Source organism: Saimiri boliviensis, chromosome 11 (genome assembly GCF_048565385.1).
Source record: "Saimiri boliviensis isolate mSaiBol1 chromosome 11, mSaiBol1.pri, whole genome shotgun sequence".
NCBI lineage: Eukaryota > Metazoa > Chordata > Mammalia > Primates > Cebidae > Saimiri > Saimiri boliviensis.
In genome coordinates this window covers 31230317-31296143 of record NC_133459.1, presented here as the reverse complement: position 1 = coordinate 31296143, position 65827 = coordinate 31230317, and the positions used below count along the sequence as shown (strand labels likewise).

The 65827-nt window shown below is 43.7% G+C and overlaps 1 protein-coding gene across 6 annotated transcripts; it reads right to left on the bottom strand.

Annotated features, from left to right (window-relative positions):
- Nucleotides 1–5240: 5240 nt before the first annotated feature.
- Nucleotides 5241–62301, bottom strand: ZBTB8A (zinc finger and BTB domain containing 8A). 6 transcript variants are annotated; one of them, XM_074380457.1, is made up of 7 exons: nucleotides 62254–62270; nucleotides 61894–61994; nucleotides 45002–45081; nucleotides 18548–18653; nucleotides 16160–16983; nucleotides 11769–11938; nucleotides 5241–6138 (listed from the first exon to the last, which is right to left on the bottom strand). In XM_074380457.1, exons 5-7 carry the CDS (start codon nucleotides 16980–16982, stop codon nucleotides 5806–5808), a joined length of 1326 nt encoding a protein of 441 aa, XP_074236558.1. In that variant the 5' UTR covers nucleotide 16983; nucleotides 18548–18653; nucleotides 45002–45081; nucleotides 61894–61994; nucleotides 62254–62270; the 3' UTR covers nucleotides 5241–5805. The 6 variants fall into 6 exon arrangements, with proteins under 6 accessions (XP_074236558.1, XP_074236557.1, XP_074236559.1 ...); XM_074380456.1 differs by having other exon boundaries at nucleotides 61894–62296; XM_074380458.1 differs by lacking the exons at nucleotides 61894–61994; nucleotides 62254–62270 and adding an exon at nucleotides 61045–61239.
- Between the last annotated feature and the right edge of the window lie 3526 nt (nucleotides 62302–65827).

Sequence of the window (65827 nt, the reverse complement as noted above, 5' to 3'; positions counted from 1 at the left end):
ACAGATATGTAAGGAATAAAATAAAAATTATTAAACACTTTGCAAATATAAAATGCTATATAAATGATAAATAGTAATACTGATACACTCATATAAAATAACATAAAACTTTGTTTATAATCTGAAGTTTGGTCCTTCCTGTACCTATTATTATCACCCTTCCCAGTTAAAAACATCTTATGCTATATACACTGCTTTCAGTGATTTTCCACACTTAACTAATTTTAGGAATAAAAAAATATATTTTTATTTTAATTTTATTTTTTTAAAGATGGGGTTTCTCCATGATGGCCAGGCTGGTCTTGAACTCCTGACCTTAGGTGATTCACCCACCTCAGCCTCCCAAAGTGCTAGGATTATAGGCGTGAGCCACCGCGCATGGCAGGAATAAAAAATACTTTAAAAAACCAAGGCCGGGTGCGGTGGCTCAAGCCTGTAATCCCAGCACTTTGGGAGGCCGAGGTGGGTGGATCACGAGGTCAAGAGATCGAGACCATCCTGGTCAACATGGTGAAACCCCGTCTCTACTAAAAATACAAAAAATTAGCTGGGTATGGTGGCGTGTGCCTGTAATCCAAGCTACTCAGGAGGCTGAGGCAGGAGAATTGCCCGAACCCAGGAGGCGGAGGTTGCGGTGAGCTGAGATCGCGCCATTGCACTCCAGCCTGGGTAACAAGAGTGAAACTCCGCCTCAAAAAAAAAAACAAAAAAAAAACAACAATATGAGTGGAAATTTCAATGTATCTTGGCATGACTTGGCAAAATAACTTTAATGAATTGAGTTCTGAACTCATAAATAATTGAAGAACCAAACTTTTTTCATCTATCAGGCAGTACTTGGCCATATAGAAAGCAGCAACTATGCTTATTTTGATTGCATTACTGAAAATATAATACTGAAAAATTTGTTCCTAAATTTTAAAGTCTTAAGATATGATACCCATAGAAGGAACATCATCAGCTAAGGACATGATTTGCTTCACTAAGCGACCTTATGGTTTACCTGCTTACAAACACAGTGAGTAATAGCAGTAATTAAATGAGGCTGCAACGCTCAAAGGGAATTCAAGAAGTTATCTAATTCCACGGTTTTCAACGTTGTGCACGCACCTGAGTTCTGCAGGGGCATCTGGGGAAAGGTTTGTGGGGGGCTTTAATCTGAGCAGCTCTAATTTTAGAGTTTATTCCTGAAATTTGAGCATCTATAGGAAACAATTCATTTGAAGAGCTTCTTGAGTTAAAAAATTCTTTTAAACTGCAAATCTAGTCCATTGTGTTTCTTCCAGACCCTAGGCTTGACTACAGTGGTGCTTTCTTTTTGCAATGCTTCATCCTATACCCAGACACTCTTGAGGGCAATGGAGTTAGAAGGGCATTCAGAAGCTGATAAATGGTATTCCTGTAAGAAAAATTTGGTTTAACCAAGTCTTAATATTAAAAAAAAAATGCTTGGCATAAATAAAGCTTATTTAAACAGATTATACCCCTATGTAGCATTTGCCCACATTTAAAAGCCAAAGAATTCAATTTTCCCAAATCATCAATAGACAGTTTCACTCTAGAAAATAACTGGTCTCTAACATCTTAGACATATATGATATAACTGGAGTCATTATTTACAACTTACAAACATGTCTTAAATGTTCTTCTTTTATGATGCTAAAATGATAGAACAGATTCTCTGTCTAGTTTGGTGAACTTGATCCTTGTTGTATGGGGATACTTTGATGCTTGTTATAAACAATTATGAGAAAGCATTATTGCTGAAAAGACAATTTCTGGTGGCACTGTGTTCAGTGAATGTTGCTAATATTCATGCTGATGTATGTAAAGTTTGCATGCAGAAGATAATAGCATAAAAGGACATTTAGATCATAGACTAAAGTGCATTAGAGTATACACATGCAAGCACTACTTCATTTATATGAATAAATTTCAAATCAGCCATTTTTCCTATTGGCTCCAACAACTTAAAAAATCAGGTTTTAATTTCAAAAGGTAGCAGTATTACTCTGGTAAGACTAGAGAATGACAAGTGTTTCCTCCCTCATTCAGATACACTTTAATTGTTAATATTCCTGATTTAGGCCAGGTGCAGTGGCTCTCGCCTGTAATCCCAGCACTTTGGGAGGCTGGGGCGGGCGGATCTCGAGGTGAGGAGTTTGAGACCAGCCTGGCCAACATAGCAAAACTCCTAAATCGAAACCCCTAAATCTCTACTAAAAATACAAAAATTAGCCGGGCATTGTGGTGCACACCTGTAGCCCCAGCTACTCGGGAGGCTGAGACAGGAGAATCACTTGAAACCAGGAGGCAGAGGTTGTGGTGAGCGAAGATCATGCCACTGCACTCCATCCAGCCTGGGCAACAGAATGAGACTCCGTCTCAAAAAAAAAATCCTGGTGTAGGAACAGTCATGTTGGGAGTGAACTCAATGCACATCATCCAGTCTTGAAGCAACCGGAAGTGTGCCAGCAGGAGAATCTTGAAAAAGCCTCAATTAAGTGCCATGAAACAAAGTGGTTATTCGTCTATTTATACATTTTTTAAAAGAAAGTAACCATTTTAGCCTAGAAATTGGTATCAAGGACAATAATTAATGAAAGAACAAGAGAAAATAATAACAGAAAGTATCATTTTGAGGTATGTCATGGCATTTAAAAATACAGTAAAAATCCAAGTCAAGGCACCAAAAACAAAAACAAAACAGTAAAATAGATGGAGCCTTTCCATATACAATGAAATTCTATCAAGCTTCATTGTGATAACTTGCAGAAGAAACTTTTATGAAGTTCAGTTCTTTACTTCTGACATTTATTTATTTATTTATTTATTTTTATTTTTATTTTTTTTGAGGCGGAGTTTCACTCTTGTTACCCAGACTGGAGTGCAATGGCACGATCTCGGCTCACCACAGCCTCCGCCTCCTGGATTCAGGCAATTCTCCTGCCTCAACCTCCTGAGTAGCTGGGATTACAGGCACGCGCCACCATGCCCAGCTAATTTTTTGTATTTTTAGTAGAGACAGGGTTTCACCATGTTGACCAGGATGGTCTCGATCTCTTGATCTTGTGATCCACCCGCCTCGGCCTCCCAAAGTGCTGGGATTACAGTCTTGAGCCACCGCACCCGGCCATACACATTTATTTTATTTTATTTTATTTTATTTTTGAGATGGAGTTTCGCTCTTGTTACCCAGGCTGGAGTGCAAGGGCACGATCTTGGCTCACCGCAACCTCCGCCTCCTGGGTTCAGGCAATTCTCCTGCCTCAGCCTCCTGAGTAGCTGGGATTACAGGCACACGCCACCATGCCCAGCTAATTTTTTTTGTATTTTAGTAGAGACGGGGTTTCACCATGTTGACCAGGATGATCTCGATCTGTTGACCCTGTGATCCACCCACCTCGGCCTCCCAAAGTGCTGGGATTACAGGCTTGAGCCATCGCACCCGGCCTTTACTTCTGACATTTAGATTTTAACTTTAGAGCTAAAACAATGTTTCTCTAATTTAACTGTAATTTTGGAATGTTTCATAATTTATGCAGGGGAGAAGTGTAAACTTTGTATAACAGGAGAAAAGTTTGTTTTGAAAATACTAAGGCCGGGTACGGTGGCTCACGCCTGTAATCCCAGCACTTTGGGAGGCCGAGATGGGTGGATCACGAGGTCAAGAGATTGAGACCTTCTTGGTCAACATGGTGAAACCCTGTCTCTACTAAAAATACAAAAATTAGCTGGGCATGGTGGCGCACACCTGTAGTCCCAGCTACTCTGGAGGCTGAGGCAGAAGAATTGCTTGAACCCAGGAGACAGAGGTTGTGGTGAGCCAAGATCGCCCCATTGCACTCCAGCCTGGGTAACAAGATCGAAACTCCGTCTCAAAAAGAAAAGAAAAGAAAATACTATATCCTGGCAGGGTGTGGTGGCTCCCGCCTATAATCCCAGCACTTTGGGAGGTCAAGGCAGGTGGATCACTTAGGTCAGGAGATCGAGACCATCCTGGCCAACATGGTGAAACCCCATCACTACTAAAAATACAAAAATTAGCTGGGCGTGGTGGCATGTGCCTGTAATCCCAGCTACTCGGGAGGCTGAGGCAGGAAAATCGCTTGAACCAGGGAGTCGGAGGTTGCAGTGGGCCGAGATAGCATCACTGCACTCCGGCCTGGCGACATTGAGACTCTGTCTTAAAAAAAAAAAAAGAAAGAAAATATTACATAAACAAGAGAAGCAAAAATGCTCAATGTATTTAAGTGAATAATTTGTTCAAATAGTTGTATACTTTAAATTTACATATAAATAACCTGACATAAAAACATACCAATAGGTACTGTAGGGACATTACTTAGCACTATTTGAATAACTCTAGATCAAGATATTGCACATTGTTGAAAATGATTCAATTCCTCCTTTCATGCTTTCTAATCCTGGTTGGCTTATTTTTATAATTACTGCCAAGTGGTAAGGTTTGACTTCTATTCTTTGCCATTTCAGGAGACATACAGGGAGAGAAGGTTGAAAGAGGACTGTTTAAAATCAGACCCTGTCCAGGCATCAGTTTTGTCTCTTAAACTTTCCAACCTTAATTTTCTCATTTGTAAACTGCAGATAGTACCCACCTCACTGAGTGAGAAAATAAGTGAGCAAGTACTTTATAAATAATATAGCACTACATAAATGTTAGAAATCACTCAAATATGCTAAGAACCTCCTAGTTTGTTTTTCTTTTTTTTTTTTTTTTGAGATGGAGTTTCACTCTTGTTGCCCAGGCTGGAGTGCTACGGTGCGATCTCTGCTCACTGCAACCTCTGTGTCCGAAGTTCAAGCAATTCTCCTGCCTCAGCCTCCTGAGTAGCTGGGATTACAGGCATGTGCCACCACACCCGGCTAATTTTGTATTTTTTAGTATAGACAACGTTTAAACATGTTGGCCAGGCTGGTTTCAAACTCCTGACCTCAGGTGATCTGCTTGCCTTGGCCTCCCAAAGTGCTGGGATTATAGGTGTAAGCCACTGTGCTAGGCCTGTTTGTTTTTAGAGAGATAGATAACCATACTGACTGATCGTCTTCACAAACTACGTTGACTTTTATGCAACATTAGCTTCCTGCTTTAAGAAAATATCTGTATATAACCTTTGGTCAGCCTCTACTTTAGGTTTCTTCTTTTTTCTTCTTCTTCTTTTTTTTTTTAAACAACACTGAGAGTAATTTTTAACCTAATGACAAAAATTGCAAATATGAACAATTTCAAATACTTTAGTCTTCTTCCATAATCCTTAATATCAGAGTAATGACAAGTTGTTTCAGATCTCAAATTAATAGAAAGACTAATTTCTTTAGTCAGGTGGGTTGTCAGATACTTAAATGTATTCTTAACTGTTTCCCTGTGAAATTCAACATTGGTAGTATATGTGGTTTTGAAACATCTTGAAATTGTTTTACATAAAGTTTGATTGTGGTGAATTTATTTAAAGTATTTCTTTGAAAAAATGTGCTAAGTAGATCTTCCAATATTAAAAGAAAAAGGGTATCTCTGTAATAAAGTAAGAGGACTGTAATGAAAGTAAGAGGATAATTGTTCATCCATCATGCCAACTCAAGCTGGTTCTTTCCAGTGCAGCAACACACTTTAGGGCAACAAAGTTCAGAATGGATACAATGGCCTGTTCAGAAAGCATGCAAGTTATATCAGGTCATTTCTTCAAAGTCAGTATGATAAATTTGTTAACTAGATTCTGACCATAGAAAGAGAGAGGAAGTCAATGTAAATTGCAGACATGCCAGCTCTGTTGGTTCACATTACAGCTACCTAATGTTGGGCTTAATTTCTTTTTCGTCTTCTTCTTCACTATCATCAACCTGTTGGATGACCAGATCAGCAGACCCATCTTCTACAATCTCCACATAGGATCTATTCTCATCTTCACTCAAGTGCCATCTGGAATCCTTATCTCCATCTGATGGGGACATAAGATGTTGTTCAGCTTCCAAGTCAATGGGGAGGCTGTCAATGCCAAATTCTGCAAGACACTCATTACACAGTCTGTAGCGCCTGGTTCCCTCCTGTACCACTTGCCCTGTTAGATCTGTCACATGACGTTTACATTTTCTGCAGATGAGTTTACATGCCTGGTGAATCTGTGTAGAGATTTAAATAGTGATAAACGTGATTTTTCAAAAGCAGGACAGTTTGATATTTTAGGTACCAGTTCATAAACTTAAGATGTTCAAAGCCATGCATTAAACTCAAATAACATCTGATTATTAGAAAAAGATTAAGGGGTTTTAAAAAAAAATTTTTTTTTTCCTTTTTCCTTTTTTTTTTTTTTTTTAAGATGGAGTTTCACTTTTGTTACCCAGGCTGGAGTGCAATGGCGCGATCTTCGCTCACTGCAACCTCCGCCTCCTGGGTTCAGGCAATTCTCCTGTCTCAGCCTCCTGAGTAGCTGGGATTACAGGCATGTGCCACCATGTCCAGCTACTTTTTTTGTATTTATAGTAGAGACAGGGTTTCACCATGTTGACCAGGATGGTCTCGATCTCTTGACCTCGTGATCTGCCCTCCTTGGCCTCCTAAAGTGCTGGGATTACAGGCTTGAGCCACCGCGCCCAGCCTTTTTTTTTTTTTTTTTTTTTTTTAAGAGACGGAGTTCCCTGTTGCCCAGGCTGGTCTTGAACTTCCGAGCTCAGGCAACCCGCTTGCCTCAGCCTCCCAAAGAGCTAGGATTATAGGCATGAGCCACCGCACCCGGCAGATCAAGGGTTTTAGTGATAAACTGATGTCACAAAAATATTAAACATATGCTTTCTCTAAATAGTGGCTATCATGTTTTTTATTATTAATATTACATAATAGTTTCACATATCACTTACTCCAATAGCATTTGGGTATCTCAGGGAACAACGGGATATTTCAAAAGATAATAATTGCAAACACTTACTATGTGCCATGTACTTTTTTTCCCCTTAATTTACTTTATTACTTACTTATTTATTTATTTTTTGGGAGACAGAGTCTTGCTCTGTCACCCAGGCTGGAGTGCAATGGTGTGATCTTGGCTGACTGCCATCTCTGCCTCCCAGGTTCAAGCGATTCTCCTGCCTCAGCCTCCTGAGCAGCTGGGATTATAAGCACGTGCCATCATGCCTGGCTAATTTTTGTGTTTTTAGTAGAGATGGGATTTCACCATGTTGGTCAGGCTGGTCTCAAACTCCTGACCTCATGATCCACCTGCCTCAGCCTCCCAAAGTGCTGGGATTACAGGTGTGAGCCATCGTGCCCCACGTACTTTTTATTTTTAAGATAGAGTCTTTCTCTGAAATTGCATAAGAACTGAGAAAAAAAAAAAGATAGAGTCTCACTCTGTTACCCAGGCTGGGGTGTAGTTGTAACCATGGCTCACTGCAGCCTCAACCTCCCAGGCTCAAGCAATCCTCCTATCCCAACCTACCCAGGAGCTGGGACTACAGGCACATGACACCATGCCTGGCTAATTAAAAAAAATATATAGAGAGAAAAGGTCTCACTATGTTGTCCAGGCTGAACATATCATAATTGAGAGGTGGGAATCTCTCTTGTTTTGTGTATTAATTTTTTGTTATTTTACTAGAGAAAGAAAAATATGGTACAAATTTAAATCTGTCAATATTTTGTATAGAAGGAGTACTTGCCATTTTTATTAAGAAAAGATCTGGTGGGCTGGGCGCTGTGGCTCATGCCTGTAATCCTAGCACTTTGGGAGGCCGAGGTGGGTGGATCACCTGAGGTCAGGACTTCAAGACCAGCCTGGCCATCATGGTGAAACCCCATCTTTAAAAAAAAAAAAGAAGCCGGGCGCGGTGGCTCAAGCCTGTAATCCCAGCACTTTGGGAGGCCGAGGCGGGTGGATCACAAGGTCGAGAGATCGAGACCATCCTGGTCAACATGGTGAAACCCCGTCTCTACTAAAAATACAAAAAATTAGCTGGGCATGGTGGCGCGTGCCTGTAATCCCAGCTACTCAGGAGGCTGAGGCAGGAGAATTGCCTGAACCCAGGAGGCGGAGGTTGCGGTGAGGCGAGATCGTGCCATTGCACTCCAGCCTGGGTAACAAGAGCGAAACTCCGTCTCGAGGAAAAAAAAAAAAAAAAAAAAAAAAAGAAAAAATAAGAAAAGATCTGGTGGAAAGAGGACCACACAGGGATTGGAAGGCTTGGGGTTCTAGTCATCTACTATCTTTGTCACTTACTAACCATGTACCTTGGAGCAAGTAATTTAAAACATTATATAAACCTGCTTTAGGCTGGCCATGTTGGCACATGCCTGTGATTCCAGCTCTTCGGGAGGCTGAGGTGGGTGGATCACAAGGTCAAGAGATGGAGACCATCCTGGCCAAAATGGTGAAACCCTGTCTTTACTAAAAATACAAAAATTAGCTGGGCATGGTGGCATGTGCCTGTAGTCCCAGCTACTTGGGAGGCTGAGGCAGGAGAATCACTTGAACCTGGGAGGTGGAGGTTGCAGTGAGCCAAGATTGCACCACTGCACTCCAGCCTGATGACTGAGCAAGACTCCACTTCCAAAAAAAAAGCAAACCCGGGCCAGGCGCGGTGGCTCAAGCCTGTAATCCCAGCACTTTGGGAGGCCGAGGCGGGTGGATCACGAGGTCAAGAGATCTAGACCATCCTGGTCAACATGGTGAAACCCCATCTCTACTAAAAATACAAAACATTAGCTGGGCATGGTGGCACGTGCCTGTAATCCCAGCTACTCGGGAGGCTGAGGCAGGAGAATTGTCTGAACCCAGGAGGCGGAGGTTGCGGTGAGCCGAGATCGCGCCATTACACTCCAGCCTGGGTAACAAGAGTGAAACTTCGTCTCAAAAAAAAAAAAAAAAAACCCGCTTTAGGGTGACAGTTAAAATATTTAACTTTAACTGTTAAGATATGGGCACCCAGACAGATGAGAAGCCTGACCAATTCTACTGGACACTGAACATAAACAATTACTTTGGTCCTGCTTCTACATATCAGTCTATTATTATCTTTGCTTGCTTGCTATGGCTAATGGGAATACCACTCACAGGGTTAATGTGAGGACCAAATGAATTAACATGTATAAAATGCTTTGATAAACAGTTGCAGTTGATGCATAATTATGTATTATAATAATAAACAACTTTGTTCAATAGCTGTCAGAACAGTAGATTATGGGTTCTAATCTAAAAATTATTTATTTATATTTATTATTTTTGTGTTTTCGAGACGGGGGTTTCACCATGTTGGCCAGTCTGGTCTTGAACTCCTGACCTTGTGATCCACCTGCCTCAGCTTCCCAAAGTGCTGAGATTACAGGTGTGAGCCACCAAGCCCGGCCTATTTATTTACTTATTTATATTTTTGAGAAAGTGTCTTGATCTGTCACCAGGCACCAGGCTGGAGTGCAATGGCGCGATCTTGGCTCACTGCCACCTCTGCCTCCTGGGTTCAAGCAATTCTCCTGCCTCAGCCTCCTGAGTAGCTGGGACAACAGGTGCACACCACCACACCCAGCTAATTTTTGTATTTTAGTAGAGACAGGGTTTCACTATGTTGGCCAGGATGGTTTCGATCTCTTGACCTCGTGATCTACCCGCCTCAGCCTCCCAAAGTGCTAGGATTACAGGCGTGAGCCACCACACCCGGCCCTAATCTAAAAATTATAAAAATTAATTGTGTAATGTTGAACCAATGTTTGGAATATTCATTTAGATAAAGTCAGGACAGTACAGAAGTAGGCCGCCAAACATAGTAAAAAAAAATCCAAGAGGCTTGGCTCAGTGGCTCACGCCTGTAATCCCACCACTTTGGGATGCCAAGGTAGATCACTTGAGGTCAGGAGTTTGAGACCAGCCTGGCCAACATGGTGAAACCCCATCTCTACTAAGAATACAAAAACTAGGCCAGGCACCTGTAATCCCAGCTATCTGGGAGCCTGAGGCAAGAGAACTGCTTGGACCCAGGAAGTTGAGGTTGCAGTGAGCTGAGATTGTACCACTGCACTCCAGTCTGGGCAACAGAGCAAGACTGTCTCAAAAAAAAAAAAAAAGAAAGAAAGAAAGCAGGTACAGTGGGGACACCCTTTGGTTGGGCAGCACAGCAGCAACTAGACTGAGATCCTACCAGACAAGGGTTCAATAATCACTGGGAGATGCTACGTATCTGCAGTGGTGACTCTGACCTAGACTCTTAAAACATTTATACAATTTATATTATTTTTGGCTCTGAACAGACCAGTACATAAAAACATATTAGACTAAGTGAATTTAAATGGAAATATAAAACTATTTACTATCAAAAGAATATACCCCACTTCAAGGTGTCAAAGGAGAGTAAAAATCAATATATATATAATTATGCTTTATGTACAAAGTAAAAACATTTTGTTGGAAGAATTTTAAATATGATAGACTTGTGTGAAAAGATTTCTCTCAGCAAATGAGATGATCTTAAAGCCAATAAATGTAATTTTTTTTTTTTGACAGGGTCTCCCATGGTAACCCAGGCTGGAGTGCAGTGGCCCAATCTCAGCTCACTGTAATCTCCACTTCCTGGGTTTGGGCGATTCTCATGCCTCAGCCTCCTGAGTAGCTGGGATTACTGGCATGCGCTACCATGACCCACTAATTTTTGTATTTTTGGTGGATGGGGTTTCACAATGTTAGCCAGGCTGGTCTTGAACTGAACTCCTGGCCTCAAGCAATCTGCCCACCTTGGCCTCCCAAAGCGCTGGGATTACAGGTGTGAGCCACTGCACCCAGTCAAATGTACATATTTCTTTTTCTTTTTTTTTTTTTTTTTGAGACAGAGTTTCACTCTTGTTGCCCAGGCTGGAGTGCAATGGCGCGATCTCGGCTCACCGCAACCTCCGCCTCCTGGATTCAGGCAATTCTCCTGCCTCAGCCTCCTGAGTAGCTGGGATTACAGGCACGCACCACCATGCCCAGCTAATTTTTTGTATTTTTAGTAGAGACGGGGTTTCACCATGTTGACCAGGATGGTCTCGATCTCTTGACCTCGTGATCCACCCGCCTCGGCCTCCCAAAGTGCTGGGATTACAGGCTTGAGCCACCGCGCCCGGCCCATATTTCTTAAGAAGTAAAATGATAGGCCAGGTGCAGTGGCTCTGCCTGTAACCCCAGCACTTTGGGAGGTAGAAGCAGGTGGATCACTTGCCTCCAGGAGTTCAAGACCAGTTTGGGTAACATGGTGAAACCCCATCTCTACAAAAAAATACAAAAATTAGCCCAGCATGTTGGTGCAGGCCTGTAGTCCCAGTGCAGGAGACTGAGACAGGACGATCATTTGAACCTGGGAAGTCGTGGCTGCAGTGAGCTGAGATGGCACCACTGCTCTCCAGCCTGGGCGATACGGAGAGACCCTGTCTCAGAAAACAAAACAAGGCCGGGCACGATGGCTCATGACTGTAATCCCAGCACTTTTGGGAGGCTGAGGCAGGTGAATCACCTGAGGTCAGGAGTTTGAGACCAGCATGTTCAATATGGTGAAACCCCATCTCTACTAAAAATACAAAATTAGCCAGGCATGGTGGCACACGTCCGTAATCCCAGCTACTTGGGAGGCTGAGGCAGAATTGCTTGAACCTGGGAGGCAGAGGTTGCAGTGAGCCAAGATCGCACCATTGCACTCCAGCCTGGGCAACAAGAGTGAAACTCTGTCTCAAAAAAACAAAAACAAATAAACAAGCAACAAAAACAAGTTAGTAAAACAATGAAAAAAGTCATACATACTGTTCGAAAATGGCTACTTAGATGGTCTAGCCTGCTAAATCTTTTTCCGCAAGCTTGACATGGATAGGGCCTTTCTCCCGTATGACAACGAAGGTGGCGTTTTAGGTCTGCCTTCCGCTTTACCACGTGTGTGCAGTATGGGCACTTGAATCGCATCCGGGGCAGATCACCTGTCAAGAGAGACAGCTTGATTAAATCACTAGAAAGTTCATAATAACAATTCTAATAACAGAAAGAATAAAATCCAACCCCAATGGAAATGAGGAAAGAAAAAAATAAACTTAAAAAAGTAAAATAAAATAGAAAGAATTCACAAGGAGTTAGTGAGCCCAATCTTGGGAAGGTAGGAAAAACAGAGATGAAAGAAATTTTATTAAGACTAGATTGTCAATGTAATCCTAAGTATAGAACTTTAACTTCAGTATTTGACATATTTAGAAAGTTGGGTAAATTCAAACTGCCATGATTTTTTTTTTTTTTTTTTTTTTTTTTGGAGACAGAGTCTCACTCCATCACCAGGTGCCAGGCTGGAGTGCAGTAGTGCAACCTTGGCTCACTGCAACTTCTGCCTCCCGGGTTCAAGCAATTCTCCTGCCTCAGCCTCCCAAGTAGCTGGGACTGCAGGCACACACTACCACGCCCAGCTAATTTTTTTGTATTTTTAGTAGAGATGGGGTTTCACCATGTTGGCCAGGATGGTCTTGATTTCCTGACCTTGTGATTCGCCCACCTTGGCCTCCGAAGCTTATTTTTTTATTTAATGCAGTAGGGTCTTTAGATTTTAAATGTAAAATAGTACTATATTTTAAAACTGTACACAATTTTAAAGTAAAAGTATTTACTATTTAAGCTTTTTTCTTGGTGCAAAATCATTTGAGGTCAGGAGCTATAGACCAGCCTAGCCAACATGGTAAAACCATCTCTACCAAAAATTAAAAAATTAGTCAGGTATGATGGTACACACCTGTAGTCCCAGTTACTTGGGAGGCTGAGGTGAGAGAATTGCTTAACCCAGGAGGTGGAAATTGCAGTGAGCCGAGATCGTGCCACTGTACTCCAGTCTGGGCAACAGTGTGAGACCCTGTCTCAAAAAAAAAAAAAATAAATAAATAAATAAAATGTATATATATAGAGAGCGTTTTTTAGGTATGATAATAGTATTGTAGTTTTTTTCTATATTTTAAGAACACATTCTAAACTATTTACAGGTGAAAACATACGATGTCTGAGATTGGCTTAAAAATATTAAAGGGAGTGGGTGAGGGATAAGAATACAGACATAAGACAGGCCATGAGTTGAAGGTTGTGGGACTAGGTAATGGTGCGTGGAGATTAATTATACCATTCTCTTTACTTTTGCATATGTTTGAAATTTTTCTAAAATAAAAATTATGCGGGGCACAGTGGCTCATGTCTGTAATCCCAGCACTTTGGGAGGCTCAGGTGGGAAGATCATTTCAGGCCAGGAGTTCAAGACCAGCCTGGGAAACATAGTGAGACCCTGATCTCTCTAAAAAAAAAAAGCAAAATAGAGGCCAGGTGAGGTGGCTCATGCCTGTAATCCCAGCACTTTGGGACGCCAAGGTGGGTAGATCATGAGGACAGGAGTTCAAGACCAGCCTGGCCAACATAGTGAAACCCCGTCTCTATGAAAAATACAAAAATTAGCCAGGCATGGTGGTGCGCACCTGTAGTCCCAGTTACTCGGAAGGCTGAGGTACAGAACTGCTTGAACCAGGAAAGAGGAGGTTGTAGTGAGCCGAGATCATATGACTGCGCTCCAGCTCGGGTGACAGAGCAAGACTCCATCTCAAACATAAATAAATAAACAATAAAAAATAAAAATAAAAAAAGCAAAATAAAATAAAATAAATATATACTCTACGTCTTACAACCTTCAGGAGTTTCATTTTAATATAATTTTCCTTTAAATTTACATATAAATTTTTTTTGAGATAGAGTTTAGCTCTTGTTGCCCAGGCTGGAGTGCAATGGTGCAATCTCAGCTCACTGAAATCTCTGCCTCCCAGGTCCAAGTCATTCTCCTGCCTCGGCCTCCCGAGTAGCTAGGATTATAGGCAGGTACCACCATGCCTGGCTAATTTTGTATTTTTAGTAGAGATGGGGTTTCTCCACATTGGTCAGGGTGTCTCGAACTCCCAACCTCAGGTGATCTGCCGGCCTCAGCCTCCCATAAGTGCTGAGATTACTGGTATGAGCCACCATGGGCCCTGCCCTGCAAGTAAACTATTAAGCAAATTTGTTAACTGATTAATTGGTGGGGGGAATTGGATGATATGCATTTCTTATCCCTAGTCCCTACTTCTGAGTGAGGGGAGGATTATTTTGAAACTGTCAATTTAAATGGACTTTCTGCATTTTACTGTTATCATTAAAATGAAATATCTCATGTTGCACACTGGTCCATGGTAGATTTACAGTATCAGTGTTATGGGTTGTATGTGAGGTGTTTGTTCTTTTTTGGGTGGGGGATGGGGCCTCATTATGTTGCCTATGCTGGTCTTTAACTTCTGGGCTCAAGTGATGCTCTGCCTTAGCCTCCATAGTAGCTAGGACTATAGGCATGCCTTAAAAAAAAAATTATGAGCCAGGCACAGTGGCTCATGCCTGTAATCCCAGCACTTTGGGAGGCTGAGGTAGGTGGATCTCGAGATCAGGAGTTCGAGACCAGCCTGTCCAACACAGTGAAACCCTATCTCTAAGAAAAATATAAAAATTAGCTGGGTGTGGTGGCACTCGCCTGCAGTCACAGCTACTTGGGAGGCTGAGGCAGGAGAATCGCCTGAACCCAGGTGGCGGTGGTTGCAGTGAGCTGAGATTGCGCCTGGGTGACAGAGTGAGAATCCATCTCAAAAAAAAAAAAAAAAAAAAAGTATTTGTATCTTAATAAGTGAAACACTGAAACACTCCTCTGAGTAAATACACAGGAGAAAAAAAAAAAACTAAAGTGAAAATATGTGTCTTAGGGATTGAACTATTTAGAAAAGAGCTTTAAACATTTAAGAGTAATCTGGCCAGGTGCGGTGGCTCAAGCCTGTAATCCCAGCACTTTGGGAGGCCAAGGCAGGTGGATCACAAGGTCCAGAGATCGAGACCATCCTGGTCAACATGGTGAAACCCCGTCTCTACTAAAAATACAAAACATTAGCTGGGCATGGTGGCGCGTGCCTGTAATCCCAGCTACTCAGGAGGCTGAGGCAGGAGAATTGCCTGAACCCAGGAGGCGGAGGTTGCGGTGAGCCAAGATCGTGCTATTGCACTCCAGCCTGGGTAACAAGAGCGAAACTCTGTCTCAAAAAAAAAAAAGAGTAATCTAACCACCCACAGACACAAGTTTGGAAAATCATGGGTTTTGACCCTTAGTACTCTTATTAGTTTGATTGTCATTATATTTATCCAAAATTACTTTCAATTTAAAAATGTAAATCCATGTTTTATGAAATAAATTTCTTTTTTTTTTTGAGATAGAGTCTCACTCCATCACCCAGGATGGAGTGCAGTGGCATGATCTCAGCTCACTGCAACCTCTGCCTCCCAGGCTCAAGTGATTCTCCTGCCTCAGCCTGCTGAGTAGCTTGCACTACAGGTGTGCACCACTATGGCTGGCTAAATTTATTGTGTGTGTGTGTGACGGAGTCCTGTGCTGTCGCCAGGCTGGAGTGGAGTGGCTCCCTGCAACCTCTGCCTCCTGGGTTCAAGTGATTCTTCTGCCTCAGCCTCCTGAGTAGCTGGGATTACAGACATACACCACTATGCCTGGGTAACTTTTTTTTTGTACTTTTAGTAGAGATAGCGTTTTGCCATGTTGGCTAGGCTGGTCTCAAACTCCTGACCCTAGGTCATCCGCCTGTGTCAGCCTCCCAAAATGCTGGGATTACAGGTGTGAGCCACCACACCTGGCCTTACTAAATAAATTTCATTACAGAAATAGGACTTTTTTTTTTTTTTTTTTTTTTGAGACGGAGTTTCACCCTTGTTACCCAGGCTGGAGTGCAATGGCGCGATCTCGGCTCACCACAACCTCCGCCTCCTGGGCTCAGGCAATTCGCCTGCCTCAGCCTCCTGAGTAGCTGGGATTACAGGCACGTGCCACCATGCCCAGCTAATTTTTTGCACTTTTAGTAGAGACGGGGTTTCACCATGTTGACCAGGATGGTCTCGATCTCTCGACCTCGTGATCCACCCGCCTCGGCCTCCCAAAGTGCTGGGATTACAGGCTTGAGCCACCGCGCCCGGCCAGAAATAGGACTTTTAAAAACTTGCTTCAACTGCCTAGAGCAGCACCTGAAACTAAGGGTATTTTGACAGAAGATTGATTTACATAGCAGTCTGGAATCTGGTTGAGGGGACTTAATGCTCTTTATGGGTACCTGGAAAACTTTTGGATGTGACATCAGATCCTTGACTGTACTGATAGCCAACAGCAGTAGAGTCCATTTCAGCATCAATTGGTGCTTGTTCTTCAGACTGGGAAACATGGCTGGAAGAATCGGATGTTCGTGCTTCTCGTTTGCTTGACTTATAATGAGTAACTTCAGAAGGCTGTGACAATCTCAAATGTTTGGTCTTTTTAATGGACTCTTTCCTTGGTTCATGCTTGGCCAAGGGTTGTTGAGTATTCCTCTGGGAGGTTGGATGATAATTATACTTACTCCAGGATTTTCCACTTATTATACCTGTTCCTTGCTCTGGGTTTAGGTGAGAATGTGGAGAACTGCTTCCTTCTTGCCAGCCACCACTATAAAAAGAGGAGCGTTCTACACCATTAGAATTGGCATCTTTATCTGAGAGACTGAAATAGCGATCTTTTTCTTTCTCACTAATGTCTAAGGAAGATTTAATAAAAGTCTTACATACACTTATGACATCAGTCATCTGTAGGAAGCTAGCAGCTGACATCACTTCTATGACATTCTGACCAGTAAGAGACAGTTTGCCAGAATATACAAAGTCCAGGATAACTGTAAAGGTGTCAGGGGAGAAAGCCTGAAATGTAGCTGTAGTTGGCTGACTTGTCTCCTTTGAATTCTGAGAAAGAAGCATTTTAAAGTAGCCACTACTAGCAAATAATACATTTCGATGTGCTTTGAAGACCTTCCCTTCAACTAGAATACTGCAGTCACAAAATACATCTTGCCTGCGCTGTTCGTTCAGTTGCTGCAGAAGGTGAGACTGATGAGAGGAGATCTCCATTCTGAAGAAGAAAAGACACATGTGGTTACCAAAACCTACATTACAATTAATTTATTTTGTTTAGAGACAGGATCTTGCTCGTTGCCCAGGATGCCGTGCAGTGGTGTGATCAAAGCTCACTGTGGCCAGGTGCAGTGGCTCACTCCTGTAATCCCAGCACTTTGGGAGGCCGAGGTCACTTGGGGTCAGGAGTTTGAGGCCAGCCTGGCCAACATGGCAAAACCCCACCTCTACCAAAAATACAAAAATTAGCTGGGCATGGTGGCAGTTGCCTGTAATCCCAGCTACTGGGGAGGCTGAGGCAGGAGAACTGCTTGAACCTGGGAGGTGGAGGTTGCCGTGAGCGGAGATCGCACCACTGCACTCCAGCCTGGCCACAGAGCAAGACTCTGTCTCAAAAAACAAACACCTCAAAAACAAACAAACAAACAAAGATCACTGCAACCTTGAACTCCTGGTTTGAAGTGATGCTCCTACCTCAGCCTCCCAAGTATCTGGGACTACAGGTGTGCACCATCCCACCTGGCTGTTTTTTTGTTTTTTTTTTTTTAAATAGAGATAAGGTCTCTGTTTAAAAAACCGAATTACCACTGCTGGTCTCTAACTCCTGGGACTAAGCAATCCTTCTGCCCCATCCTCCCAAAGTGAACAATCCTTTTCTAAGGTGAGTCAAGTAAAATAATAATCAGAAGTCTCTTTTATTATATTAAGAACACTTTCTTGGAGAATACAATCACCAAGATACAGAAGATAATAGGTTTCAACATATTTAATATTAGACTGTTAGTAGATTTTTAGAAAATTACTTGTTTTATTAGCAAAATTTATTGAGCATCTTCTTTCATTTTATAAATATAGAGATGGTCTCACTATGTTGCCCAGGCTGGTCTTGAACTCCTAGGCTCAAGCCATCCTCTGGCCTCAGCCTCCCAAAGTGTTAGGATTACAGGCATGAGCCACTGTACCCAGCCAAGCATCTTCAATAAATCAGGCCTTCTGCTATATGCTGAACCAACACATTTAATTTTTGCCTTCATGTTGTTTTCAATCTAAAAGGTTTATCAGACATTAAACTATGACTCCAGCCCAGGGTGGTAGCTCATGCCTGTAATCCCAGCACTTTGGGAGGCAGAGGTAGGAGGACAGCTTGAGCCCTGGAGTGTGAGACCAGCTTGTTCAACATAGCAAGACCCCATCTCTATAAAACAAAATTTATTTTTTAATTAGCTGGTGTGATGGAGAGTACCTGTAGTCCTAGCTACGTGGGAGGCTAAGGCAGGAGGATGACTTGAGCCCAGGGGGTGGAGGTTGCAGTGAGCCATGATCATGCCACTCACTGCACTCCAGCCTGGGCCACACAGACAGTCTGTCTCTAAAAAAGTTAAAGTAGGCCGGGAGTGGTGGCTCATGCCTGTAATCACAGCACTTTGGAATGCTGAGGCAGGCGAATCACTTGAGCTCAGGAATTTGAGACCAGCCTGGCCAACACGGCGAAACCTCGTTTCTACTAAAAATACAAAAAAAATTAGCCGGGTATCGTGGCACATACCCGTAATCCCAGTTACCTGTGAGGCTGAGGCAGGAGAATCACTTGATCCCAGGAAGTGGAGACTGCAGTGAGGCGAGACTGCACCACTGCACTCCAGCCTGGGCAACAGAATGAGATTCCGTCTAAAAAAACAAAAAGTTAAATTCAACAAAGACCTGTATGAAGTTACAATGACAAGTTAAGTGCTAAGAAAGAAAGAAGGTGCTATGTGTAGGCTATGAGTAGTATCCTACTTTACACTGAGATGGAGAAGCTTAAGGATACCTCTCTGAGAAGTAACATTTAAACTGAGACCACAAAGTTGAGCAGGAATTACCCAGGTAGAGTGAGGAGAAAAATTTCTGGTTCCAGCAAAATAGTGGTGAAAACTTTCCTGCCACAAATCCTTAGAGAAGTTGGATAAAATATAGCCAAAGTTTTTTAAACGTGTGGCTGGGCTTGCAAGAAAGATGTAGAAATCCCTAGATGCCAGCTAAGTAGAGGGAGCACAGCCCAAGCTGTGAGGACCAGGAATGGCTTAGGGACTAGGTCCTTACCAGTACCAAACTCTGATCTATTGGAGCTGAGAGCTGGGAAGTTAGAACCCTCTGAGGACCACTACCTTAGTGAAAAAGGACTAAAAATTCCTACCATAAGTCCAAGGAGAAGGTAAAGAAAGTTTGTCTTTGCAGGGCCTTTGAGTAGGGAAAAAAAGGCCCTAGGTGAGATATCGAAGCCCAGTGGTTTGCCTTGTGAGATTCCAAAGACCAGATTTAATTTACCTGATTGGTGTGGGAAATTTCAACCTGAAAAATTAACCTGGGCCAAGCGCAGTGGCTCACGACCGTAATCCCGACACTTTGGGAGGCTGAGGCGGGAAGATCGCTTTAGCCCAGGAGTTCGAGACCAGCCTGGGCAACATGGTGAGATCCCCGTCTCTATAAAATAAATTAAAATAAAGTTAAAAAAAAAAAAAAAAGGCCAGGCGCGGTGGCTCAAGCCTGTAATCCCAGCACTTTGGTAGGCTGAGGCGGGTGCATCACGAGGTCAAGAGATCGAGACCATCCTGGTCACCTTGGTGAAACTCCGTCTTTACTAAAAATACAAAAAATTAGCTGGGCATGATGGCTCGTGCCTGTAATCCCAGCTACTCAGGAGGCTGAGGCAGGAGAATTGCCTGAACCCAGGAGGCAGAGCTGAGATCGCGCCATTGCACTCCAGCCTGGGTAACAAGAGTGAAACTCCATCTCAAAAAAGAAAAGAAAAATTAACCTGAAAATTGGTCCTGGGCTGGTGGTGCCTTCAGGACACTTTGTAGAAGCAAATGCAACATTGCTCAGGAGGGGTGGGTCTCTGAATCCAAGCCAGGCAGAAATAAGCTGTGCTTAAGCTGAACTCAAAATCATTCCCCTCTGTACACAAAGTGAGTAATTACCAATATTGTACAAACATGATATCAAGTATCTCCTATCTTAAAAACAAACAGAGGCTGGGTGTGGTGGCTCACGCCTATAATGGTAGCACTTTGGGAGGCTGAGGTGAGTAACTGGAAAACAGACAAACAAATACACAAACAAACAAATGTGCCAACAAAAACCTCCCCTTAATTTCACATCTACTTTTGGCTACTATTCCATTTTTCTTTTCTTTTCTTTTCCTTTTTTTTTTTTTTTTTGAGACGGAGTTTTGCTCTTGTTACCCAGGCTGGAGTGCAATGGCGCGATCTCGGCTCACCGCAACCTCCGCCTCCTGGGTTCAGGCAATTCTCCTGCCTCAGCCTCCTGAGTAGCTGGGATTACAGGCACGTGCCACCATGCCCAGCTAATTTTTTGTATTTTTAGTAAAGACGGGGTTTCACCATGTTGACCAGGATGGTCTCGATCTCTTGACCTCGTGATCCACCTGCCTCAGCCTCCCAAAGTGCTGGGATTACAGGCTTGAGCCACCGCGCCCAGCCCATTTTTATTTTCTTTGTGTAAACTCCCTTTACACAAAATTCATTGAAATAGTTTTGCTTTGTTTTGTTTGTATTTGCTGTCTCCACGTCTCCTCCTGTCTCTTCTGAACCCATTCCAATCAGGTTTTCATCACCATAAATCAAATCAAAACCATTCTTTTTTTCTTTTTTTTGAGATAGAGTGTCATTCTCTTGCAGTGTGGTGGCTTGATCTCGGATCACTGCAATCTCTGCCTCCTGGGTTCAAGCAATTATTCTGTCTCAGCCTCCTGAGTAACTAGGATTACAGGCGCATGCCACCACACTGGGTGAATTTTTGTATTTTTGGTAGAGATGGGGTTTCACCATGTTGGCTAGGCTGGTCTTGAACTCCTGACCTCAGGTGATCTGCCCGAATCGGCCTCCCAAAATCCTGGGATTACAGGCATGAGCCATGGGGCCTGACCAAAACCATTCTTCTTATGGTTATTAGTAATTTGCGTGTTATCAAATCCAATGATCATGTCTTCACTTTGCCCACACAGTTGATCATTGTCTTCATCCTAAAACACTTTCTTCACTTGGCCACCAGGGCACCACTCCTTCATGGTTCCCCTACCTCACTGACTACTCCTTCTCAGTCTCCTTTGCTGGTTCTTCTCCATTTTCCTAATCTCCAAATTTTGGAAGGTACTGGGTCTCAGGCCTCAAATACCTTCTCTACCTATATCATTCCCTAGGGAGTATTTAGGATCCTATCCAGGCTCACAGTTTCAAGCACCAAGCAAGCAATCAGGTCTGCATCAGACACCATCGAGGTGTCCTGTAATTCAGTTCAATTCCAACACTATGTACCTGGAGAGAGCATCACATCCCACAGGTTGAAGGCACAGTCCCATAAGGCATCCCCCTACTTCTGAGCCAATTGCAGGCCCCAGCTTGTTTTATGTGTGCTTCTGACTGACCAGCTAAAATTGTGGTTCCTATGGCGCCCTCCTTAAGTTTGATTAATTTGCTAGAGTAGCTCACAGAACTTAAGGAAACACTTAAGTTTCCCGGTTTATTATAACAGATATTACAAAGGATACAGGTGAAGAAAAACATAGGGCAAGGCATGTGGGAAGGTGCTTGGAGCTTCCATGCCTGCCCCAAGTACACAATCCTCCAAGAACCTCCACATGTTCAGCTATCTGGAAGCACTCCAAATCCAGTCCATTTGGGTTTTATGGAAACTTCATTATGTAGGCATGTCTAATTGAATCATTGGCCATTAGTGATCAAATTAACTTTTAGCCTCTCTCTCCTCCCCAGAGGCTGGCAGGGTGGGCTGAAAGTCCTACCTCTCTACTCCTGCCTGATCTTTCTGGTGACCAGTCCCAAACCTTAAGCTACCTAGAGGCTGCCAGCCAGCCAGCCATCAGTCAATTCATTAGCATACAAAAAGACATCACTTTGGAGATGCTAAGGATTTTAGTTGTACGCCAGGAAAGGGGGATGAAGACCAAACATATTTCATAATATCATAGCATCTTTTTAAAAAACTTATTTATTTTAAATAGAGACAGTCTTACTATGTTGCCTAGCCTGGTCTCAAACTGCTGGGCTCAAGTGATCCTCCTGCCTTGGCCTTCCTAAATGCTGGGATTACAGGCATGAGCCACCATGCCCAGCCAATCACAGCATCTTAATATGTGCAAAACCATACTTTTTTTTCACCCCCATCCAAAATCTACCTGTCCTACAGTCTCATCCATCTTAGGAAGCAGTAACCTCCATTTTACCAGCCGTTTAGATCAAAGACATTGAGTTGTCTTCGACTCCACGTTGTTGGCTTTACCTTCCAAGTAGCAAAATCCTACCACTTCTCTCCACGAGCGCTGATCCAAGTCACCACCACTTATCATCTAGAGGCTGTTTTGTTTATTTATTTGAGACAGAGTCTTGCTGTGTTGCCCAGGCTGGAGTGCAGTGGCGTAATCGAGGCTCACTGCAAACTCCGCATCCAGAATTCAAGCTACTTTCCTACCTCAGCCTCCTGAGTAGCTGGGATTACAGGTGCCAGCCACCATGCCCAGCTGATTTTTGTATTTTAGTACAGATGGGTTTTGCCATGTTGGCCAGACTTGTCTCGAACTTCTGACCTTAACAGCCTGCCAGGGCCTCCCAAAGTGCTGGAATTACAGGCGTGAGCCACCGCACCCAGCCCTAGAGGCTATTTTAACAGCCTCCTTGCAACTTTGGTCTAGTCTGAATATAGGAGCCAGAGGGATCCTTCTAAAACGTTAAGTGAAATCACATTACTGCTCTGCATAAAACCTTCCAGTTGTTTATCATCCAACTCCAAAGTTCTCCCCATGACCTAATAGGCCCCATATGATCTGCATGCTTCCCCTCCCAGGACTTCTCTAACCTCATCTCCACTGCTCTGCCCTTCACTCACTCCATTCTAGCCACCAGGACCTCTGCTTGTTCCTGAACATTCAAGGCACGTTCCTGCCACAGAGCCTTTGTACTTGCCAGTCCCTCTATTTGGAACATTCCTCCATCAGATACACACAGAGCTCACATTTTCACTTCTTATAGGTTTCTGTTCCAATGTCATGTTATCAGACAGGCTTTCCTTTACCAACCTATATAAGCACTCCTTCCATTCGCTGTGCCTTTATTTACTTGTTTATTATCTGTCTTCTCCTACTAAAATTAAAATGTAATGGCTAAGACAGCAGAGACTTTGTCTATTTTGCTTACTTATATATTCCAGCTCTTTGAATTGGATAACAGATATTCAATTAATGTTGTTGAATGAATAATTCAAAAATGTTAAAGCTCATAAGGAAATCATTCTTTATAAAGAAGAATCAGGTCAGGTGCGGTGTCTGATGCTTGTAATCCCAGCACTTTGGGAGGCTGAGGTGGGCGGATCACCTGAAGTCAGCAGTTTGAAACCAGCCTGGCCAACATGGTGAAAACCCATCTCTACTAAAAATACAAAAATTAGTTGGGCATGGTGGTGGGCACCTGTAATCCCAGCTACCTAGGATGCTGAGGCAGGAGAATTGTTTGAACCTGGGAGGCAGAGGCTGTGGTGAGCCAAGATCGCACCACTGCAATCCAGCCTGGGTGACAGAGCGAGACTACATGTCAAAAAAACAAAACAAACAGCACTTTGGGAGGCTGAGGCCTGTGGATCACAAGGTCAAGAGATCGAGACCTTCCTGGTCAACATGGTGAAACCCCATCTCTACTAAAAATACAAAACATTAGTTGGGCATGGTGGCACATGCCTATAGTCCCAGCTACTCAGGAGGCTGAAGCAGGAGAATTGCCTGAACCCAGGAGGCGGAGGTTGCGGTGAGCCGAGATCGCGCCATTGCACTCCAGCCTGGGTAACAAGAGCGAAACTCCGCCTCAAAACAACAACAACAACAACAAAAACCACCAATAAAGAAGAATCAGCAGGCATCACAAACAGAATTAGAAATCCAAGAATTTCAGGAAACAACAAAAGTTTGATAGACTATGAAATAAGTATGTTTAAAATGGTCAAAAAAATAAAACAACGAATAAAAAGAAAAAATTTTAAAAATGGTCAGAGATAAAATATAAATAGAATTAACTTTTAATATGTTTACTGACCATTGCTTGCTCACTACGATATTGTTAACCAGCACTGCATAACAACCACAAAAAGAGTGTTATACACTTATAAGAACAATCATGCTCAGTGTAGTGACGTTTCAGTCAACAACCAACTGCATAAATATGGTGGTGGCCACACAAGATTATAATGGAGTTAAAAGATTCCTATTGCCCAGTGATGCAACACTGTAGCATAACATATTACTCAGGTATGTTTATGGTGATGCTGGCCAGAAGCAGTAGGTTATACCAGATAGCCTAGGTGTGTAGTAGGCTATACCATCCAGATTTGTGTAAGTATGCTCTATGATGTTGACACAAAACAAAATCGACTAACAACATCCTTCATTAAGTGATAAATGATTTTATTTAGCTAATTTGCCTGTGGATTGGCTGATTTAGTCCAGACTTGTCAGGGCAGCTCTGCTGATCTTTTTTTTTGGGACGGAGTCTCATTCTGTTGCCCGGGCTGGAGTAAGTGGTGCAATCTTGGCTCACTGCAACCTCCCAGGTTCAAGCGATTCTCCTGCCTCAGCCTCCTAAGTAGCTGGGATTACAGGCATGCGCCACCATGCCTGGCTAATTTTTTGTATTTTTAGCAGAGACAGTGTTTCACTATGTTGGTCAGGCTGGTTTCAAACTCCTGACCTCAGGTGATCCACCCACCTTGGCCTCCCAAAGTGCTGGGCTTATAGGCTTGAGCCACTGTGCCTGGCCAGGGTCTCACTTTGTTGCCTAGGCTGGAGTGCAGGGTGTGATCACAGCTCACTGCAGCCTCCAGGCTCAAGTGATCCTCCTGCCTCAGTCCCTGCCTGAGTATCTGGAACTACAGGTGCACATCACCACACTCAGTTAATTTTAATTTTTTTGTAGAGATGGGGTCTCCTTATGTTGCCTAGGCTGGTCTCAAATACTTGGGATCAAGCGATCCAGCCTCCTCAGCCTCCCAAGTGCTGGGATTACAGATGTAAGCCACTGCACCCAGCCACTTTTAAATTTATTTATTTTTTTTTTGAGATGCAGTTTGGCTCTTGTCAGCCAGGTTCAAGTGCAATGGCACGATCTCACTGCAACCTCCATCTCCGGGGTTCAAGTGATTCTCCTGCCTCAGCCTCCTGAGTAGGTGGGATTACAGGCCTGTGCTACCACGTCTGGCTAATTTTTGTATTTTTATTTTTTATTTATTTATTTTTCTTGAGACAGAGTCTCGCTTTGTCTCCCAGGTTGGAGTGCAGTGGTGCAATCTCAGCTCACTACAACCTAGGTCTCCCGGGTTCATGCAATTCTCCTACCTCTGCCTCCCAAGTAGCTGGGATTACAGGTGCCCAGCAACACGTCTGGCTAATTTTTATATTTTTAGTAGAGACAGGGTTTCACCATGTTGGCCAGCCTGGTCTCGAACTCCTGACCTCAGATGATCCACCCACCTTGGCCTCCCTATCAAAGTGCTGGGATTACAAGCATGAGCCATCACACTCAACCCCACTTTTAGTTTTAATATGGTCAAATATGTCAATCAGTTAATGGTATGAGTCTTCTGTATTTTAAAAAACCCTTTCCTAACTCAAGGACATAAATACATTTTTTTTTTTTTAGACAGTTTCCCTCTGTGGCCCAGGCTGTAGTGTATTTTTTTAGTAGAGATGGGGTTTCACTGTGTTGCCCAGGCTGGTCACAAACTCCTGAGCTCAGGCAGTCCGCACTCCTTGGCCTCCAAGAGTGTTGGGATTACAGGTGTGAGCCACCCTGGCCAGCCAAAGACATTTTTTAAAGTCCTGTTTTTCACTTTTAGAGCTTTCATCTACTTGAATTTATTTTGTATATGGTATTCTAATATTTTTCCCATATAAACGACTTTTCTGGTACCATTTATTGAACAGTTTATCCTTTCCCCAGTAATTTGTTGTTGTTTTAAATAGAGACAGGGTCTCGCCATGTTGCCCAGGGTGGTCTCAAACTCCTGAGCTTAAGTGATATTTTCACCTTGGCCTTCCAAAATGCTGGGATTACAGTAATAAGCCTCCACACCCAGCCTTCTCCACTAATTTGTAATGCTACTACTGTTATGCATCTAGTGTCCATAATTCATTGATCTATTTATGATTTTTTTATTCATTTCAGTTGATCCATTTGCCTGTCTGTGCACCAGTATTTCACAGTATTAATTATCAAAACTTTACAATGAGTTGCCCCACCTCAAGTAATATTTTTTCAAAAATGCTGTTGACCCTTCTCGCTCATAAACATTAGCATCAGTTTGACAAGCTTCATTATTGCATTGAACTTATAGCTTAACTGAGGGGAAAATTTACATCTTTATAATGTTGAGTCTCACTATCCATGAACATGGTATAATTCTCCATTTATTCAGGTCTTGTTTCATACTCCTCAATGTTATTTTCTCTGTTAAGATCTTACGTATTTTTGTTATATTCCTACTGATCATAGATTTTATTGCTATAGTGAATGGACAATTTTTTCCTATGGCATTATTACTGGTTTATAGGCATACTATTCATATTTGTATATTAATCTTATGTATGGCAACCTCTCTTATTAGCTAAAGTCTCTTATTAATTTTAATGGTTTATCCAAAGATTTTCTGAGTCCAGTGCTGTGGCTCACACCTATAATCCCAGCACTTTGGGAGGCCAGATGAGAGAATCTCTTGAGCCCAAGAGTTCAAGACCAGCTGGGCAATATATGGAGACTCTGTCTCTACAAAAATAAGAAAATGGCACATATCTGTGGTCCTGGCTACTTGGGAGGCTGAGGGAGGATGGATTGCTTGAGCCCAGGAGGTTGAGGCTGCAGTAAATCATGATGGTGCTACTGCACCAGCCGGCACCTCAGAGCAACACCCTCCTCAAAAAAAAAAAAAAAAAAAAAAAAAAGAAAGAAAGAAAGAAAGAAAGAAAAAAGAAAACCCAAAGATATTCTGAAACATTATTTGTAGATCATTATATGCCTGCAAATAAGGAGTTTTATTTCATCTAGTTCCATTTTTATGTCTCATTTCTTATGTTACTCCTATTGCATGGGCTAGGATCTCCCATAAGGTGTGGAACAGAAGCCATGAGAGCAGGCATCATTTGCTGAGACTATATTAATGCCTCACTATCTGCATTTCTACCCTGAACCACCACCAGATTCAGTTACTTAACCTGATTTCTTTCTTTCTTTTTTTTTTTTTTTTGAGGCAGGGTCTCACTCTGTCACCCATGCTGGAGTGCAGTGGCACAATCTTGGCTCACTAAAACCTCTGCTTCCCAGGTTCAAGCAATCCTCCCACCTCAGCCTCCAGAGTAGCTAGAACTACAGGGGTACACCACCATGCCTGGCTAATTTTTGTATTTTTAGTAGAGATAGGGTTTCACTATGTTTCCCAGGCTGGTCCCAAACTCTTGGGCTCAAGCAATCTGCCTGCCTCGGACTCTCAAAGTGTTGGGATTACAAGCATGAGCCACTGAACCCGGGCAGAGTGGTTATTGTTAAAATACATTAACTGGTCAGATGCAGTGGCTCACGTATGTAATCCCAGCACTTTGGGAGGCTGAGGTGGGTGGATCACCTGAGGTCAGCAGTTCGACACCAGCCTGGCCAACATGGTGAAACCCCATCTCTACAAACATACAAAAATTAGCCAGGCATGATGGTGGGTGCCTGTAATCCTAACTACAGTGAAACACATCTCTACTAAAATACAAAAAATTAGCCAGGCATGGCAGTGTGTATCTGTAGTCCCAGCTACTCGGGAGTCTGAGGCTCAGGAGAATCACTTGAATCTGGGAGGTGGAGGTTGCAGTGAGTTGAGATCACACCATTGCACTCCAGCCTGGGTGACTGAGCAACAATCCATCTCAAAAAAATAAAAAAAAAAGTACTGTATGAAAGTTAGAAATATGAACATATAGAGAGACGAAGAACCTATAATGAGTTAGTTCTCAAGGAGTTCCATCTATAACGGTTTCTTCCATGTTTAAGATAGGCCAGGTTCTACTAGGAATGGGCTTTGAAATCCCAAATCTCCCAGACACTATTAAATAAAAAAGACTGAGTCACTTCACTACAGATTGGAACTTCACATTCTCATTAAGGACCCAAAGACCCAGCTTTTGCTCAGTCCTTATATGACCTTGTCTGTGGAGGACAGACAAACCCGGGATACTGTGCTAACACAGAGACATAATATACGCATGGTTATGTCAGACAAGTGCAAAACAAGGCATCTGGGAATACTGCTACACAAGTATTGAATCAATGGCTCATCTTTTTTGTGTGTGTGAGATGGAGTCTCACTCTGTCACCCAGGCTGAAGTGCAATGGTGCAATCTCGGCTCACTGCAACCTCCACGTCCTGACCCCAGGTTCAAGTGATTCTCCTACTTCAGCCTCCCGAATGGCTGCGACTATAGATTAGGGATACTCAACCTGTACTAGCATATCCTCTCAGTTAAAAATCTAATAATTCCTCTGTTCTCTTTGAAATAAGGCAGTTGGGTCATGACTTTACATTTTTATTTTTTTAAATTATTTATTTATTTATTTTTAAATTTTTTTTTTTTTTTGAGACGGAGTTTCGCCCTTGTTACCCAGGCTGGAGTGCAATGGTGCGATCTCGGCTCACCGCAACCTCCGCCTCCTGGGCTCAGGCAATTCTCCTGCCTCAGCCTCCTGAGTAGCTGGGATTACAGGCACGTGCCACCATGCCCAGCTAATTTTTTGCACTTTTAGTAGAGACGGGGTTTCACCATGTTGACCAGGATGGTCTCGATCTCTCGACCTCGTGATCCACCTGCCTCGGCCTCCCAAAGTGCTGGGATTACAGGCTTGAGCCACCGCGCCTGGCGCTATTTTTAAATTTTTTTAGAGATGGGGCTTCTCCATGTTGGCCAGGCCAGTCTCAAACTCCTGACCTCAGGTGATCCACCCACCTCGGCCTCCCAAAGTGCTGGGATTACAGGCGTCAGCCACCTCACCCAGCCAACTTTACATTTTTCTGATATGATAAATAAATGCTTAAATAATGCTTAAATAATGGTTAAACTGTGTCCCCACCCATAATCCCATGTGTCAAGGGTGGGATCAGGTGGAGGTAATTGAATCATGGGGGCAGTTTCCTTTATCCTGTTCTCATGATAGTAAGTGAGTCTCACAAGATCTGATGGTCTTACAAGCATCTGGCATTTCCCCTGCTGGCACTCACTCCATCCTGCCACCCTGTAAAGAAGGTGCCTGCTTCTCTTTCACCTTCTGCCATGACTGTAAGTTTCCTGAGGCCTCCCCAGAAATGCAGAACTGAGTCAATTAAGCCTCTTTCTTTTACGAATTACCCAGTCTTTGGTATTTCTTCATAGCAGTGTGAGGACAAGACTAATTCAATGCTGCAACAAATATTTTTGCAGGCAGGGCGCAGTGGCTCACATCTGTAATCCCAGCACTTTGGGAGGGTGAGGTGGTCAATTACCTGAGGTCAGAAGTTTGAGACCAGCCTGGCCAATGTAGCGAAACCACATCTCTACTAAAATTACAAAAATTAGCTGGACATGTTGGCGTGCACCTGTGATCCCACCTACTTGGGAGGCTGAGGCAGGAGAATTGCTTGAACCTGCAGGGGTAGAGGTTGCACTGAACTGAGATTGCGCCACTGCACTTCAGCCAGACAACAAGAGTGAAATTCCATCTCAAAAAAAAAAACTTTTTTTTCAATATAGATCCTTGAGCATTGCTATGGTCTTAATGTCCCTACCAAATTCATGTAACAGTATTAAGAGGTAGATTAAAGAGATGATTAGAGCCGGGCACAGCGGCTCAAACCTGTAATCCCAGCACTTTGCGAGGCTGAAGCAGGTGGATCACGAGGTCCATCTCAGCCAGGAGTTCAAGACCAGCCTGGCCAAGATAGTGAAACCTCATCTCTACTAAAAATAAAAAAATTAGCTGGGGTTGGTGGTGCATGCCTGTAATCCCAGCTACTTGAGAGGCTGAGGCAGAGAAATGCTTGAACTCGGGAGGCAGAAGTTGCAATGAGCCAAGATCATGCCACTGCACTAGAGCCTGGGCGACAGAGCAACACTTTGTCTCAAAAAAAAGAAAAAAAAAAGATTATTAGGTCATCTGGGCACCTCAATCATGCATGGATTAATGCTACTATCTCAGGAGTGGGTTAGTTAGCATGAAAGTGGGCTCTTGCTAAGAGTTCGGCCCTTATGTTGTCTCTCTGTGTTGCTTCTGTGCTTCCTTGCCATGGGATGCCTTCCACTATCCTGTGATCCTTGTCAGATGCTGGCATCAGATCTGTGAGCCAAATAAACTTCTGTTCTTTATAATTACCCAGTCTGTGGTATTCTGCTATAGCAACAGAAATGGACTAAGACAAGCATTTAGGACATAATTTAATTCCTAGAAGTCCAGTTGCTAAGTGGGTACTGACAAATGGCTTTCCCAAAACACTGTATCTTTTTTTTTTTTTTTTTTTGGGAGACTGAGTCTCACTCTATTGCCCAAGCTGGAATGCAGTGATGTGATCTCAGCTCTCTGCAACCTCCACCTCCTGGGTTCAAGCAATTCTCATGCCTCAGCCTCCTGAGTAGTTTGGAATGACAGGTGCCCACCACCACTATGCCCAGCTAATTTTTGTATTTTTAGTAGAGATGAGGTTTCACCATGTTGGCCAGGCTGTTCTCGAATTCCTGACCTCAAGCAATCCACCCACCTTGGCCTCCCAAAGTACTGGGATTACAGGCGTGAGCCACTGAGGCTGGCCCCACTATATCAACTTATATCTCTACCAACACCATAGGACAGTGACTTTTTCTCCAGTATTTTCATTAAACTTGAAAATTCTCTCTGTTTCTTTTTTTTTTGGAGACAGAGCCTTACTCTATTGCCCAGGCTGGAATACAGTAGTGCAATCTTGGCTCACTGCAACCTCCGCCTCCTGGGTTCAAGCGATTCTTGTGCCTCAAGCCTCCCGAGTAGCTAGGAGTATAGGTATGTATGCCACTCCACTCCAGCCTGGGCGACAGAGCGAGACTCCATCTCAAAAAAAAAAAAAAAAAAAAAAAAAAATCCCAGCTCTTTGGGAGGCTGAGGCAGGAGAATTGCTTGAAGCCAGGAAGCAGAGATTGCAGTGAGCCAAGATCATGTCATTGCACTCCAGCTTAGGTGACAAAGCGAGACTTTGTCTCAAAAAATTAAAAAAATATATTTTAAAATCAAATATATATGAAAGGATAATACCAAATTTGGTTTATCACTGGAATACAAGATGTTTAACAGTTGAAAATCAGGCCAGGCGTGGTGGCCCATGCCTGTAATCTTAGCACTTTGGGGCGGAGGTGAGCAGATCATGAGGTCAGGAGTTCGAGACAAGCCTAGCCAACATAGTGAAACACTGTCTCTATGAAAAATACAAAAATTAGCCAGGTGTGGTGGCATGTGCCTGTAGTCCCAACTACTTGGGAGGCTGAGGTAGGAGAATCACTTGAACCCGGGAGGCGGAAGTTGCAGTGAGCCAAGACCACGTCATTGCACTCTAGCCTAGGTGAGAGTGAGACTCCGTCTCAAAAAAAAAAAAAAAAAAAAGATATCAGTACAATCCTCCACATTAACAGAACAAGATAAAAATAAGGCTATCTCAACAGAACAGACATTTGAAAAATCCAACACTCATTCATAATAAAAACTCTAGTGAAATAGAAATAGAAGGAAACTTCTTCAGCTGCTAAAGCCATCTACAAAAAGCCAACTGCTAATATCTTACTTAACTGTGAAAGATCAAATGCTTTTCCCTCTAAGACAGGGAACAGGGCAAAGATTTGTGCTCTCAACTATTTCTATTCACCATTGTCCTGGAGATGTTAGTCAGTGCAATAAGTGATGTTAAAGAAGTAACAGGCATAAAGAGTAAAAAGGGGCTGGGCACGGTGGCTCACACCTGTAATCCCAGCACTTTGGGAGGCTGAGGCAGGCAGATCATGAGGTGAAGAGTTCAAGACCAGCCTGGCCAATATGGTGAAACCCCGTCTCTACTACTAATACAAAAATTAGCCGGGTGTGGTGGTGTGAGCCTGTAGTCCCAGCTACTCAGGAGGCTGAGGGAGGAGAATAGCTTGAACACGGAAGGCAGAGGCTGCAATGAGCTGAGATCATGCCACTCACTCTAGCTTGGGTGACAGAGCAAGACTCTGTCTGGAAAGAAAAAAAAAGGGTAAAAAGGAAAATTTAAAACTGTTATTGTTTTTAGATGACACAATCATGTACATAGAATATCCTACAAATAATCTTCTTGAATGAATAACTGAATTTAACAAGGTCACAGGATACAGGATCAGCATATGAAAATCAGTTTTATTTCTCTATGTTAGCAATGAATAATTGGAAAATAAAATTTTTTAACAATGCATTCGTGAGAGTATCAAAAATACTTACGGGTCAATATAACTAAATTATTTGCAAGTTTGCTTGCTGTCTTTTTTTTTCTTTTTTTTGAGAGGGAGTCTCGTTCTGTCACCCAGGCTTGAGTGCAGCGGTGCGATCTCGGCTCACTGCAACCTCTGTTTCCTGGGTTCAAGCGAGTCTCCTGCCTCAGCTTCCTCAGTAGCTGGGACTTTAGGCTCATGCCACCACGCTTGGCTAATTTTTTGTATTTTAGTAGCAACATGGTTTCACCATGTTAGCTAGGATGGTCTTGATCCCCCAACTTCATGATCAGCCCACCTCAGCCTCCCGAAGTGCTGGGATTACAGGTATGAGCTATGACTCCTGGCCTGCAAGCTCTATACATTTAAAACTGTAAAATACTTGAGAGAAATATAAGCAATCTAAACAAATGGAAAGATAAGACATGTACACGAATTAGAAAGTTAATATGTCAATTCTATTGAAGTGGACATACAGAATTAATGTAATCCCAACAAAATCCAAGCAAATTTATCTTTGTAGAAATTATCAAGCTGCTTCTAAAATTTAAAGGGAATTTAGTGGACCTAAAATATAAGACTGACTATAACTACGGTAACTAAGGCAGTGTATTATTGGCAGTAAGATAGGTACATAGATCAATGAAATAGAATAGAGTCTAGAAATAGACACATGAAAATACTATCAATTAACTTTTTAGTCAGGTTCACTTTATCAACTGCCTTTTGACAAAGATGTCACAGTCACTCAATGGTGAAAGGTTCATGTTTCCAAACAAATGGTGCCAGAACAACTGGATATCCATTACAGAAGAAAAAATAATTTTGATCCTTATTTTATATAACATATAAATATTCATTTGACAAGGATCATAGAAAAAGTTCATAGTAGGGCCAGGCGCAGTGGCTCATGCCTGTAATTCCAGCACTCTGGGAGGCCAAGGCAGGTGGATCACCTGAGGTCGGGAGTTCAAGACCAGCCTGACCAACATGGTGAACCCTCATCTTTAAAAAAAAAGAAAAAAAATTTAAAAATCATAGTAAAAGCTAAATTTCAGAAGAAAATAAAGGAAAGTCTTTGGGACCTTGGGGTAGGCAAAGATTTCTTTCTTCTTTTTTTTTGAGACGGAGTTTCGCTCTTGTTACCCAGGCTGGAGTGCAATGGCGCGATCTCGGCTCACCGCAACCTCCACCTCCTGGGTTCAGGCAATTCTCCTGCCTCAGCCTCCTGAGTAGCTGGGATTACAGGCACGAGCCACCATGCCCAGCTAATTTTTTGTATTTTTAGTAGAGACGGGGTTTCACCATGTTGACCAGGATGGTCTCGATCTCTCGACCTCTTGATCCACCCGCCTCGGCCTCCCAAAGTGCTGGGATTACAGGCTTGAGCCACCGCGCCCGGCCGGCAAAGATTTCTTAAGACACAAAAAGTGTGCAGGGCAGTGGCTCACACCTGTAATCCCAGCACTTTGGGATACCAAGGTCGGTAGATTGCTTGAAACAAGGAGTTCAAGACAGCAAGACCTTGTCTCTATTTTTTTATAAAAAATAAAATAATAGGCCGGGTGCAGTGGATCATGCCTGTAATCCCAGCACTTTGGGAGGCCAAGGCAGGTGGATCACAAGGTCAAGAAATCGAGACCATCTTGGCCAACATGGTGAAACCCCATCTCTACTAAAAATACAAAAATTAGCTGGGTGTGGTGGCACACGCCTGTAGTCCCAGCTACTCAGGAGGCTGAGGCAGGATACTCGCTTGAACAGGGGTGGTGGAGATTGCAGTGAGCCAAGATTGTGCCACTGCACTCCAGCCTAGCGACAGAACAAGACTCAGTCTCAAAAAAAAAAAAAAAAGACACAAAAAGCATGAAGTACACCAGGGGCAGTGGCTCACACCTGTAATCCCAGCACTTTGGGAGACTGAGGTGGGCAGATTGATTGAGACCAGGAGTTCAAGACCAGCCTGGGGAACACAGCAAAACCTTGTCTTTATTTTTTTTATATAAAAAACAAAAACAAAATAATAGGCTGGGCACAGTGGATCACACCTGTAATCCCAGCACCCTGGGAGGCTGAGGAGGGTAGATCACAAGGTCAGGAGTTCGAGACCAGCCTGGCCAGCAGGGTGAAACCTGAGGCTTCCTAACAGAAAACAAACAAAATTGGCACGTGAAAAGATGTCACTGGTCATTAGGGCAATGTAAATTAAAACCACAAGGAAATGTCATTACATACCCATTGTCATGGCTAAAAACAAAACGACTGACAATGCCAAGTGTTGGCAAGGATGTAGAGAAACTGGATGTCTCATGCATTGCTGGTGGAAATGCAAGATACTACAGTCACTTTGGAAAACTATTTAGCAGTTCTAATAAAGTTATGCCTAGTCTAAGATCCAGCAATTCTACTCCTAGGTATTTATCCAAGAGAAATGAAAACACATGTCTACAAAAAGACTTAAACAAGAATTTTCATAGCAGCTTTGTTCATATTACCCCAAAATTGGAAAGAAAATGTCTATCCACTGGTGAATAAATAAACAAATTGTATTATATCCATACCATGGAATACTACTGAACAATAGAAACAAACAAGCCTCTGATACAAGCAATGATATAAATGACTCAAAATCATTAGTCTTAATGAAAGAAGCCAGATACAAAAGAATACCTATTGTGTTAGTCCAGTTATATGAAATATTAGAATAGGCAGAATTAATCTATAATCACATAAGGGAGATTACAGCTGCCTGAAACTGGGAATAAAACAGGAGGCTCTACAACAAAATGGCATAAGAATAAAAAGGCATGAGGAAAATTTTAGATGATGAAAATGTTTCAAATATAATTTATGGTGATTATTACATATGAACATGTCAAACATTAAACTATACATTTACAATGGGAGCATTTTATTGTATGTAAATTATACTTTAATTTATTTTCGAGATGGAGTCTTGCTCTGTCGCCCAGGCTGGAGTGCAGTGGCACAATCTCAGCTCATGGCAACCTCCGCCTGCCAGGTTCAATCAATTCTCCTGCGTCAGCTTCCCTAGTACCTGATTACAAGTGTGCATCACCATACTCAGCTAATTTTTTTGTTTTTGTATTTTTAGTAGAGATGGGCTTTCACCATGTTGGCCAGGCTGGTCTCAAAATCCTGACCTCATGATCCTTGGCCTCCCAAAGTGCTGAGATTACAGGTGTGAGCCACCAGGCCCAGCCTAAATTATATCATAATAAAGCCAATTACATAAACCTAGAATCAAAAGAATTTAGTAAAAGGGCCAATTTATGATAAAATTAATACACAAAAATAGCTAGGTGGCAGATACAAGAGAAGATCCCTGATACGGTTTGGATTTGTGTCCCCTGCCCAAATCTCATGCTGAATTGTAAACCCCCATGTTAGAGAGGGGACCTAGTGGAAGGGAACTGGCTCATGGGGGTGGATTTCCCTCTTGCTATTCTTGTGATAGTGACTGAGTTCTCATGAGATCTGGTTGTTTAAAAGTGTGTAGCACCCCCCGCTCCCCTTCACTCTCTTCTTCCTGCTCCAGACATGTAGGATGGGCCTGCTTCCCCCTTTGCCTTTTGCCATGACTGTTAAGTTCCTGAGGCCTCCCCAGTCAGGCTTCCCTTACAGCCTGTGGAACTGTGAGCCAATTAAACCTCTCTTCTTCTTTTTTTTTTTTTTTTTTTTTTTTTTGAGATGGAGTTCGCTCTTCTTGCCCAGGCTGGAGTGCAATGGCCCTATCTTGGCTCACTGCAACCTCTGCCTCCTGGGTTTAAGTGATTCTTCTGCCTCAGCCTCCCAAGTAGCTGGGATTACAGGCATGCACCACCACGTCTGGCTAATTCTGTATTTTTAGTAGAGACAGGGTTTCTCCATGTTGGTCAGGCTGGTTTTGAACTCCCGACTTGAGGTCATCTGCCCACCTCGGCCTCCCAAAGTGCTGGAATTATAGGCATGAGCCACCGCACCAGGCTAAACTCTTTTCTTTATAAATTACCCAGTCTTAGGGAGTTCTTTCTAAAGATGGACTAATACAATCCCTTTCACAAAAATAAATGAAGTTAAATACTCTAACCTCCAGTGGCTCCCATTTTACTGAGAAAGAAATCTTTCTTCCTTTAGTCTGGTCTAAAAGTGTTGCCAGATCTCTGAAAGATCTCTCCTACCTGCGGCTGTCATCTCACTGCTTTTATGCTTCCCAAGGTACCAAGTTCATTCCTGACGTCCCTGCGTCTGGAACATTCCTCACCCAGGAGTGAAGGATCTTCGCATAACTTGTTCTCCAACTCCCCAACGAGTCTTTGCTTAAATGTCACTTTATCAGAGGTTTCCTTGAAAGCCCATCTTTAGTATGGGGAGCTTTAGTTGATCACTATAGCTCAATAGCTACTGTCATAGAAACTATATCATATGAAGTATAGATTCAAAAACTATTTGTTGTAGTTACATGATATTCTACATACGTTTGTGCTGCTTACAATGAGATCTTGAAATAAATCAAGTTATACTATAAAACGCCAGCATAAGTTGTTGGGTTTTTTTTAGATATTATAAAAATGAGAGAAACTATTGGTTATACTTTGTATATTAATTGTTTTAGGTGTATTTTGCTGTTAAACAGGTGTACTTAATTATTTGGTATTTTCTGGTTATGAAAGATTAGAGACAGAGAAATGAGTCCTTTTTCCTAAAGAGGTTATAGGTCAAAGGCTGAGGGTACAGAATTTGTACCCCTAAATTCTAGAAAGATAATTTAATTCTGCTTTTAAATCATAATCCTGTCAAAAACAGGCTATTTGCTTCCATTACCCAGACTTCTGTGCTACATTTCCAGACCTTTACTCAATGTGAAATCATAAAAGCTACAGACTTAAAGTGGCCAAAACGTATTATGGCTGCATCATAGCTTATAAAGTAAAAATTCTAATATATCAATCACACCAGAAAAACACGGAAGCTTGGCACTGGGATGGAGTAAAAATGGTAAAATACCAATCATCTAGAGTTCTTAGGGATGAATTATTCTGGTGCATTATTTTCTAAGGAATGAGAACTACTGAAAGCAATAATGTCCTTTGAGACCCTAGGGTAAAGAAGCCATAGAAATGTGGCATGTCCTTTTCTGAGTGCTGTCACTTCTCACCATTCAAATACTGCAGTGTCCTCAGGACCGGTGACAGCATGCGGTCTGCTCACTGTGCCTGTGGTTTCAAATTAGCTGTTGCAAAACTGAGATAAAATGACCTTGCTGGCATCTCAGTATCAATTTTGCATAATGTCAAAATATGGCACTGGTATCAGTAACATGATTAAGAAGCGAGACGTACTCGCCATCCTCTTTTATGTTTTGTCTCAGAGGCCGTTCCACCTAAGAGATGACCAGGTTCCATGAAGAAACCACAACCTTAAACTCCTGGGCCCAAGGGATCCTCCTGCCTTGGCCTCCCACAGTGCTGGGATAACAGGGTGAGCCATCACGCTCACTTGAATCTGAGAGGTTGAAATTGCAGTGAGCTGAGATTTTGCCACTGCATTCCAGCCTGGGCGACAGAGTAAAACTCCGTCTCAACAAACAAACGAACAGCCCAGGCTGAGTATGGTGGCTCATGCCTATAATCCCAACACTATGGGAGACTGAGGTAGAAGGATTGCTTGCGCCCAGGAGTTCAAGAGCAGCCTGAGCAACATAGTGGGACCCCATTTCTACAAAAAAATTAAAAAATTAGCTGGGTGTGGTGGCCTCCTTATAGTTGGGAGGCTGAGGCAGGAGATTCACAGGAGCCCAGGAGTTTGAAGCAGCTGCAGTGAGCCATGATCATATCACTGCACTCTAGCCTGGGTGGCAGAGTAAGACTGTGTCTCAAATAAAAATAAACAAAAAATTAAAAAAGCATGTACCACCTCCTTCCACTCTCCTGCTCCTGCTCCCGAGTGTGAAACGTGGGTTGAGTTGTGCCCCCAGAATTATATGCTGAAGTCTTAAACCCTGATACCTACACAGGAGACCTTAATTTGGAAACAGGGTCTTTGCAGATATAGTCAAGTTAAGATAGGTCATTCTGAATTATGGTGGTATAATTATAAAGAAATATCTGGGCCGGGCGCGGTGGCTCAAGCCTGTAATCCCAGCACTTTGGGAGGCCGAGGCGGGTGGATCACGAGGTCAAGAGATCGAGACCATCCTGGTCATCATGGTGAAACCCCGTCTCTACTAATGGTGCAAAAAATTAGCTGGGCATGGTGGCGCGTGCCTGTAATCCCAGCTACTCCGGAGGCTGAGGCAGGAGAATTGCCTGAACCCAGGAGGCGGAGGTTGCGGTGAGCCGAGATTGCGCCATTGCACTCCAGCCTGGGTAACAAGGGCGAAACTGCGTCTCAAAAAAAAAAAAAAGAAATATCTGGAGAGCCAGGCGCGGTGGCTCAAGCCTGTAATCCCAGCACTTTGGGAGGCCAAGGCGGGTGGATCACAAGGTCGAGAGATCGAGACCATCATGGTCAACATGGTGAAACCCCGTCTCTACTAAAAATACAAAAAACTAGTTGGGCGTGGTGGTGCGTGCCTGTAATCCCAGCTACTTAGGAGGCTGAGGCAGGAGAATTGCCTGAGCCCAGGAGGCGGAGGTTGCGGTGAGCCGAGATCGTGCCATTGCACTCCAGCCTGGGTAACAAGAGCGAAACTCCGTCTCAAAAAAAAAAAAAAAGAAATATCTGGAGAAATGAGGACATTGAAATGACACACAGGGGCTGGGCACGGTAGCTCACACCTGTAATCCTAGCACTTTGGGAGGCCAAAGAATGGCGGATTGCTTGAGGCCAGGAGTTCAAGACCAGCCTAGGCAACAGGCTGATCTCAAAAAAACAAAAACAAAAACAAAACCACACACACAGAAGGAAGAGCGTCATATGAAGACAGAAGCAGAGGTTGGAATGACGGAGCTACAATGGAAGGAATGCCAAGGACTACTGGCACCCACCAGAAACTAGGAAGAGGCAAGGAAGGACTCTGCCCTACACCTTCAGAGGGAGCATGGATCCAGCAAGGAAGTTTTCACTCAGAAAAAAAAAGAGGAAAATCATTCTAGGTAGAAGATATAGTTTGAGCCAAGGCACAGACTGGTATAATCAGAAAAATAGGAAGTAAGTTCTTCAATATGGCTGGAGCACGGGATGCAAAAGAGATGGTGACAGATGGGTGGAGCACCATATTTGCCTTCTTAAAGAGTCTGGATTAGACATTGTAAGCACTGGTGGGTTTTATGCAAAGGAAAGAGGTGATTTAGTATTTGATCAAACCAGAGAGCAGTAAGAACAGCACTGGCAGTGACACCAGGCAGGAGGCAGTTGTAATCTAGACAAAATGGGAGGGGTAAAAATGGAAGGGGTTGGGCTGGGTGTGGTGGCTCATGCCTGTAATCCCAGCACTTTAGAGGCCAAGGTGGGCAGATCACTTGAGGTCAGGAGTTCGAGACCAGCCTGGTCAACATGGTGAAACCCCCGTCTCTACTAAAAATACAAAAATTAGCCAGATATGGTGGCACGTGCCTCCTGCAATCCCAGCTACTCAGGAGGCTGAGGTGGGAGAACTATTTGAACCTGGGAGGCAGAGGTCACAGTGAGCCGAAGTTGCTCCACTGAACTCCTCCAGCCTGGGTGACAGAGCAAGACTCCATCTGAAAAAAAAAAAAAAAAGAAAGAAAAAGGAATGGAAGTAGTTGTAAGTAGTGGTATTGTAGTATGAGTCTGTTTCGTTACTTATAATTTTTAAAAAAATGCTGAAACTGGGTAATTTATAAAGAAAAGGAAAAAAAAGAAAAAAATATAAATCTCATCATGAAGAAGATAAAGAAAAAAAGAAGAAATGAAATTTATGTATTATAGTTCTGAAGGCTGAGACGTCCCAGGCCAAGCATCCACACCTGGTGAGGGCCTTCTTGCTGGTGGAGACTGCAGAGTCCTGGGACAGTGCAGGGGAATGGGTAGTGCTATGCTTAGAATCTGTGTCCCTGGCCAAATCTCATGTCAAAATGTAATCCCCAGTGTTGGAGGTGGGGCCTGATGGGAGGTGACTGGATCATGGGCACAGAGTTCCCATGAGTGGTTTAGCACCATCCCCCCTTGACACTGTATAGTGAGTGAGTTCTCATGAGATCTGGTTGTGTAAAAGTGTGTGGCACCTCTCTTCCTCCTACTCCAGCCATGTGAAGATGCCAGCTCCTCCTATGCCTTCCACCTTAACTGGAAGCTTCCTGAGGCCTCCCCAGAAGCAGAAGCCACTATGCTTCTTATACAGCCTGCAGAACTGTGAACCCAATTTAACCTCTAGATTCTTTGGCCGGGCGTGGTGGCTCACGCTTGTAATCCTAGCACTTTGGGAGGCTCAGGCAGGTGGACTGCACAATGCCATTTTATAAACCTGGGAGCTTAGAGTTCGAGAGCAGCCTGGGCCACACAGTAAAACCCGCCTCTACTAAAATACAAAAAATTAGCTGGGCATAGTGGCATGTGCCTGTAGTCCCAGCTACTCAGGAGGCTGAGGCAGGAGAATTGCTAGAACCCAAGGCAGATGCTGCAGTGAGCTGGCACTGCACCACTGCACTCCAGCCTGGGCAACAGGGCAAGACTCTGTCTCTTACAACAAACAACAACAACAAAAAAACCTCTACTCTTTATAAATTACCCAGTCTCAGGTATTTTTTTATAGCAGTGCAAGAACAGACTAGTACAGGTGGCAAGGGGGCTGAGCATGCTCACATCTCCCCTCCTCTTCCTATAAAACCACCAGTTCCGCCCATGATCACCCATTAATCTTTCATAACCCAATCACCTCTTAATAGTCCCACTTCTCAATACTGCCACATTGGGCCAGGCTTGGTGGCTCATGCCTGTAATTCCAGCACTTTGGGAGGCCAAGGCAGGCAAATCGCTTGAGCCCTGGAATTGGAGACCAGCCTAGGCAACATGGCAAAACCCCATCACTACAAAAAATACAAAAATTAGCCAGTCATGGTGGCATGCACCTGTAGTCCCAGCTACTCAGGAGGGTGAGGTAAGAGGATCACCTAAGCTTGGGGAGGTTGAGGCTGCAGTGAGCCATGATTGTACCACTGCACTCTAGCATGGGCGACAGAGTGAGACCCTGTCTCAAAAAAAAAACCCATCACATTGAGGATGAAGTTTCAACATGAATTTTGAAGGGGACCAACATTTAAACCACAGCAGTGGTGATGAAAATAAGTAGACAAGGCCAAGGCAGGTGGATCACTGGAGGTCAGGAGTTCAAGACCAGCCTGGCCAACATGGTAAAATCCCACTTCTACTAAAAACACAAAAATTAGCTGGGCATGGTGGCACATGCCTGTCATCCCAGCTACTCAGGAGGCTGAGGCAGAAGAATCGCTTGAACCCGGGAGGCAGAGGTTGCAGTGAGCCAAGATCGTGCCACTGCACTCCAATGGCAGAGTGAGACTCTCTCTTAAAAAAAAAAAAAAAAAAAAAAGAAGCCGGGCACGGTGGCTCAAGCCTGTAATCCCAGCACTTTGGGAGGCTGAGGCAGGTGGATCACAAGGTCAAGAGATCAAGACCATCTTGGTCAACAAGGTGAAACCCCGTCTCTACTAAAAATACAAAAAACTAGCTGGGCATGGTGGTGCGTGCCTGTAATCCCAGCTACTCAGGAGGCTGAGGCAGGAGAATTGCCTGAACCCAGGAGGCGGAGGTTGCGGTGAGCCGAGATCGTGCCATTGCACTCCAGCCTGGGTAACAAGAGCGAAACTCCGTCTCAAAAAAAAAAAAAAGGAAAGGAAAGAAATAGAGATGAGCAAAAGAGGTAGAATCAGCAGATCAGTAGGACTTGGAAGCAGCATAAATAACAGTGGGTAAACACATGGGCTGTGCCATCAAAGTGAATCTAAACCCTGGCTCTGCTGTGGTTTACACGTCCATTTCCTCACCTATAAATGGGAGTTTATGAGAGTACAGAGCCACTTCATGGAATTGTAGATTCAATTTGACATTACAAATGCCAAGAATTCTGCAAGTGCCTGGGACATTGTAGCTAGCTGCTCAATAATATATGAGCCTCTGTTATAATTCTTATCATCATTGTTATCAATCATCAGATAGAGGCAGAAGATAACCTCAGACTTACTGTATTCCAAATTTATTACTGCTGCCTTTTCTTAACCCCTGAAATTTACTCTCATCTGTGACTCCTTTCTTGCATATTAGTAATACTATCTCCCTCTAGTGCCGAATCCAGGACTCAGGAACCATTCCAGCCCAAACCTTTCCCTTCTCAGCCTCCATATCTATATCCTTCAGACTTGGACACTAATAAACAAATAAGTGAATTAATGGCACATGTTGAAAGTTCCCTACATAATTTGTTTTCTTTTTTTTTTTGAGACGGAGTTTCGCTCTTGTTACCCAGGCTGGAGTACAACGGCGCGATCTCAGCTCACCGCAACCTCCGCCTCCTGGGCTCAGGCAATTCTCCTGCCTCAGCCTCATAAGTAGCTCGGATTACAGGCACGCGCCACCACGCCCAGCTAGTTTTTTGTATTTTTAGTAGAGACGGGGTTTCACCATGTTGACCAGGATGGTCTCGATCTCTCGACCTCGTGATCCACCTGCCTCGGCCTCCCAAAGTGCTGGGATTACAGGCTTGAGCCACCGCGCCCGGCCCATAATTTGTTTTCAGTGTGCTCTACTCTCAGGATATCTTCCCACCTCCAGATATTTGATGAATGTTTACTTCCATTTGTGTGTGTGTGTGTGTGTGTGTGTGTGTAGGTATGTAATACTTAGCTCTTCTAGAATGTATTTGGAGTACTGTGAAGAGAAAATCTAAATTTTTCCCTAAGAAGCTTACTACCGCAGATAAGAAGGAGGGAGGGTGAGAAAGGAAGAAAAAAAGAGGCTGGATGGGGTGGCTCACTCCTGTAATCCCAGCACTTTGGGAGGCCGAGGTGTGCGGATCCTGAGGTCAGGAGTTCGAGATCAGCCTGGCCAATATGATGAAACCCCGTTTCTACTAAAAATACAAAAATTAGCTAGGCATGGTAGCATGTGCCTGTAGTCCTAGCTACTCAGGAGGCTGAGGCAGAAGAACTGCTTGAACACGGTAGGCAGAGGTTGTAGAGATCATACCACTGCACTCCAGCCTGGGTGACAGAGAGAGACTCTGTCTCAAAAAAACAAAAAACAAAAAAAGAAAAAGAAAAAAAGAGAAAATGGCCAGCTCGCTAGATGCTAAGATAAATTGGTAGCATTTACATCATTCCCTCTTGTTTAGGTTTTGATTTTCAGAAACTGATTGGAAACGTGATTTTGTTCTGCAAAAAGATGATCTGTTTCTTAGGGCCAAACACCTTCCTGCTTCCCTCCTTATTCCCCCATGCTCTGTCTTTAATCAAGCTCACAGAGTTGGTATATAGGTCTATACATGTTATATATCTGTATGTGGTACGTCAGATATACCATACATATAAGAGAGACACAATGCAATTTTATAAATTATGATGAAAAATGTAAACATCAAAGGGATAGATATTTGTTTTCCACTGACCAACATATTCTCCTTTCCTTATGAGGAAGTGATACAGAAAGTCAGTCATTAAAATCTTGTTCACCAAGCATGAAGTCAGTATAAGGATGTCTGGATATATGCTCAGGAAATCTAGGCTGGAGATAAAGATTCAGGAATCATCAACAGAGGGCGGCATTCAAAAGATTTTAATAACTGATGATAAGAGTTTGGTAAAATAGACTGGGCACAGTGGCTCACACCTATACTCCCCACACTTTGGGAGGCTGAGGCAGGTAGATGTTTGAGCTCAGGAGTTTGAGACTAGCCTGGGCAACATGGCGAAACCTCATCTCTACAAAAAAATACAAAAACTAGCCGGGTATGGTGTCGTGGGCCTGTAGTCCCAGCTACTTGGGGGCTGAGGTGGGAGGATCACTTGAGCCACGGAGTTGGAGGCTGCAATGAGTTTGGATGATGCTACTGCCCTTTAGCCTCAGTGACAGAGCTAGCAACATCTTATTTAAATTAAATTAAATGTCGATGAGATGGTTTCTATACATTTACATTTAGCATTATTTGCCCTGGAATCCAAGGCACAAGAGAGGCAATGAGTTAAAAATGTAGTTCCATACAATTGCCTGGATACCAGTTTAAAAAAAAATAAAAAATGTATTTCAAGTGTGTATCCTGGATGTTTAAAAAAAAAAAAAATTCAGCCCACATTCACAAGGATATACTATACTGCCTTAAGAGAGTATTCAAAATAAAGATGTCATTTTAAAAAATTAGCAATAAGTGAATACGGAGACCAAAAAGATCAGAACACTGAATATCCTAGTGAATTTTCAAGAAATAGATCCATTCTCTGATATATAAAATCTACAACTACAAAATTCTACTTTTTGTCAATGCATTTAAGTGACATAGATCAAGAATTAAAACTTTTCATACCTGGAAATTTATGAATGCTGCTCTTGAATGGAGTTAAAAAGGGAAGATTCTAAGTCAAATACTGTGTTTGAAGGATGGCCCTGTAGAGAGAGAAAATAGATATTTATAATGTACTTTTCTAATAAGAGGCAGAAAGATCTGCTAAGGTAAAAAATATTTATTTAAATAAATTATATAAGGGCCAGGCACGCTGGTTCATGCCTGTAATCCCAACACTTTGGGAGGCCAAGATGGGTGGATCACCTGAGATCAGGAGCTCGAGACCAGCCTGGCCAACATGGTGAAACCCTGTCTCTACCAAGTATACAAAAATTAGCCAGGCATGGTGGCAGGTGCCTGTAATCCCAGCTACTCAGGAGGCTGAGGCAGGGAGAACTGCTTGAACCCGGGAGGTGGAGGTTGTAGTAACCCGAGATCCTGCTACTGCACTCTAGCTTGGGCAACAGAGTGAGACTCCATCTCAAAAAAAAAAAAAAAAAAAAAAGTTATATAAGAGCCTCTGTCAGATAACATTTTTAACATGTAAAAATAGACTATCTGGTACAGATTACTAATAACAATAGTTAATAGTTAATAATAATTATAGTTAGTAGAAAATCATCAATAATTAATAATCTAAATATATAACAAACATGTAATATATGATATATAATAATGTAATATAAATAAATCATTAATATTAACAGTAATAGTTAATAGAAACATCATTTTGCTTCAAATTGGCTTGGAACTCTTTTTAAAGAAATATACACATTTTATATACACATTTTTATGTTTTATATATATAACTTTCTAACCTCAGTCTTAAAGTTTATAAGAAGAGATTTCTAATATTAAAAAATATTATGACAAATAAAAAGCAACATCCTTTTTTGTTTTTGTTTTTTTTTTTGAGATGGAGTCTTGCTCTGTCGTTGAAGCTGGAGTGCACTGGCGTGATCTCGGCTCACTGCACCCTCCATCTCTCTGGTTCAAGCAATTCCCCTGCCTCAGTCTCCCAAGCAGCTGAGATTATAGGCTCACACCACCACACCCAGCTACTTTTTTTGTATTTTTAGTAGATACGGGTTTTTACCATATTGGCCAGACCGGTCTCGAACTCCTGACCTCAGGCAATCCGCCCGCTTTGGCCTCCAAAAGTACTGGGATTATAGGTGTGAGCTACTGTGCCCAGCCATTTTTTTTTTTTTTTTTTTTTGAGACAGTCTCACTTTGTCACTCAGCCTGGAGTGTAGTGGCATGATCACAGCTCACTGCAGTCTTGACCTCTCAGGCTTAAGGGATTCTCCCTCCTTAGTCCCCCAAGTAGCTGAGACTACAAGTACCCATCACCATGCCCAGCTAATTTTTGTGTTTTTTGGAAAGATGAGGTTTCGTCATGTTGCCCTGGTTGGTCTCAAACTCTTGGGCTCAAGTAATACCCCTACCTCAGACTCCAAAAGTGCTGGAATTATAGGTGTAGGCCACTGTCCCCGGCCCAAACATACGTTTTTTTTTTGTTTTTTGTTTTTGTTTTTTTTTGAGAAAAAGTCTCACTCTGTTGCCCAGGCTGGAGCGCAGTGGCGAGATCTTTGGTAACTGTAACCTCCCCATCCCGGGTTCAAGTGATTCTCCTGCCTCAGCCTACTGAGTAGCTGGGATTACAGGCACCCACCACCACCACACCTGACTAATTTTTGTATTTTTAGCAGAGATAGGGTTTTGCCATCTTGGCCAGGCTGATCTGGAACTCCTAACCTCAGGTGATCCACCCACCTCCATTTCCCAAAGTGCTGGCAATTAGAGGTGTGAGCCACCGCGTCCAGCCCCAAACATAATTTTTAACTTTGATAATAAAATAAACTTAACACAACATTATCCAAAGGCAGGCCAGCAAATGATACCAAGATAGTAAGTTCTATTGCTTTTTTCCTCCAAATGTCATCAATATGTTTTGCAAGAAAACTGAACAGAATAGCTTTAAAAATTCAACATATCTTACAAACTATAGTTAAGAGGGAAGTGGGAAAATCTACATATGGTTCAAAAAAAACCCCCAAAAAAACTCTTCAATTTCTATGGCATCCCAAATTTTTCAGTTATCAAAATCAAAATGACTCAACTTTTTTTTTTCATTGACTATCATGGTTTTGTTATTGTAGAAAGTGTAAAGGCTTTATTTCCATAAGCAGTGGAAAAGGAATTTTATGCTTGTTAAACCAAGTAATTAAGCTAAGAATTTCCACCAAAATAATTCTGATTGACCAATGAAATTGATTTAAAAAATTTGTTTTTAGCTGGGCACGGTGGCTCAAGCCTGTAATCCCAGCACTTTGGGAGGCTGAGGCGGGTGGATCACGAGGTCAAGAGATCTAGACCATCCTGGTCAACATGGTGCAACCCCGTCTCTACTAAAAATACAAAAAATTAGCTGGGCATGGCGAAGCGTGCCTGTAATCCCAGCTACTCAGGAGGCTGAGGCAGGAGAATTGCCTGAACCCAGGAGGTGGAGGTTGCAGTGAGCCGAGATAGCACCATTGCACTCCAGCCTGGGTGACAAGTGAAACTCCGTCTCAAAAAAAAAAAAAAAAAAAAAAAAAGTTTTTTTCCTGATTATAAAAGTATTATGTGCTTATAGAAAATTTAGAAAATATAGGCAAGTGGCCAGGCACAGTGGCTCACACCTGTTATCCCAGCACTTTGGGAGGCCAAGGCGGGTGGATCATGAGGTCAGGAGTTCAAGACCAGCCTGGCCAATACAGTTACACCCCATCTCTACTAAAAATACAAAAATTAGCTGGGTGTAGGGTGGCGTGCGCCTGTAGTCCCAGCTACTTAGGAAGCTGAGGAAGGAGAATCACTTGAACCCAGGAGGCTGAGGTTGCAGTGAGCTAAGATTGCACCACTGCACCCCAGCTTGGGTGACAGAGCAAGACTCTGTCAAAAAAAAAGAAAATACAGGCAAGTACAAAGAAGAGGAGCTGGGCCCAGTGGTTCACGCCTATAATCCCAGCATTTCAGGAGGCAGAGACAGGAAAGTCACTGGAAGCCAGAAATTCCAGACCAGCCTAGGCAACATAGTGAGACCTGTCTCTAAATAAAGAAATAAGAAAATAAACTGAAATAACTTTTTTTTTTTTCTTTTTGAGACAGTCTCACTCTGTCACTCAGTGCAGTGGTGTGACCATGGCTCACTGTGGCCTTGACCTCCCAGCCTCAAGTGATCCTCCAGCCTCAGCCTTCTGAGCAGCTGAGACTACAGGTGTACCAGGCTAAATTTTATATTTTTTGAAGACAGGGTTTTTCCATGATGCCCAGGCTGGTCTTGAAATAATAGGCTGAAGTGATCCTCCCACCTTGGTCTCCCAAAGTATTGGAATGACAGACATGAGCCACTGCACCTGGCCCAAAATTAATAGTGTTTGAGAACAACTTATTGCTATACTAAAAGCTCATCTGTCACCTAGCTGTAATGAGCTAGAAGGGCATTCAGAGAGTGGCATTTACTTGGATTGCTTCACTGCTTCAACACTGTCATTTAAGGGCATATTAACTACTGTGCAGTGTACTGGGTGTGTACAGTGGTAATTTGTGGCTTAAGAGAACTGATTTCTGTTTTTTTGGGATGGGGTCTCACTCTCACCCAGGCTGGAGTACAGTGGCAAAATCTTGGCTCACTGCAACCTCTTTCTCCCAGGTTCAGGGATGTTCGCATTTCAGCCACCCGAGGAGCTGGGACCACAGGTGTGCACCACCACATCGGCTAATTTTTTTTGTATTTTTTGTAGAATGGGGTCTCGCCACATTGCCCAGGCTGGTCTCAAACTCCTGGACTTAAGCAATCCACCCACAACCTCAGCCTCCCAAAGTGTTGGAATGATAGACATAAGCCACCGCACTTGGCCAAAAGAATGGATTTCTGAGCACAGTCTGTGCCACAAACAGTTTTTACATACTGATGGAATGTTATTTTTTGAGATAACTACCAAGTTCCACTCTAGCAGATTTTAGAGTAGATCTGTGGATGCACATACAGCATCTTTTTTTTTAAAGGGTCTCACTATATTGCCCAGACTGGCCTTGAACTCCTGGGCTCAAGAGATCCACCCACCTCGGCCCCCCAAAGTGCTGGCATTACAGGCATGAACCACCTTGCCTAGCCATGAGCATCCTTTCTAACTTACTTCTGGAAAACTAAAAAGTTCATTTCCCAGACTCCTTTACAATTCAGTTTCCCCATGTGAAATGTGGCCCATCAATGAGATGTTCTGTGAGATCTGGAAGGCAGAAATGAGGTGAGAACCATCTTTCTTTCTTTTTTTTTTTTTTTGAGACGGAGTTTCGCTCTTGTTACCCAGGCTGGAGTGCAATGGCGCGATCTCGGCTCACCGCAACCTCCGCCTCCTGGGTTCAGGCAATTCTCCTGCTTCAGCCTCCTGAGTAGCTGGGATTACAGGCACGTGCCACCTTGCCCAGCTAGGTTTTTTTTTTTTTTTTGTATTTTTAGTAGAGACGGGGTTTCACCATGTTGACCAGGATGGTCTCGATCTTTTGACCTCGTGATCCACCTGCCTCAGCCTCCCAAAGTGCTGGGATTACAGGCTTCAGCCACCGCGCCCGGCCGAGAACCATCTTTCTTCTGTTTTGGCTGTTGATGCTGGCAAGCACATTTATGAAAACTTTTTTTTTTTCACAGCAGAATTCTACTGTCAAAAGCTTCATAATTGTCAAGAGGCAAACATGGTGAAGATACGAGTCACTATTTGGTAGGAGTTCAGGAAAGTTAAGGTGTAGCAGGCTTGTTTCCTTTTACTTACTTATATGCAGAGGCAGGGTCTCACTGTGTCACCAGGATGAAGTGCTGAAGTACAGTGGTGCAATCATAGCTCACTATAAACTCAAACTCCTGGGCTCAAAGGGATCCTCCCACTTTGGTCTCTGAAAGTTCTGGATTACACTAGCAATGACACTGGAAGCCTCCCACTCCCTGTGGGGACCTGTTGGGCAGTTTTCTTCTTTTTTTTGAGATGGAGTTTTACTTTTGTTGCCCAGACTGGAATGCAATGGTGCAATCTCTGCTCACTGCAACCTCCACCTGGGTTGAAGTGATTCTCCTGCCTCAGCCTCCCGAGTAGCTGGGATTACAGGTGACCCCTATGATGGCACAGCTATTTTTTTATTTTTAGTAGAGATGGGGTTTCACCATTTTGAGCAGGCTGGTCTTGAACTTGTTTGTCCCCTCCCCATCTCCCATCTTGAACTTCTGACCTCAGGTGATCCACGCACCTTGGCCTCCCAAAGTGCAGGGATTATGGGTGTCAGCCACCGTGCCCGGCCTGGACTCTTATTCTAGAACAATGTCTGAAGGCCCAGCTTGGAGCCCACTCCTCTCAGACCTTCCAGTGATTTTGTAAACACCTAATTCTCTTCTGCTTAAGACATTAGAGTGGTTTCTCTTTCCTGCAACTAGATCCAGACAATCTATTGGCAACTAATTAGCCTCAATATTTGAGTAGAAAGGCGAGTAGTTTGTTTATGAATGGCAGCACCAGGCAGTGTGGTCCAGAGTATAAGCTCTGGCATGAGACTGCCTAGGTGAAAATTCTGGGTTTTCTGCTAACTGGGTGACATGGGAAGTTGGCCTTCTGTGCCTTAGTTTCTTCATCTGTAAAATGGGCGTTGATAGGGTTTGGATCTGCATCCCCACCAAATCTCACGTCGAATTGTGATCCCCAGTGTCGGAGGTAGGACCTAGTGGGAGGTGACCGGATCATGGGGGCAGTTTCTCATGAATGGTTTCGCACCATCCCCCTTGGTACTGTCCTCATGATAGTAAGTTCTTGTGAGAGCTGGTTGTTTCAAGGTGTACAGCACCTCCTCCCACTCTTTCTCTTGCTCCTGCTCCTGCATGTGAGATGTCTCGCTCCCCCATGTCTTCTGATTGGAAGCTTCTTGAGGCCTCCCCAGAAACGAAGCAGATGCCAGCATCATGTCTCCTGCACAGCCTGTGCAACCATGAGCCAGGTAAATTTCTTTTCTTTACAAATTACCCTGCCTCAGATATTTATTTTTTTTTGTTTTTGAGATGGAGTCTTGCTCTGTTGCCCAGACTGGAATGCAGTGGTGCAATCCCAGCTCAAACTCCTGACCTCAGATGATCCGCCTGCATTAGCCTCCCAAAGTGCTGGGATTACAGGTGTGAGCCACTGTGCCTGGCCAGGTTTTTTTTTTTGTGACGGAGTCTCCCTCTGTCACCCAGGCTGTGTAGTGGTGTGATCGTGCAGTGGTGTGATCTTGGCTCACTGCAACCTCTGCCTTCCAAGTTCAAGCAATTCTCCTGTCTCTGCCTCCGGAGTAGCTGGGACTACAAGTGCATGCCACCACACTCGGCTAATTTTTGTATTTTTAGTAGAGACGAGATTTCACCATATTGGCCAGGCTGGTCTCAAACTCCTGACCTCATGATCTACCTGCCTTGGTCTCCCAAAGTGCTCAGATTACAGGCCACAGCACTTGGCCCCTGCCAGGTATTTCTTTTTATCAATGTGAACATGGACTAATACAGGAATAATAATAATAATACCTATAGCTTACAGAGCTGTGAGATGGAGTAAATGAGAAGATAATCCAAGCAAGTGCTTAGAACAGTGCCTGGCTTATAACAAGCCCTTGATAAATGTCAGCTATTATTATTAATTACCTAAACATTTTTAAATATTGCTTTCACTGAGTAGAAAATGTAAACATTTTAGAATTTTATTACCAGACATTTTCTTGTTTTATACAAATGTGGATACAGGAAAAAAAAATGTTGACTGGTTTCATCATATTTGTGTAACTACACAGTGAGAGTAATCATTTCAAAACTATATGTGTACCTGAGAATAGCAGCCCTCTGCTCCAACTAGTCAATTACAGACCTCACCTTAAGGAATAATTATTCTTTGTTTTTTGTTTTTTTTTTAGACATGGTTTTATTCTGTTGCTCAAGCTGAAGTGCAGTGGTGAGATCATAGCACACTGTAGCGTTTACCTTCCCGGGCTCAAGGGAGCCTGCCACCTCAGCCTCCCGAGTACAGGTGTGTGCCAAATTATTCTTTTTTTTTTTTTTTTTGAGACGGAGTTTCGCTCTTGTTACCTAGGCTGGAGTGCAATGGCGCGATCTCGGCTCACCGCAACCTCCGCCTCCTGGGTTCAGGCAATTCTCCTGCCTCAGCCTCCCGAGTAGCTGGGATTACAGGCATGCGTCACCACGCCCAGCTAGTTTTTTGTATTTTTAGTAGAGACGGGGTTCCACCATGTTGACCAGGATGGTCTCGATCTCTCGACCTCGTGATCCACCCGCCTTGGCCTCCCAAAGTGCTGGGATTACAGGCTTGAGCCACCGCGCCCGGCTTAGAAACGATTTTTTTTTTGAGACAGGGTCTCGCCCTGTTGCCCAGGCTGGCATGCAGTGGCACCATCACAGAGCTCACTGCAGCCTCAGCCTCTCAGGCTTAAGTGTTCCTCCCACCTTAGCCTACTGAGTGGCTGGGACCACAGGCATGTACTACTACACACTCAGCTAATTTTTAAATTATTTGTAGAGATGAGGTCTCACCATGTTGCCCAAACATTTTTTTTTTTTTTTTTGAGACGGAGACTTGCTCTGTCGCCTGGGCTGGAGTGCAGTGGTGCAATGTCAGCTCACTGCAACCACTGCTTCCTGGTTCAAGAGATTCTCCTGCCTCAGACTCCCAAGTAGCTAGGTTTATAGGCACGTGCCACCACACACAGCTAATTTTTGTATTTTTAGTAAACATGGGGTTTCACTATGTTGGTTAGGCTGGTTTCGACCTCCTGACCTCAAGTGATCTGCCTGCCTTAACCTCCCAAAGTGCTGGGATTACAGGTGTGAGCTACTGGACCTGGCCAATTTTTGCCATTTTTCCATTTAATTGTTACCTCATTAATTATGCTCTATCAACTAGGGTGTTTATTATTCAAACTAAGAAAATGTTACCACAGAAGCATTTGCATGAGAATGAGATCTACAATCTAAAATAAGATTTGCAACCTAAAAGTTTATATTTTAATGCTGCTGAGTACAGTGGCTCAAACCTGTAGTCCCAACTACTCAGAAGGCTGAGGCAAAAGGGAGGATCTCTTGAGCCCAGGAGTTCAAGGCTGCAGTGAGCAACAATCATGCCACTGTATTCTAGCATGGGCAACAGAGGAAGACTCCATCTCTGTTAAAAAGAAAAAAAAAAAAGTAAAATTCAACTGTTTATACTTAGAATGATATTCTAATATTTATATGAAAAAAGTTGTGGATAAAATTATGGCTTGGTTTGGTTTGCTGAAGTATCTTCCAGTGATTAAAAATACATTGTGGATTTTGTAATAAAACTTCCCCCAGCCGGGCGTCGTAGCTCATATCTATAATTCTAGCACTTTGGAAGGCACTGGCAGGAGGATCACTTGAGCCCAGGAGTTTCAGACTAGCCTGGGCAACATGGTGAGACCTCATCTCTACAAATAATTTAAAAATTAGCTGAGTGTGTAGTAGTACATGCCTGTGGTCCCAGCTACTCGGTAGGCTAAGGTGGGAGGAACACTTGAGCCTGAGAGGCTGAGGCTGCAGTGAGCTCTGTGATGGTGCCACTGCAATGCCAGCCTGGGCAACAGGGCGAGACCCTGTCTCAAAAACAAAAACAAAAAACTTCCCCCAGATATTCTCGAACTGTAAGAATTTGATGTTGGACCTAGTCCAACAGTGCCAGGGAGACAGAGGGAACTGAAGGTGACATAAGGCATCCATTATGCCCTCCGTGTTTCACAGGCTGCTGGGAGCCACAGGACTCAAAGCAGTGGAGGTTTTCTGAAGGGTCAGAAAAACAGGTGAAAGAAACAACTTCATCTTTTGATACGGTAATTAATTTTACATTGTTCAGAACTCCACAGAGGTATATTTTCCTTTTTTAAATTCTTGAGACAAGGTCCCACCAGCCTTGAGTGCAGTGGTACCATCTTGGCTCACTGCAGCTTTGGCCTCCGGGACTCAAGTGATCCTGCTTCAGTCTCCCACATAGCTAGGACTACAGCAGTGCACCATCATGTCTGGCTCTTTCTTTTTTTTTTTTGAGACGGAGTTTCGCTCGTTACCCAGGCTGGAGTGCAATGGCGCGATCTCGGCTCACCGCAACCTCCGCCTCCTGGGCTCAGGCAATTCTCCTGCCTCAGCCTCCTGAGTAGCTGGGATTACAGACACGCGCCACCATGCCCAGCTAGTTTTTTGTATTTTTAGTAGAGACGGGGTTTCACCACGTTGACCAGGATGGTCTCGATCTCTAGACCTCGTGATCCACCTGCCTCGGCCTCCCAAAGTGCTGGGATTACAGGCTTGAGCCACCGCGCCCGGCATGTCTGGCTCTTTCTATATTTTAACAGAAAAATCTTGTATTCTTACTTTTTTTTTTTTTGAGACAGAGTCACACTCTGCCACCCAGGCTGGAGTGCAGTGGCACCATCTTGGCTCACTGCAATCTCCCCTTGCTGGGTTCAAGCGTTTCTCCTGCCTCAGCCTCCTGAATAGCTGGGATTGCAGGCAGGTACCACCATGCCCAGCTAATTATTGTATTTTTAGTAGAAACAGAGTTTCACCATGTTGGCCAGGCTGGTCTCAAACTCCTAACCTCAAGTGATCCGCCCGCCTTGGCCTCCCAAAGTGCTGGAATTACATATGTGAGCCACTGTATCTGGCCCTTTTATTCCATTTTTTTTCCCCTCATAAAGAATGCTTTCTATATTATATTTTTATGCAAAGGACAGATACTCAAATTGAAAGGTAAAACACATTAATTCAAGACATATTTATTGAGCAACTACTCTACACCAGACTATACCTGGTTCTAAGAATACAGAGGTGATGACATGTCAAAGATCAGTGCTCACACTCAAGCAGCTCACTGTCTACTAGGAGAGAGAGGGTCAGACAGAGAAGAGACAGAGAGACACTTAGACAAAGTGACAATACAATGAAGAAAATACTCATAGTAGAAGGGAATTGTAAAACCAAGAAAGCAAATGATTGTAACTGGGAGTGTATAAAATGTTTCCAAAAGGGTTGGGTCTTGAAACATGAAAAGAAGTTTATACTGAGAAAGAGGGCAAAAGACATTCTAGCCAGAGACAGCACCAAATGTGAAGGCAAAAACATATTAAACAGCATGGCCTCCTTGGGGATAAGCAGCTTGCTATATGCCAGGCGTGGTGGCTCACACCTGTAATCCCAGCACTTTGGGAAGCTGAGGTAGGCGGATCACCTGAGGTCAGGAGTTTGAGACCAGCCTGGCCAACATGGAGAAACTCCCATCTCTACTAAAAATACAAAAAAAAAATAGCCAGGCGTTGTGGCGGTCGCCTGTAATCCCAGCTACTAGGGAGGCTGAGGCAAGAGAATTGCTTAAACCCAGGAGCTGGAGGTTGCAGTGAGCCAAGACTGTGCCATTGCACTCCAGCCCAGGCGACAGAGTGGGACTCTGTCTCAAAAAAAAAAAAAAGAAAAGAAGAAGAAGCAGCAAAGAAGCTTGCTATAGTGGATGGGAGAACAGGGAAGAGACAGCATTAGGAGAAATCCCTAATGTAGATGATGGGGTGATGGATGCAGCAAACCACCATGACATATGTATACCTATGTAACAAATCTGCACGTTCTGCACATGTACCCTAGAGCTTAAAGTATAATTAAAAAAAAAAAACAAAAATTAAAAAAAACACACAAAAAGAAGCAGCATGCTATAGCTAGAGACTTCAAGCCTATGAAAAGGTGGCAGAAGAGGAAACTAGAAAAGTATGTAAGAGCTAGATCTTAGAAGCCTCTCCACTTTTGTGGGTTCTGGGCACTTTTGAATGATTTTTCTTTCTTTTTTTTTTTTTTTTGAGACAGAGTTTCGCTCTTGTTACCCAGGCTGGAGTGTAATGGCGCAATCTCGGTTCACCGCAACCTCCGCCTCCTGGGTTCAGTCAATTCTCCTGCCTCAGCCTCCTGAGTGGCTGGGATTACAGGCACGTGCCACCATGCCCAGCTAATTTTTTTTTTTTTTTTTTGCATTTTCAGTAGAGACAGGGTTTCACCATGCTGACCAGGATGGTCTCGATCTCTTGACCTCGTGATCCACCCGCCTCGGCCTCCCGAAGTGCTGGGATTACAGGCTTGAGCCACCACACCCAGCCTTGAATGATTTTAAAAAGAAGAAAAACAGGATTATAGGTCTACCAATCATTAGCTGTGTGACTCCATCAAGTTACTTAACTCTTAGCATTGGTTTCCTTTTTGTAAAATGAGGTTACTGACTGTTAAGAGGCTCTAAGGAAGTCTGTTAAGATGATTAAATGAGATAATAGCTAAAATAAATAAGATTATATAAGACAAACAGAAATAAGCATACGAAGAGATGTTTAGCATCATTAATCATTGGAGAAATGCAAATCAAAATCACAATGAGTTACTACTTCACACTCACTAGGATGGCTTGCTACAATAATTCTTTAAAAATTCTTTTCTTCTTCTTTTTCTTTATTTTCCTTGTTTTTCCAGAGATACAATAGTAATTTTTTTAAAACATGAAAATAACAAGTGTTGGCCAGAGTACAGATAAATGAGAACCTTCATACACTGCTGGTTGAAATGTAAAATGGTACAGCAACTTTGGAAAACATCTGGCAGTTCCTCAAATGATTAAACATGGAGTTATCATATGACCCAGCAATTTCACTCCTAGGTATATATCCAAGAGTAATGAACACATACATCTACACAGAAATTGTATACGAATTGTACACAGAATTGATATACAAGTATTTATAGTAGTATTGTTTATAACAGCTAAGACGTGGCAAAAAGCCAAACATCCATCAATGGACAGACGGGTAAACAATACCTGTATACCTATACAATGGAATGTAACTTGGCCATAAAAGAATGAGTACTGATATGGTCATGTGCCGTATAACGTTTTGGTCAACTGATCACATATATGACAGTGGTCCCATAAGATTATAATACCATATTTTTATTGTAGCTTTCCTGTGTTTTTATTTTTGGAAACAGATTCTTGCTCTATGCCCTAGGCTGGAGTGCAGTAGCATAATCTCAGCTCACTGCAACCTTCACCTCCCTGGTTCAAGCAATTCTCCTGCCTCAGCCTCCCAGATAGCCGGGACTACAAGTGCACACCACCATGCCCAGCTAATTTTTGTTTTTTTGTGTTTCTTTTTGAGATGGAGTTTTGCTCTTGTTACCCAGGCTGGAGTGCAATGGGGCGATCTCGGCTCACCACAACCTCCACCTCTTGGGTTCAGGCAATTCTCCTGCCTCAGCCTCCTGAGTAGCTGGGATTACAGGCACGCACCACCATGCCCAGCTAATTTTTTGTATTTTTAGTAGAGACGGGGTTGCACCATGTTGACCAGGATGGTCTCGATCTCTTGACCTTGTGATCCACCCGCCTTGGCCTCCTGAAGTGCTGGGATTACAAGCTTGAGCCACCGCGCCCGGCCCTAATTTTTGTATTTTTAGTAGAGACGGGGTTTCACCATGTTGGCCAGGATGGTCACTATCTCTTGACCTCATGATCTGCCCACCTTGGCTTCCAAAGCGCTGGGATTACAGGCGTGAGCCACGCACCCAGCCTGGGTATGAAAGCCTACAGTATCATGCTATACAGCATTTTAGCCTAGAAGCTATAGGCTATACCATACAGCCTAGTCGTGTAGTAGGCTATACCATCTAGGTTTGTAAAAGTACATTCTATGATGTTTACACAATGACAAAAATCACCTAACAATGCATTTCTCAGAACGTATTTCCATCATTAAGTGACATATGACTGTACATACTACAACGTGGGTGAACCTTAAAAACCTCATGCTGGCCAGGCAAAGTGGCTCATGCCTGTAATCCCAGCACTTTGGGAAGCTGAATTGGGCGGATCACAAGGTCAAGAGATTGAGGCCATCCTGGCCAACGTGGTGAAACCCCGTCTCTACTAAAAACAAAATAATTAGCTGGGCATGGTGGTGGGTACCTGTAATCCCAGCTACTTGGGAGGCTGAGGCAGGAGAATCATTTGATCCCAGGAGGTGGAGGTTGCAGTGAGCCCAGATCACACCACTGCACTCCAGCCTGGGCAACAAGAATGAAACTCCATCCCCCTCCCCCAAAAAAAGTTATAACTCAAAAAAAAAAAAAAAATTGTCCTATACATTGGAGTCAGTTGTAACTTGATATTTACATTAATAGGATTTTAATATAACTTATATTCATAGTATTCTTGAGTCATCAAAAAAGATTTAAGTTATTTTCAGAATTATATTATTAGGTCATAACAATGGGTAATACATTTCAGATTTTCTTCTTTCAGTAGAGTGACTTTATATGTTGAAATCGCAAGTTAGACCAATTTATGTGGGACATCCAAAATCTAAATGGAACCATTTTAAATATCCGTAAGAGTTAAATATTATAATAGTCCCAAGAATATAACAGAATTCAAGATTTCCATCAAGTTCAATGATCTTTAAAAAGGTGGTTAGGAAAGACAATTACACATTTTAGGAACCATTAAGTTCGAAGGTCTTTGGAATAGAAGCAAAAGACATGTATTTCTTATGACTAAAGATTTAGGTAGCGAGTGTAACGTGAATTAAGGTTGTGGTTGAGTAGATCAACTTTTTTTTTTCTTTTTTTTTTTGAGACAGAGTCTCGCTGTCACTGAGGCTGCAGTGCCATGGCGTGATCTTGGCTTACTGCAACCTCCGTCCGCCTCCAGAGTTCAAGCCATTCTCTTGCCTCAGCCTCCTAAGTAGCTGGGATTACAGGTGCCCGCCATGGCACTGGGCTAATTTTGTATTTTAATTTTGTATTTGTATTTTGTATTTCACCATCTTGTCTAGGCTGGTCTGGAACTCCTGACCTCATGATCCACCTGCCTTGGACTCCCAAAGCGCTGGGATTACAGGTGTGAGCCACCATGCACAGCCGAGAAAATCAACTTTTTAAAGATATATAGTCATTAATCTAAAATTTAATGTGTCCCATCAGGGTCAGCAAAACGAATCTTGTTAGCCTGCTTAGCAAACATCCCTGAGTCATAAAGAACTTCTGCTAACTAGAGTGGTAATTGTATTCTTTAACGGATAAATGATCCTTTAGCGTTGGGAATATTTAGAATTAAGTACAAATGCTCCTCAATTTATGATGGTGTTACATCCCAAAAAACCTACTGTAAGTTGAAAACATTATAAGTTTAAAATCCATTTAATACCCCATTAAACCCACTGTGAAGTCAAAAAATCCTAAGTCAAGATTTAAGTGCTGTGGTTTGAACATTTCTGTCCCCTCCAAAATTCATGTTAAAACTTCATCCCCATTGCAACAGTAACACCTTTAGGAGGTGCTTTGGCCAGGAAGACTCTGCCGTCATGGATGGAATTAGTGCCCTTCTAAAATGACCTAAGGGAGTAAGTTTGCCCTCTTTTGCCATTCCATCCCTTCTGCCACACGAGGACACAGCAGTCCTCCAATCCAGAGGATGCAGCAACATCGTGCCATCTTGGAAGCAAAGTGCAGCTGTCACTAGACACCAAACTGCCGGACCTCCCAGCCTCCAGAAGTGTCCGAAATCAATTTCTGTTCTTTATAATTACCCAGTCCCAAAGTATTTTTATAGCTGCACAAATGGCCTGAGACAGAAAAGATTTATAATTATTAAAAACACTTAAGAGAATCAAAACTATAGTTGGGAAAGCCTCATTGAGAAGATGGCATTTGAATAAAGTACAAAAGGTAAGAGAGTCATGTGGGTGTCTTGGACAAGAGTATTTCAGGCAAAGGGAACAGCAAGTGCAAGGGCCCTGAGGTGAGCAGGCAAGGAGGCATTGGGAGAACATCAAGGAGGCATGGGGGGAAGCAATGGGATATGGAGTCAGAAGGGTAAGGCAGATCATGAGAGGAGCAGGACATGGTGAGACCAGGTGCTGTAAGGCTGAGTAGACTATTACGCAGCTTTTGGCTTTTAAACTGCATAAGAACGGGTGCCACGGACCAATTTTGAGCAGAAAAGTGACAAAAGCTTCATTCAAGGCAATCAAACACATCAAATCCTTTAAATATGATTAATATATCATTGTGTCACTGAGTTAACTAAGCCTATTAGAAATTGTTTTATCTAAAAATCAGATTTAAATGATATAGGATGAATCAATATTACTATATCTTACAAAGTTTTTGCTGGCCCCAAATCATTATCAACAGCAAAGCTGGTGATTTCAGGGCCATGAGATAAGGTCTAGGGGCTTGGCCTCCTTCCTGGAGTCTCCTACTCATTATGCCTCCTGCTGACATCTTAGAGGACAATCCACCCAGACACCCATTTGGCCAAGAGCCCCAAGCCAGATTCTCACTTCCCAGTTGCCACTTGTGTGGCCAGAGAGGTTCCCAGTAATAAAGACATCTGATCCCTGCTTATCAGTGAGGGGCTCTTGCTCCAGTCCACAAACGCATCCATATATGAGGCATGGAGGAGATAAGACTGGAGCAGAAGCTTGCTGAGGATTTTTAAGGCTTTTCTGAAGAATATCAGTTAAGTTTTTAGAGCAGGGAAGCGCTGTGGTACAACTGGACCGTCTGAAGACTCCTCTGGAGGTGCCTTAGGAGGGAAGGCAGGGCGGGAACAGGAGGCCCTGGGAGGCTATGGTCACCCCTGGCCTAGAGGGGAAACCCCACACTTCACACGTGTTCCTTCATCTGCAAAGTGGAATTACTGTCAGCCTGACCAGATGGTTGTTTTAGATGAAATTAAGTGAAATAATTCATATAGGTGAAAGCACTCCATTTAAATTTCTGCAAATATAAAGGTTCATCAAGCACAGAGGTGATACTGACGTGTATGGTCAGAAGCCCGCCAGGTGTGAATCTACCGCTTCCTAACGCGTCTTGGAATGACGTGAAGTAGGGCCACTGAACAATCAGCGGTAAATAAGCGCATCTGAAGGGGAAGGGAACAAGCCGCTGACTAACTCACAAAAGAGGCGGTCCGCATGGATAGAGATGAGCATGTACGGTTCCGTCCAGAAGCAAATAGTTGGAGCTGAACATCCGTTAGGCGCGGTGAGTCCGCCCTCGGTTCTAAGCCCAGATGTCGCATCTTGACATAAAACCAAGGATGGAGGCTGCACCCAGAAACTCGGGCTACTGCCCTGGGAACCAGGCTCCCCGGCAGCGCCCCCGGCCGCGCCCGCAGAAGCTCGGGCCCCGGCCCTGCCCTCCCCGCGCGCCCCCCCGGCGGCCGCCCGTCTTCGCGCCGCGCAGCCCGAGCCCCTCCGGAGTCCGCGGCGCCCGACGGCTCCAGACACGCCCGGCGCCATCCCTGTCGCCTTCCCGCCGCCGCCGCCAGGAGGCTCCGCGCGCCTTCCCGCCTTTCCCCGGGCCGGGCCGGGCGGCGAGGCGGGCGCGGGCGGCGACGGCGCGGCCATTGTCCCGCAGCCCCTCCCGGGCGCGCAGGAGGGGCCGGCCCGGCAGGCGGGGAGGGGCAGCCGGGAGCCGGTGCCCGCCAACGCCCGCCGTCGCCCCGGGCCGGGCCAGCCGCCGCCCGCGCCTCCTCCGTGGCCGCCCCCAGCCCCTCGGAGCCAGCGCCGCCGCCGCCGCCGCTGCGCCCCGGGCTGCAAATGGCGCCCGCTCGCCTCGGCGCCTCCCGCCGCGCTCCCGGCTCGGGGACGTCTGGGGGCGGCGCGCCCGGGGCCCGCATCCCAGCACCGCCGCTGCCCGGGCCGTCAGAGCCCACGGCGCCTCCGCCCGCGGCCAGGCTCGCGGCGGGTCCCGGGCAGCCCCGACGCCCGCCCGCCCTCCGCCCGCGCCGCGCGCTGCCACTTACCGCGGGCCGAGGCGCACCGGCCGGTCGCGCGCGCGGGCCGGGGGAAGATTCCTGGTTCTCGGCCGGGGAAGGACCCCCTTTCGAGGCCGTTCCTTTGCGCCCTAAAACAAGTAGCCCCAACGTGAGAGAAACAAAAGGTATTTGCTGACGTGGGCGTTGGACAGAAACGCCCGAGGGCTGGGGACACAATTAAAGGGGCAACGCACAGATTTCAGGCACCAACCAGCAGCTTCGCCCACTCCCCCTGCCCTTGCCCACACCCGCTGCACGCTCCAGAGGCACCGAGGTGCCCAGATTCTCTAGCAGTTGACTGCGGATCATGATTTTAGTCAGGAGCTGAAATTTAAAATTGTACTTTACGTTGGGAAAGGCGCCTCCGGAGGGCAGAAGGGCTGGATTTCTAGGATCTGGGGAATTTAGGAAAGAGGGAGGGACTTAGGCGTGCCCACAATTACTGTATAAGTACATGTGACATTATTGTACTTAAGTTTAGCAACGTCAAATGCAAGAGAGTTCCACAAAATTTTCCCTTGTATTGAAGCAGTTATTTTAGTTGAGGATAACCTTTTCTAAACCTCTACAGGTCAGAAGCATTTCATTTGAAGAGGAAAACCCAGAGAGGCTAAGAGAACATAATTCTTAGCTAAGTCCAGAGAAAATTATAAAATTAGGAACAGCAAGTTTTGTCTTTTCCAATAAAAGCATTGTACACAAAGCCTCCCTCTAACAAATATACGTCTCTAATATTTAGAGTACAGATACCAGGTTATACATTTGCTAAAATAGTAAATTAATGGATTTTCATTGTTACAATAGAAGCATTACCTCTATAAACTAGTTTTCTCGTTTCTTATGTTGGCGTCAGGTACTGAAAAGTACTGTTATAGTAAAACTGGAGGGAAAAGATTCAAATTAGCAAAACCTGTGTTTAGCTTTTAATGGATTCCTCTCCTGTTCATAATCAGTCATATTAGACAGTTTGTAACTTTGATTTCAAGAATAATTAGCTATGCATTTTGAGGATACAAGATAGTCACAGTTGTTTCTTAATGTCACTTCTGTTTCACTGCAGAGGTGCTTTGCTATTTAGTTCAGCAATTCCTGAAATTCTGAACAGGTTAAGTAGAAACATATTTGAAAACCATTAGGTGTCAGGTGTGTTGGATGTACTCAGATTACTCTGTTAGTTCCCCATTGAAAATTCCCCCAGAAAGACCTGGACATGGTTATAGTCAAAGGTTTTTAGCCTTAGTTAATTAAAACATACAAAGAGTTCCACAAACCTATTCCTCAAGAGAGCACATCAGGTTGGTGATAAACTCTTTGTTGCGAAGAAGAGGTAATGAGAGTTTTGTCCCTCACCTTCATTCCCCTAGCTTTGGGAGCTCAGGTTTCTCTACGCTGGGGCTCCACCATTAACCAGTGCTATTCTGTTAAATTCTGCCTCCCACCCCACCCTATCCCCATCCCTGTTTCCACCTCTTCAGCTCAAATCTTGAGGGAGATAATCCATTCCAATTTTAACAGTGCCTGCTAAGGGTAAAGTTTTTGCTCTAGGCTCTTGGAATGCAGTGGTGAGCAAAAAATTCACCAAGGCCCTGCTTTTATGGGATTTGCAGTCTAGTGGGGGAGACAGATGGTAATCAAATAAATGTATACTTTGAAAATTGGGTAAGTCTGAAGGAAAGGTGTGTCATGCAATGAGAATATTGATGAAGTGGGGACCTGTTTCATAAGGGAGGGGGTTTGTGTAGGGAGGGCTTCCTTGAGGAAGTTATCTTGACTGGAAATCTGGAGTAGGAATTAATAGGCAAGAGTATGAGCAGTCAGGAGCATTTCATATAGACGGAGCAAAATGTGTAGCGGTGCTTGGTAGACCAGAACATAGCATAAAAGGCGGTTGAGGCTGGAGTGCAGCCTAAGGGAGAGATATAAGAGATAAGGTGGGAGAGGGAGGCAGGGGTCAGGCCATCAGGGCCTTATGAGGCCAGGTTATGAACTTTGGGAGCCATTAATGTGTTTTAAGCTGCCTGGGGTGTGTGTGCTATGATGAACTAAGCATTTTGAAAAGATGACCGTGGAGGATAAGTGAGAGGGAAGCAAGAGTAGATCACAGTGGCCCAGCTAAGAGACGGTGGAATCTTGAGCTAGAGTAGAGGTAGAGGAGGTAGGTAGAAGTGGGGAGATCAAGTGAGGTGGAGAGATAAATATCAGAGATGATAGGTTGATTCTGGGGAATGAGGGAGAAGGAAGAGTCAACGATAACTCCCAGCATTTTGGAACTGGACAGATGGTGGTTCTGTTCACTGAGAGAGAAAAGACTAGAAGAAGGCCAGAATTTTTTTAAATTTTAAATTAAAAAAAAAAAATTCTCCTACTTGAACCCAGGAGGTAGAGGTTGCAGAAAGCTGAGATTACCCTACTGCACTCCAGCCTGGGCGACAGAGTGACACTCTGTCTCAAAAAAAAAAAAAAAAAAAAGAAAAAAGAAACTTTGTCATCAAAGTCACATAGGTGGGATGGGAATTAAAACCATGGATATAGATAGAGAGAGAATATAAAATGAGAAGAAAAAATGGCTTAGGACCAAACATTGAGCTACTTCCTCATCTAGTGGGAGGTTAGAGGAAGGTGAAATTTGAAGAGTGTGAGAGGACTGGACAGGAAGGAAGAAACCTGGGATAAGGTGGTGACATAAAAACTAAGAGAAGAGGCTGGACACAGTGGCTCATTCCTGTAATCCCAGCACTTTGGGAGGCTGAGGCAGGAGGTTGGCTTGAGGCCAGGAGTTCCAGACCAGCCTGGGCAGCAGAGCAAGACCTGATCTCTACAAAAAATTAAAATAAATTAGCTGGGGCCAGGCGCGGTGGCTCAAGCCTGTAATCCCGGCACTTTGGGAGGCCGAGGCGGGTGGATCACGAGGTCAGGAGATCAAGACCATCCTGGTCAACATGGTGAAACCCCGTCTCTACTAAAAATACAAAACATTAGCTGGGCATGGTGGCGCGTGCCTGTAATCCCAGCTACTCAGGAGGCTGAGGCAGGAGAATTGCCTGACCCCAGGAGGCGGAGGTTGCGGTGAGCCGAGACCGTGCCATTGCACTCCAGCCTGGGTAACAAGAGCGAAACTCCATCTGAAAAAAAATTAAAAAAATAATAATAATAATAAATAAATAAATTAGCTGGGCTTGGTTTTATGTGTCTGTAGTCTTAGCTACTTGGGAGCCTGAGGTGGGAGGACTTGAGTCCAAGAGCTTGAGGCTGAAGTGAGCCATGATGGTATCACTGCACTCCAGCCTGGGTGACAGAGTGAGAACTCAACTCTAAAAAATAAGGAAAAAAGGAACAATTGGGCAATAATGCTAAATACTGCTAAGAGAACAAATCTAAAAGAAAATGTCAGTTCCATTGAACAAGTTGGAGATCATTGACTTTGGAGAACATGATTAAGCTTGAAAGATAGGGTAGATATCCAGGTTAGAGGAATAAGTGGGGGGTGAAACAGAGACGACGAGAACAGACAATGCCTCTCAGAAACTGGTTTATAAAGGGGATGTTCCGGTTACTTTTACTGTGTAATAAGCCAAACCAAACTTAGCAGTAGAAAACTAAAACTATTTTATTATGTTCCTGGATTCTATGGGTCAGGTCACAGCAGGGATGGCTTGTTTATTTTTCCCCCTGTTATCTGGAGCCTTAGCTGGGCAGACTCAGATGACTGAGGGTGACCTGAACTACTAGGAACTGGAGTCATCTACAGGTTTCTTTGCTGAAAGGTTTGGCACCTAGGCTGGGATCACTTGAAGGTTGGGCTCAGCTGAGATTGTCATCTAGAGCACTAACCCATGACCTCTCTCTGGGGCTGGGGCTGCCTGCAGCATGGCAGCTGGGTTCTGAGAGAGTGTCCAAGAGAGGTAGGTGGGAGCTGCGTGAC

Excerpts from the sequence above, each read along its gene's own strand:
- ZBTB8A (XM_074380456.1), bottom strand. The coding sequence starts at position 16,982 with ATGGAGATCTCCTCTCATCAGTCTCACCTTCTGCAGCAACTGAACGAA. Across the intron at positions 11,939-16,159 it reads CACATCCAAAAGTTTTCCAG|GTGATCTGCCCCGGATGCGA; the intron begins GTACCCATAAAG and ends CTCTCTTGACAG. Across the intron at positions 6,139-11,768 it reads TAAGTAGCCATTTTCGAACA|ATTCACCAGGCATGTAAACT; the intron begins GTATGTATGACT and ends ATCTCTACACAG.